This window comes from Benincasa hispida, chromosome 10 (genome assembly GCF_027475165.1).
Source record: "Benincasa hispida cultivar pf3 chromosome 10, pf3_genome.v1.1, whole genome shotgun sequence".
Lineage (NCBI taxonomy): Eukaryota > Viridiplantae > Streptophyta > Magnoliopsida > Cucurbitales > Cucurbitaceae > Benincasa > Benincasa hispida.
In genome coordinates this window covers 15,357,631-15,429,719 of record NC_143487.1, presented here as the reverse complement: position 1 = coordinate 15,429,719, position 72,089 = coordinate 15,357,631, and the positions used below count along the sequence as shown (strand labels likewise).

Here is a 72,089-nt window from a genome sequence, read left to right as displayed (position 1 = left end):
TGGTGTCCTAATTCTCCCGGAGTCTCATTGTTTTGTAAAGATATACATTGTTTGATGAATAAAATAAATGTTATTTCATTCTGGCATTTACTCATATACAATAAACAAAGTCCTTGGTTATCTTATGTGAACTTAAGCATTTATATGTGATATACAAGTGGATCATGCCTTAAGTGATAACCTAAATAGGTCTGTAGTATAAGGATTAAGGTGGGATACCTGATCCTTCTGACACTATGAATATGACTCACTTTGTAGAGGTTTGCAAGTTTTGTAAACTACTACAGATGGTAGATCCTGACCATTCATGGGGAGACGTGGGAGTGGAGGGTCCTATACAAAGAGTTTGTATACGACCCGGACCACGAGATGACTAAACTCTGTATATAAAGTCATTGATACTAGAGACTTACATCTCACCTAAATAATTATAGGTCACATGACCTCAATCCTGAGTGTTTTGGGAACTCCTGCCTTTGAGGGCGGTCTTTTGACTAGTATGGGTGAGAGTAGCCAGATTTCCAACTCAACATGCCTACCTTTTTGAGGACTTGTCTGATTTGGGAGCTGGAAACTCAATCCACAAGATGGAATTCACTTCTTTCTTGAAGCAGGGATAAGTAGAGAGATTGCTCCCTTAAAGGATGATTCTGGGGTTTGAACATAGTGATCACAACTTCCCATTGAAATAAAGAACTTAGTCATAGTAGGGCTATGACTTATGTTTATTGGAGGGATCAGTGGTACTTAAGAAGTTAGATGTAACTACAGGGGCATAACGGTTATTGGCCGAGCTATACTTACGAGCGATCTGTAAAGGATTATCGCACTACTAATTGGTTAAGATGGACACATAATATATCTGTGGTAAGGAGAGTTCAGCTATCGATCTTTAGTGGAGTGTCTGTCAGTTAACCGATGGTGGATCCTGTGACTAAAGTGTTTAGTCAGTTATTCATGTACCATTGGAGCTTCGAGCTACAGGTCTATAAGGTCCCCTTGGTAGCTCAATGGATTCAGTTGAGGATAAGTTTTTGATGTTGATTTGAAATGTTCAAATTGATGAGAGGTAATTTGATTATATATGATATGATCAGTATGGTGTATGAGATATATCTAGTGGAGGATTAATGTAAATGAGATTTACATTAAATACAGATTTACTAAACAACAGCTAGGGCGAGCTAAACGATCGTACAATATTTACCAAACGATCACATAGCTTTTGCTAGACGATTGCTTACCCAAAGTAAACGATCGTGTAGTGTCTATAGGCAACAGACTGAGCTAAACGATCGCATAGCTTTTGCTAGACGATAGCTTAGCTTTAACTAAACGATGGGGCATTGACCTATACGATAGGTCTCCACCATCTCCCACTTAACCAGTCGTGCACACGATCAATGTTTCCTCCTTCGTCTGCCTCATACCAAGTCCGAACAAAGCCCACCCTCTGGATTCTCACACCGAGAATACCAAGGTAGCCTTGTTGGTGGTGTCATACTCAACTCGACATCGTCGAGGTGTTGTGGAGGCCATTCGTGCTGTTGTTAAGGAGTTCGTGGCCGAGGCAATCGTTTGCGCTTGTCCTGTGTTGCGGTCATGTAGATCAAGCATTCAAGGTTGCTGTTGTTCGAGCAGTCGTGCACAAAGAAGCGTGGAGATGCATCTTCAAATTTTCATAGAGTTTTCCCTTTGTGCATTTGTAGTTATTCATGCTGTAATTTCTGTATTAATTATATAGCCGTTTGTTTCTGTACGATTGTAAATGTAATGTTCATTCATAATTGTGATCTGGAATAATCTTATTTCCGCTGCTCATGAAAATCCCGAGTCTGATTTCCTTCAATTAAAACTAAAGGTTATGAATATAATGATTATATTTATAATTAAATCAATTATAGGATAATTGGTTAAGTTTTTTTCTCCCATAACCAACTTAGTGAGAAGTTGTGATCAGTTAAGGTAACTGATGGATAAAATGGAAATCATTTTCAATTTTACGTGAATGCGATCATTAAGCGATAGAGAATTAGACGATCAATAGCATTAGCTATATGATAGCTTGAGAGCATACACGATCGTGTAAAAGTTTTCTATACAATAGTCACTTATCTTCTAAACGATCGAGTACACTATCTATACGATAGACTAAAACTATCTCTCACTTACTTGATCATCTACACGATCCGTGAAATTCCTTCTACCCTCTACCAAATCCTACATAGCCCACAACTCCTGAATTCTCATACCGAGAATACCAAGGTAGCCTTCTAGTGGTGTCTTCTTACTGTTCGAGGGACGAGTGTAGTTTGGTTCTTGTTCGAGGAGATTGCTGAGGAGATTACTGTTCAGGTGTAGATTCATTCGTGTTGGTGAACGATCATGTAGTAAGTTTGAGGGAACGAGAAGAATAGTTATTCAAAGGTAGGTTTTCTTGAACCGTAGTATTTCCCTTTTGTGGCATGCTGTAATTAGAGTTTTGCATAACTATTACTGTGTGATTGTAAATATATATGTTTTGTCACAATTGGGTTTGGAACAAACTCACTTCTGCTTAGGGGTCTCTTTGTTAAGAGTTCTTTCATCCACACCATCAAATTTCTTAGCAATATCTAATTCAATACTTCTATTTAGGTTTACTCCATACGAAAGAAGCAATATAGATGTGGCTGCCAATGGAGCTCTAACAAACAAAACACCGATCGAATCAAGCCAACTCATATCAACCATGGCGGAAAATTCTCAGAATTTTGGGACAAGGACTTTTGATAACTCTGTTGTTCAATCTAGTGAGGTAAGTGAGCTTAGATCACAAGTATCTAATCTAGTGTCTCTTTTTACTTAGGTAGCCCAAGGAGCCCTTCCTCTAGTCAAACCATGTGCGGCATGAGGATTAGTCGATCACAATTCTAAGGCTTACCCACAAGCCCGAGTCAATGCCATTGGTGGATTTCAGAGAAAATACGACCCCCATGGTCAAATATATAACCTAGGATGGAGAGATCATCCCAATTTCAAGTGGGGATCTTAAAGACCATATGAGAACCGTAATCCACCATCTTCCTCAAGCTCCTCAGGTATGTCTCTAGAAGACGTAGTAAAAACTCTTGCTAACCACTTATTAAAATTTCAACAGGAACGTCACAATTTGCAAAAGGATGACATTCAACTTCATCAAGAAACCAAGCAACTTCAACAAGACAATAAATCCTTTCAACAAGAGATTAGACAGGGCTTAAAAACTTGGGCACTCAAATTACACAACTTGCAATTGTGGTAAGCAAGCTTGAGAGTAAATCTTCTGGAAAGCCTCCCGCTCAACCGGAGCATGCAAACGTAAGCATGATCACTCTAAGAAGTGGTAAGGAAATCCCCTCCTCCTCTCAAGATGCAACCCCAATTCAATCCCCTCCCAAGAGGCAAGAAAAGGTAATGAAAGAACAAGAGAACAAGGTAAGTGAGCCAAAAGAGACTCCTATTTTTCCCGAGGTATGTGATTATTCTCCCCCTAAGGTAGAGCCGTATGTTCCCAAGGCTCCATTCCCTAGTAGACTAGCGAGACCTAAGGTAGAAAATGTTGACCATGAGCTAATTGAGATGTTCAAAAAGGTACAAATTAATATCCTTTTGCTTAATGCGATTCAACAAATACCTAGGTATGCTAAATTTCTAAAAGACTTACGTACTAAGAAAAGAAAAGGGAAGGAAGAGGAGAGAATAACTATTAGCAAGAATGTTCTACTTTGCTTAAAAAAGATATGCCTAAAAAATGTAGAGATCCGGGAATGTTTACCTTGCCATGCAAAATATGAGATAGGATTATTACTCATGCCATGCTAGACTTAGGTGCATCAATTAATAATGCCCTTTCATGTTTATGAAGATCTAAAATTGAATGGCCTACAAAAAATGAATGTTTATATATAACTAGTGGATACATAATATATTCAACCCTTAGGCATTGTTGAAGATGTTTTGTTAAGAGTCGGAGAATTTATCTTTCCTGTTGATTTTTACATTCTAAAAATGGATGAACCTTACTCTACTTTCTTTTCTAATATTCTACTTGGAAAACCTTTCATGAAAACTGGAAAAACAAGAATAGATGTAGATAAAGGGTCTTTGTCGATAGAATTTGATGGAGAGGTAAAATCTTTCAATATATATGATGCAATGAAATTTCCAAAGGAATACTTGTCCCTTTGCTCTATAGACACCTGTGATATTTTTTTATAAATTGTTATTTAATATAGATGAAAATTTGGATTGTTTGGTTAGTCCCTCTATTGATCTTGATGATGATGACTCTTCAATTGATTCAATATTTACTTCTAGTGAATTGGATTTGAATGATAAATCTTCTAATAATGATGTTGTTGAATCTCAGGTACAAGGGATCGAGCTTAAGGCTCTCCCTTCACAACACAAATATGTCTTTCTTGGAAATGAAAAAGCCTTTCCAGTGATAATATCTAGAGAACTCACATCTTCTCAAGAATGCACATTGGTGGAAACCTTGAAGATCCACAAAAAAGCAATTGGTTGGACTTTGGATGATATCAAAGGGATAAGCCCATCCTTTTGCATGCATAAAATAGTTCTAGAGGATGGAGCCAAGGCAACCGCTTAGCCTCAAAGAAGGTTAAAACCAACCATGAAGGAAATAGTGCACAAAGAAAACCTCAAACTTCTTGAAGCCAATATAATCTACTCAGTTCCAGATAGCCAATGGGTAAGCTCCATACATGTGGTACCGAAGAAGACTAACATGACTATTGTGAAGAATGAAAAAGCTAAGACGATTCCCATGAGAGTGCAAAATGGTTGGAGAATGTGCATAGATTTCATAAAACTAAACGAGGTAACAAAAAAGGATCACTTTCCTATTCCTTTTATTGATCAAATGAACAGTTAGTCGGGAAGCCATATTTTTGTTTTCTTGACGATTTTTCTGGATTCTATCAAATACCTATAGCACAGGAGAACCAAGAAAAGACTACCTTTACTTGCACATATGGTACCTATGCATTTAGAAAAATGCCATTTGGGCTATATAACGCCCCAAGTACGTTTCAAAGATGTATGATGAGTATATTCTCTGATTATGTTGAAAAATGCATAGAAATTTTCATGGACGACTTCACTGTGTATGGTAGCTCTTTTGAAGATTGTTTGCACAATTTGAGCCTTATTCTTAAAAGATGCATAGAAACAAATTTAGTTTTGAATTATGAAGAATGTCATTTTATGGCTTCTCATGGAATAGTGTTAGGACACCTTGCATCATCCAAAGGCATAGAGGTTGATTAGGCTAAGATTAATGTCATTCTAACCTTTCATATCCTGAAAATATTAGGGAAGTCCACTTTTTTCTTGGTAGTGTAGGATTTTACAGGTGGTTCATTAAAGACTTTTCCAAAATTTCACTCCCTCTATCTAGCCTTCTTCAAAAAGATGCCACTTTCAATTTCAACAAAGAAGGCAAGAAAGCTTTTGACACACTTAAGAAGAAGCTGACATCAACTCCAATCCTTCAACTGCCTCGATGGGACATACCATTTGAAATTATGTGCGATGCTAGTAATCTAGTAGTGGGGGCGGTACTAAGACAAAGAGTTGACAAGAAATGCCATGTCATTTGTTTTGCACCAAAGACTCTCAACTCATCTCAAATCAACTATTTCACAACAGAAAAAGAATTTCTTTCCATTATTTTTGCTTTAGATAAATTTAGATCTTACATTCTTGGTTTCCCAATTCTTGTTTACATTGACCATACCGCTCTCAGGTACTTAATGACGAAGAAAGAATTCAAGCCCGGACTTGTGAGATGGATCCTCCTCTTACAAGAGTACAACATAACCATCAAAGATAGAAAACGATCTGAGAATTCGGTAGCCGACCATCTAAGCTTAATCGTGCAAGAAGAAGAATTAATTCCAATTAGAAGAGACTTCCCAGAAGAACATCTTTTAATGGTATCTTCTTTCCTACCGTGGTACATTGACATGGTAAACTACTTTGTCACAGGTAAGTTTCCTCTTAACATGTCTTGATCTAGAAAGTCTATTTAAATACTATGTATAGGATCCTTCTTACCTATGGAAATTTTGTTCTGACCAAATAATTAGGAGATGTGTCCCTGATGAAGAATTTTAGTCTATTTTGTCTTTTTGCCATGAACAAGCATGTGGAGGTCATTCTAGTCCAAAAAGAACTGCTAGAAAAATCTTAGATTCCGAACTATTCTAGGATTCCCTTTTTGCAGATTCGTATACGTATTGAAAATCATGTGATAAGTGTAAAAAATTTGGATCTTTATCTAAAAGAAATGAAATGCCACTTAATTCCATTCTTGTATGTGAAATATTTTACATTTGGGGCTTAGATTTTATGGTTGTTTCTTTCTTCATTTGGATACTTGTATATTTTACTTGTCGTTGATTATGTTTCCAAGTGGGTCGAAACAATCCCCACTAAAATGAATGATTCATCCATAGTTTCAAAATTTCTTAAAAATAACATCTTCTCTAGATTTGGAATTCCTAGGGCCATTAAAAACAATCAAGGCTCACATTTTTGTAATAGGACCATAGAAGCATTGTTGAGAAAATACGAAGTTCACCGTCATGTAACCTCGTATCATCCCCAAACAAATGGCCAAGCGGAAATCTCAAATAGAGAAGTGAAAAATATTTTAGAAAAGATTGTGAATTTAAAAAGCAAAGATTGGAGTTCAAATACAATGATGCACTTTGAGCTTATAGAACTACTTATAAGACGCCTATACGTACAACCCCGGATAGAATTGTAGATGGAAAAGCATGTCATCTCCCAGTAGAGGTTGAACACAAAGCCTATTAGGCAGTTAAACAATGTAATTTGAACTTAGCCCAAGATGGAAAGGAAAGACTCTTAGAATTACAACAATTATAAAAACTAAGAAGAAATGCTTATGAAAACTTAAAAATTTACAAGGAGAAAACCAAAATCATTCATGACAAAGGTTTAATAAGAAAGGACTTCAAAATAGACAAAAAGTTTTGCTTTACAATTCTAGGTAACAATTGATCCCAGGAAATGGTTAGGTCCTTTTGAAATTACTAATGTTTTCTGTCATGGAGCAATGGAAATCAAAAGTCTTGAAACAGAAAAGATCTTTAAGGTGAACGGGCATAGGCTCAAAGTCTATAATGAAGGGCATGTTAACCAAGTCGAATTCGACTTGTGTTTAGCTAATCCCTCGTACACACGATACCCCTCTTCACCAATGTCGAGTAAACGACGACAAAAAAAAAGGACAAATTTTATTTTTCTTTTCTTTTTTTTCATTTTTTTTCTTATTTCTTCTCATTCCTTTTCCCTTTCTTATTTTTCACATAAAGAGAATATTGATTCTTTTCTTTTTCTTTGTAGGTCAACCTTCCACCTTAAAAAAAACACACACACATATAAACAAAGAAATTCTCTCAAGAAAATAAATATCAACAACGAAACCAGGGAAGTTTCTCTCTACATCCCTTCTTTTTGCTTTCTTGAATTCATTTGTTTGTTTTAAACATTGAGGACAATGTTCCATATTTAAGTTGGTGGTGGGTAAACATTGCATGTTTTTGGTTATTCTAGTGACTATTCTTTGATGAACTTAAATTTAGCCATCTAAAATTTTTGCATAGCTGGTTCGGGCATCTGAGCTCAGGATTAATAGATTGTTGATTACATAAGTTGATTACATAGATTTTTTTATATATGAATAGATTTGAGGCTCTGATTCATCTCGATCATATAATTAGATTCTTTGATAAATATGTCTATTGAATTCTTTAAATCTTCAAAAGACCTTTTTTTCTTTGAATTCAATAAATTCATATTTCCACATTCATGAATCTCATTCACTTTGATTCTATGTATTAATTGTTTTTACTCAATCTTTCGATTCTTATCAATGAAATTTTGATGGCGCACTCTTTCTAATAAGGATACAAATGAAATTTTAGATTTTTAAAGTTTTTCAACCAAAAATTTGAAACTCATTTTTCAAAAGAAACTTTCTTTTCCTTTTAACTTCATTAAAAAAATTGAATACTTAGTCCTTAGATTTAGTTAGAACCTTTAAACTCTTAGAAATGTCATATCTACTTAATTTTCTTTGTTACCCCAATATGACAAACTTTGGTCTAAGAACAACCATCTTGTTTTAAAGGCAAGTCTAGACATAGAGGAATAAAAAGGGCCTAGTGTATAAAAATTGCTAGTGTAAAAAGAAAAAGAAGCAAGCTTGCGTATTGACATAACAAAATAACATAGCCTTCACTAACGTGTGTGTATGTGTACATGGGTAGAGGTGAAAAGAGCTACCTTTATCGTGTTTCTGTTAGGGTCTGCGAGAAAAGAGTGATAGGTTCCCGACGGTGCAAGTGTGAAAGCTATCCCTCTAAGTAAAAGAAATGTCAATTACGTTTGGTGTGTGTGAGTTTATAAAAAGGCACCCTTGTATTAGAATTGCCTCTATCCAATGCAAGTTAGGTACATCATAGATCGATAACAAGGCCAGTGTAAGTCGAAGAGGAATTGAAGGTTGGATATCTCCTTTCTATTAGTTTAGACTTTTAAGTAAACTAAAACTAGGTAGTCTTTTCTTTTATGATTTTGCAAGAAAAATATCTTTTCTTTTAAAAATAAGTTTCAACCTTTTGTTAGCAAAACTTTAAATTTCTAAATGTTTGCTTATATCCTTATTTCCTTGGTTGTTAAGAAAAGAGATGAGAATCAATTCATTGTGTGCAAAACACTTCAACGTATAGATCATTTGGATGTGAAGATGAAAGTGTACCAACTTGAATTTGTCAAATTTGAATGAAACTTTAGATAAACAATAAAAAAAAAACAATCATGATTTTGCTTGAATGTATGCATGTTTCTAGTTTAGGCTTGCTTGGGACGACCAAGAGTTAAGTTGAGGTTGTTTTGTTAGGTTCTTAAACAATGTATATTTTCTACATTAATTCTCCCAAAATTGTGTTGATTACTTGCTTTAAGTGCTAATTTTGTAGGATTAAACAATCCCATAAGCATTTTGGAGTCATTACAAGAAAATTGTGCCAAAAAGATAACAATGACCAAGAAAAGCAACAAATTGAAGAGAATCGAATAAAACCTAGGAGAGCATCGAGTAAGGCTGTTGTAGCATCAAACATCGAGTATTTAGCAGAATACTGTCAAAAAGCATCAAGTAAAGACTACCGAGTATTCAACCATCTTCCATCGAGTTATCGAGTTTCGTCTGATTCATCTTGCATCAAGTTACAGCAATCAAGTAAAGAGCATCCAGAGCATCGAGGGTCGAGTATTGACCGTTGAGTATCGAGGAGCGAGTATTAAACAAAAAAACTCGACGCACTCAATCTTCTTTTCGGAGTTTGACGCGATCCATCCGTGCACTTCGCGATGACTTCTTGTTGGTATAAATGAGCTTAGTTCAGAGAGATCATTTTGCAGAAAATCCATCATTTTCTTGAAAGAAAAACTTAGAAGAAGAAAAACCCCATTTTTTTAGAGAGAGATTTCAATTTCCAAGAGCGATTTTTGTAATTTTCTATGAGATTGAGTCGATTTGTACTTAGACTTGTATCAATATGCAACTATCAATGGAATGTTTAAAGAACTTCAACCTCCATAAGTAGGTAAATCTTTTTCTTGGGATACTATGTAATTAGGCATTTTCTTGAGACTTTTCTTGAACTTTCTTTCATGTAATTACTTTCTTTTGAATGTTCTTGTTGAGATTTAGAATAAAACTGATTAAGATTGAATTGAGAAATCAAGATTAATCAATTTTTATATGAAAAAATTACATAGTTCTATAACAAAATTGTAATTGTAGTTACAAAAAATTGTAGTCTTGATAGAAAATTTGGATTTCTTTTCCTCTTTTCTTTAAAGTATCTATTAATTCATAACATTCATGTAATCAATCTTGAATTTTCAGTCTTTTGATTTCAAGATTGGAATAGTTAAGAAAACTCATAAGTTCAATGCAATTTAGGGATTAGTTGTGAAATGTCTTTAGGAAGCAATTAAGACCTAGATTAGAGTTAATTATGAAATTAGCTAATTAGGGCATTAGGAATTTATTCTTAATGAACTATTGAATAATCTAATTGTATGGTTTCTTATTAAGTCAATAATAGAATTGCCTAGTTATATAAAATCCCCAAGATTTCATTTCCATTGAATTTTATCTCACAATCTCTTTCTTATTTCTCTTATCAATAAATTTCCTATATCAATTATTGCTTTTTGCGTAGTTAGTTTCTTTTAGTTCTTAAAATAAACAATCCCTCCCCCCCTCCCCCCTCCCCAATTTAATATTTTGAAATAGTCAATTTTTAGGCCAAATATTTGCAGTTCTCTTGGGTTCGACCTCTTACTTCCACTATTACTACATTTTAGTTCTAGTTATAGTTAAAGTTTAAATAAATTTCATCTGTTTTGGGTAGATAGAATTAACAACACCTACTTTACACCGAACAAGCTACCAAGGGGACCTCATGGACCTGTAGCTTGAAGCTTCAATGGTACATGATAATTAATTAAACTCTTTAATTACATTATTCACCATCTGTTAACTATCGAGCACTCCACTAAAGACCGATAACTGCATTTTTCGCACTACAGATATATTTCTGTGTCCATTGGATATAACCAATCAACAATACGGTTATTAATGTTGATGTCCTAAATCTTGTAGGGTCCTATAGTTTGTAAACCTTGTATGAATAAACATTTAAGTGATTTATAATATTTGATATTTGATTCACTCTATCTATAAAATATATGATATTTTAGTTGCATTAACCACAAACCAATAAACTCACATCCATGGATATCATTATAACTTAAACATGTATCTGGAGACATAAAGGTGGATCATGTTTAAGTGATAATCTAAATGATATGTACTATATGGATAAGGTTAGGTACCTTATCCTGGTGACACTACGAGTATGGCCCGCTTTGTAGGTGTTATAAATGTTGTAAAGTACTACAAATGATCTGATCCCGATCATTGATGTATTAGATATACGAGTTGGGATATTCTATATAAAGGAGTTTGTATAAGACCGAACCACGAAATATTTAGTCTCCTTATATATCGTCGTTTATAATTTAGACTTTCATTTCACTAGGATGACTATAGGTAACATGATCTTAATCCTGAGTGAGTTGTGAACTCCTGCCTAAGAGAGCGGTTCTTTGATTTGTATGGGTGAGAGTAGCCAGATCGTCAACTCAACAAGCCTACCATTTTGCAGATTCGTCTGATCGGGGAGCTAGGAACTCAGCTACACAAGATGGAATTCACTCCTTCCTCAAAGCAGGGATAAGTAGATAAATTACTCCCTTAAGGGCTGATTCCGAGTCTTGAACAATGTGGCACCACACCCTCTCTTGGGTCGAGAGGGGTTAGTCATTGTGGGACTATGATCTATTGTTTATTAAAGGGATCGGTCGTACTTAAGGAGTTAGATATAGGGCAAAACGATAATTTGGCCCAGCTGTACTTACGAGCAATTTGTGAAGGGTCATTGTACTATTGATTTGTTATATCCAATAGATACAAAAATATATCTATACTGAGAAGAATGCAGTTGTCGGTCTTTAGTGGAGTGTCCGGTAGTTAACAGATGGTGGATAATATGATTAAAGAGTTTAATCAGTTATTCACGTACCGTTGGAGCTTCTACATGTTCATAAGGTCCCCTTGATAGCTCAATGGATTAAGTTGAGAATCAGTTTTTGGGTTAATTTGAAATGTTCAAATTAATAAGAGGGAATTTAATTATATATGATATAATTAAATTAATTCAATTATATGTGATATAATTAACATAATGTATTTGATATGTTATTGTTTAATTGGAGGAACAAATATTTTCTCTATGAATAAGATTTACAGTTATTAAATTTAATATAAATATAATTTATATTAAATGTCATAAAATGGAGAAAAAAGAACAATGGTTTATATATTGTATATGATGCAATATTAAAACTATAGGTTATAAATAATGATAAGTTGGTTATCATATTTATTTATAATTTATTAATTATTTGAAAATGAACCCTTTTTTCTCTACCCACCTTTAGTGGGGAGTTATTCGGTTTTATGGCAAAAATGGAATAAAATAAAATTTTGATTTTGTTATTCCAGAGAGAATTGTTACACAATTTGTCAACTACTGCACAATTTCCTTGAGAGACTATACGATCGAGTAAGAAAGTCTAAGAAAGTCTATGCGATAGACTTGACCGCCTACACGATAGCTTTGTGTCTTCCTCGATCGTCTTCCTCCTCCAATTCCAAACTCCCCTCTAACCAAAATTAGCCAGAGCTCACCACTCCTGGATTCTCACACTAAGAATACCAAGGCCACTAAGTGGTAGGTTCGAATTCACGTTGTTGTTTGTTGTTGTTCGTTTGGAGTGTTCATGACTTGTTCGATGTGTTCATGAACGAGTTAGATCGAGGGATTAATGCAAAGAAGGGTTCTTCAAACGTATAACCTCTAAACCTTTGTTTATTATTTCAATAGCATGTTGTAATTTAGTTTTATGCATAATCTGTTCTTATTGACTGTAAATGTATACATTCATTCAAAATGGGATTTGGACTATCCACTTCCGCTCATAGGTTCTCTGTCAAAAGAGTTCCTTCAACGATGATCCTTCACAAATTGCTCGTAAGTACAGTTATGCCAAATTACCGTTTTGCCCCTGTAGTTACATCTAACTCCTTAAGTACCACTGATCTCTCTAATAAACAATAGATCATAGTCTAACTATGACTAAACCCCTCTCGGGCCAGGAGAGGGTGTGACGCCACATTGTTCAAGACTCGAAATTAGTCCTTAAAGGAGCAATTTATCTACTTACCCCTGCCTCGGGGAAGGAGTGAATTCCTTCTTGTGTAGTTGTGTTCCCAACTCCCCAATCAGACGAATCCCTAAAATGGTAGGTTTGTTGAGTTGGCAATCTAGCCACTCTCACCAATAAAAATCAAAAGGTCACCCACATAGACGGGAGTTCACAACCCACTCAGGATTCAGGTCATGTTACCTATGGTCATCCTAGTGAAATAAAAGTCTATATTATGAACGACAATATATATTGAGACTAAACATTTCGTGGTCTGGTCTTATACAAACTCCTTTGTATAGAATATCTCCGCTCGCATGTTTATACATGAATGATCAGGATCAGATCATTTGTAGCATTTTACAACAATTGTAACACCTATAAAGCGGGCCATAATTGTAGTGTCACTAGGATAAGGTACCTAGCCTTATCCATTTACTACAGATCATTTAGGTTATTACTTAAACATGATCCACCCATATGTCTCTACATACATGTTTAAGTTACAAAGATAACCTTGGATGTTAGTTTATTGGTTTATGGTTAATGCAACTAAAATATCATATATTTTATAGACAATGAATAAAATATCATATATTTTATTAAATACATAATGAGTTTGTTCAATAATGTTTACAAATTATAGGATCCTACGAAAATTAGGTCATTAATCCCAACAACTTAAATGTATGCATACTTCTATTTTTGACTTGTTCTAGACAACCAAAATCTAAGTTGGGGGTATTTTGATAGGCCTTGTAAAGAGCTATCTTATTAGTACTAATTTACTCAATTATTCTTCAATTATTTGCTTAAATTGTCTGTTTTGGTAGGTAAATTCCAATCCTGACACAAATGGAGTTATTTCGAAGGATTTGGAGCTAATTCAAGCCAAACAACACCAAAGAATCACTTAAGAAGAAGACCGAAGATAAATTACCATTTCGCCCCTTAAGAGGAACAATTCAACACACTTCAGCAATACTCGGAGTATCACAACGCTCCTCACAACACTAAGCCTGATGCTAGCTCGACGCTTTAAGACAGAATGCACCCATTTGTTGCAAAACAGGTCAGCGTCACAACACTTCACTCAGAGTCGCAATGCTCCAGATATTGACGGAATCGTCCACGCACGCCTTGTGCAACCGAGCGTCAGCGCAACGTCAAGACCCAAGCCCAACGTTTCTTGGCCTTTTTTACGATTTAGCATTGCAATGCTAGCCTGACATCATGACGCTACACCTACAGATATAGATTTAGTTGTTTCATTTTCAGCAGAGAGGAACGAGAGAAAAATATTTTCTTTTTCTTTTTCTTTTCTTTTCTTTCTTTTTTTTTCTTTCTTTTTTTTTGTTGAGAAAGAAGTTAGAATGAAATTAGAGAGAAAATTACCCAAATTTGTGTTTGTATTAAGAGATTTTTTTTGCAAATTTTACAATTCCTTAGTGAATTGCTTCATGGAACTCATCATACTTTCAAGAATTCTTTCAAGACTTCTCGTCTCTATGGCTAGCTATTTCTTATGAATTCTTAATTCTAGGTTTAATTCTTGAGTTTTTTTTGTATATTTTCTTGAATTGTCTTCATTCTTGAATGTTCTTGGGCTAAATTTGAATAGAAATTAATGGAGGATAATTGACGCTTTGATTCCATTGAATTCTTGTATGTAATTCTTGCTTGACACTATTGCATAATGGTGAGATAGGTTACAAAATTACGTTTTCTTGTGTTAATTAGGATTTTTTTCCGAATTTAACTCTTGAAATTCTTAATTAGAACATTCATTCAATCATTCTTGAAATTTACTCTCATGTGTTTCTTGAATTTCATAGTCATGATAACACATGTCGTTAAAACAATCTAAGAAAAGAACATGATAAATGTTATATGAAAGTGTTTTTTACCTAGATTAGGGTTAATTGATGGGATTCATATTAATTAGCTATATGGGTTTTTAAGGGTTTTTGTTTATTGGATTATGGGATGTTGAGTCTTCATGTAATTGTTCAAGAACAATGATAGGATTAAACCTAGTAACATGAATTCCTAAGAATCCTTTTTTATCAATTCTCTTCTTAAAAAAAATAGTGAGTTTGTATCTTATATAATTATGTTTTCTTGTGTTAATTAGGATTTTTATCATTTGCTTGGGTAAGATAGAATTAACAACACTTATTTTGCACTGATCAATGGGGATTTTATGTAAGAAATTTTGGTAATGAGATTAATGAGAGAGAGTAGGAAAGAAATTATGTAAGAAATTCAATTGAAAAAGAATCTTGGGGATTTTATGTTGATTAATCTAATTCCATCATTGACTTGAATGATTTCATTCAATTTAATTATTCCATAGTTCATTAAGGATAGGCCCTAATACCCTAATTAGCTAACTAACCTAAATTGGTCAATTAATAGCCAATTAACCTAACTTGTTCAATTAACCCTAATTTAGTTCATAAATGCTTCCTAAAGATATTCCATAATTTAGTTCCTAAATTGTATGAATTCTTGGGTTTTCTTAACTATGACATTCTTGAAACTAAGAAGACTAAAATCAAGATAGATTAATTTGAATGTTCTAAACTAGGAAATCGTTTCAAGAAAATAGGAAAAAGTCCAAATTCTCATTCAAGATTACTAGTTCTTGCAACCTAATTATAAATTTGTTATAGAGCTATGTAATTTTGCATTCAAAAACCTATGAAATTTGAGTTTTCAATTCAATCTTTAAAAGATTTTATTTAAATTTCAGCAAGAACATTCAAGAACAACAAATTGTAAGAAGAAATTAAAAGAAAAGCCTCAAGAATTGATTAATCAAACATAATCCCCAAGAAAAGAACTTACCTACTCATAAAGTGGCAAAATATTCAAGAAATCTATTGAGTCTTGCAAGAATTTGTACAAAGATTGAAGAAATTATGGAATTTCTCAAAAAAAAAAAAAAAATAGAGAAAAGCTTTTGAAATCGTAAAAATGGGTCTCTCTCATAAAAATGGCTGAAAAACTGCTTTTACACAGATGTCCTAACCTTGCAATACTCCCTTGCGTAGGCGCACACGTATTTTTATCTTTTCGTCAAAATATGTAGCGTTATAACACTATTTTTCAGCATTCCAATGTTGCCCTATATAATAGCATTCTGCTTTGACCTTTTAATGACAGACAAACAATGACAAACAGCAGAAATCTGCTTTTAATGACCCACAAAAGGTGTCGGTTGGTAAAAAAACTACACATCTTCATATTTTCTTCCTTCTTTTCTTCTCTTTCTTTGATCCATTGCTCAGTTTTTCCTTTTTTGGCTATATATTTTTGACCTTATAAGAGTTTTTAAACACGAAAAAGTCATCCATAAATATTTCCACTAATTGTTCCAGATAATTAGGAAAGATAGGCATCATGCACCTTTGAAAGATGTCAGGTGCATTTCAGCTCAAATGGCATGCGCCGAAAGGCGAATGTCCCATATGGACAAGTGAATGTGGTTTTCTCTTGGTCTTCTGATAATGATCCCAAATTTTACATTATATCTAGGGATGTTAATTTCCAATTTTACCATTCATTAATCTAAGTCTATTAATTTAAAATCAATCAAAGAAGGATAAAAGAGGAACACTATACCACAAAAAAATTACCTTAAATAACAAATAAAAAGTACCAAAACATATACATTGTGGAAGCTCCTATCTAAAGAAAAATTTAAAAAAAACAAAAAAAAAAAAAACCTAAGTAAAACTCTTTTGAAACAAAAGAAAACACGGTAACGCCAATGGTCACTCCTCGACGTTGTCCTCTTCATCACCTCGGTCACCATCCTCATCGATACTTACAAAATCAGGAGAGGGGTATAAGTACACACTTGTACTGGTACGTAACATACACTTATTAGACCATCAAACAATAAGCATGCAACACACATCATTTCGAAATCATGCAACATTCATAGCTATAAATCTCATCAAGCAAGTCTCACCATTCTAATCTCATGATTATAATGCATACAATCTTTCATAATAAGTATCATGTTAAAATCATAAATCTCATCATGCTAGACTCAACCAGTTTTCAAACAAATAAGAATGCATGGTTCTAGCCAAACTCCCCAAGTCCACTAGATACGCCTATATATCGGTCACTAATTAACTGAAGCATGTATCTCAGAAATTCCGCTGGCCCTCGACCTTACTCAAGGCTACCAATGTTAACGATGCTCTGCATTCAACCCGTAATTGTACTTACAGTCTTGAACGTATACCAACCTGTAACCATACTGACGACCTTGATGTTTCCACCCAGAGCACCCAGCGACCACCCTTAACCATACTTAAGGCTCGACCATCTGTCAACCAGTAATCGTACTTACGGTCCTGACGTTTGATACAACACTTTCAGCATTTGACCTGCAATCGTACTTACGACCTTGAACCGTGCTTCGACCCTTAATCATACTTAAGGCCTCGATGTTATGTCGTCACTCCGTAGTCTGAACCTTAACATACTTAAGGTTCCCAGACGGTACACCGACCCGTAGCCATACTTACGGCCTCAATCCTCGGATAATCTCGACTGTGACGTCACATTTCTCACATCTTCCACACACCATGCATGAACCCTATGACATAACTCTAGAACATGCTTTTACATAAAACTCCATAAAATCCATACTCCATATGCTTTACATACAATAAGAACAATATTAATTGAAGCCCATAATAATATAATTTAAATACATCAATCCTAAATCACTTAATATGCTAAACTGACCTACTTTAAAACTAACAATAAATTACCCTAAAACATACAACAAGGCTAAATCTTGAGTTGTAATCCTTAAATAACTTTATGAAAGTTTTTAGACGATTCTTGAACTGTAAGCCCTTTTGACTTCAAGAACGTAAAAGTTCTTAGATGGTGAGAAAGAGGAGAAACTTAATTGGAAATTGTGAAATCTAAGTAGATTCAACTCTTACCTAGGAGGGACTTTTCTCTCTAAATTGCCTCCCTTTGGAATGAAATGAATGTTGTATTTATAGAGAGGAGAAATAATTCTAACCCTTAATTATTTGGGATCCCAAAATTAAAGTAGTAGATAGCTTGAATTTGCTTTTTAAATAAAACATTTTATCTAATTAGGTCAGTAAGAGTACATCTTATGGCTCAGTTGTACTTTTTCAAAACCTTGAGAAAAGCTAATTCATTAGCTAGAGTCAAAATAGTTGAAATGATGACTGGTAAAGTATTTCCATCGCCAAGATAAGCATATTTCAAATAGGTTGGAAGAGCTTTCATCTCCAAGACTAGAGGTTGTACCAGTGATGGTTTAGTTTTATGATCTTGGTCGCCCAAATCAAGAGGCGTAAAGTTCCTCTAGACTTCCTTCACAGCTCAACATGAGTCAGATTATTGTCCGTCCAATTCTCTTCTTCATCTTCTGCAACACTATCAGGATCTATTTCATATTCCCAATTGCCTTCTGTGTCAATCATGTGGCACGTGTCTAATTCGTCAGGCTATTCTAACGCCTTGAGTACGTTGAATTTCACACGTTGTCCATTCACCCTCATGATTATTTCTCCTTTATGGACATCGATCAACGTTTGCCCTATTGATAGAAATGGTCTACCCAAAATTATGGGCACGTCTCTATCCGCATCATAATCCAGGATTATGAAGTTTGTGGACAAGATAAACTTATCGACCTTTATCAAGACACTCCGTTTTGCCCTCTAAATGCGCTAAGGAACGATCTGCCAACTGTAATGTTATTGATGTTGGTTTTGCTTCACTAATCCCTAACTTTTTAAAGATAGATAGTGGCATTGGGTTTATACTTGCCCCTAAATTGCATAGAGCTTTCCCTATGTCGACGCCTATAATAAAACATTGGATAGTGAAGCTCCCAGAGCATTTTTACTGGGATGTTCTTTTGCATTATGGCACTACAATCCTGTGTCAATGCTTCAGTTTCAAACTTTCTTATCTTTCTCTTCTTGGAAAGTATATCTTTTAAAAACTTCATATACGAGGGAATCTATTTCAGGAAGCGTCGAAATTGACCTTCATCACTCCTTTTCTTTAGCCTCTATGGATAAGAAGATGAATGCATCTCTAATGACACTTTTGAAATTGTTCGTTCGGAGATGGTCTCTGCATTCACTATCTTGTTGTTCTTGCATCGAGTCTTGTGTTTCGAAATTCTTCGTTGGTTGTTGATTGGTTGCAAATTAGTGGAATTGTTGTTTTCCTCAATTGTTGGTCTAACTGTTGGGATACTTTTTCCAAATTTTTTAGCCAATGGTTTTCCACTTCTCAGTGTCATATGACACTGCTTCTTACCTACATTTTCCACATGATGAGGGGCTTTGATGTTGCTTGGTAAAGTTCCATGCAGTCTGTTCTTTAGCTCACCAGCAAGTTACCTCATCTGTAGTTTTAAATTTCTAATTAACAATGTCTGACTTTGCAATAAGGTATCATTCTTCTACATATACTGCTATAGATTCTCTAGTGAAGATGAAGAATGTGAGAGTGTTGTAATGAATTTTGCATTTGCTGGTGCCTTTGGTGACCTTGGTGGAACCCAATGGTCCACCTCAGTTCATATGCTAACCGTCTTGTTGTTCCACTTGTGACTGCTGATTCCTCCTCCCCCCAAGAAAAATTAGGAAAGTTTCTTTAACCAGGTTGTTTGTGAATGGGTTGTTTCTGATAAAGCACATAGATTGTGGGTTCTGCGGGTACATCGCGAAACTATGCAGTTTTCTGCATCCCACACATCCCATATCAGTCATTTGATTTACAAAGCTTATATGGTTGTCATTCCATGCGTTGACTTTGTTCATTGTCATAATCTGTAATAGACTAGTCATGGTAGCCAATTGCGTATGTAATGCAGCTATTGTGTTATTTCCAGTTGTCTTTTCATTGTTTCCTCTTCTAGTTGACCAAAGCCATAACCATTGTCCTTTAAATCCTCATGATTTTGTGAAATTCGATCTAGAATATCTTTTGCTTCAGAGTAAGTCTTATTTAGCAAACAGCATGGGGCAGCAGCATTTGCTATCGTTTATTATGCTTCATTCAAGCCTTCATAAAAGAGTTCCATTTGTAAGAAAATCGGGACACCGTTATGCGGAAAATTTCTTACTAACCTTGCCCATGCATTACTTACCATTTCTTTGTCGTTCTGTTGAAAGTTTGTAATTTCTCTCCTTTTTGCGTTCTCTGTGGGAGGGAAGTATTTCTGCATAAACTTCTCTAATATTTGATCCCAAGTTGTAATCTCGTCTGGTTCGAACGAGTATGCCTACTACCTCGTTTCATCTCATAAAGAGAATGGAATAGAGACAGCTAGATTTTGTCGGCAATAATGTTTGGTAGCACGAAAGTATTGCAAATCTCAATAAAACTTTTCAGATGTGTATGGGAGTCTTCACCTGGTTCACCTCCAAACTGTCCAATTATCTAGATTATTTGGAGCATTATGAATTTCATCTCAAGTCTGGCCCTATCAAATGCAACACGCATGATTCTACGTGAGAAATCATACAAATTTGGCAATGCTAATCTCGTATAGATCTGTTTTTGTCATTGGCAAGGAGTATAAGATTAGTTTGTGCCAATGCATTGTTGATCAAATTGTTGGCCATGTTATTATCCACATTGTTGTCTGCATTTAACATCATTGGATTGTTTTGTTGGTCTCCCGACTTAAGCTCTGTTTCTCTGTCTTCTTTTTCAATTCGTTCTGATCCGTCTATGATAAGTCCTTTCAATCTCAGGGTCATATAATAGCCCATGTGTAGTGCCTTCACTCATATAATATTTTGCAACTCTTCTCGATCAAGTGCACAGTACTCCCACGATCAAGTAACTGTGAAAATCAAAGCAAAAATTTCAAATACAAATTAATTATCGAAGTCCCCGACAACGGCGCCAAAAACTTGTTGCGTTTCCATTTGATTGATGAAATTATAGCTTTATGTCGTGCCTTAATCTCTAAATTAAATTAATAATATACTTTAAATACAATGTTTTATCTATTCAGACCCGAGTATAAGTCTAAATAGAGTTCTACTGAGTTTAGGGTCGAACACAGAGAAAATCGATTGAGATGCATTTGAATTTAATGTTTGATCTTAACTCGATGAGTTTTTATTTTAAAGTATGCGTTGAGAATGTTTCATTTTACTAGCTAATGGATTAAAGTACAAGTGCGATGGAAGCGGATGATGGTGATTGATGTGAATGTAGTTAATGATGATGCGTGGGAATGAAGTGGAAATAATGGTGGTAATTACAACGACAAAGAAGTAGTGTGCGAAGAAATTGAATGAAATATCAATTGATAAAGCAGGGTTGAGAAAGGTTCACTGAAATTTTTCTAAGTAATGTATAAGTCATGAGTTCATGTTATTAACTCATAAAAATAAAGAACTCGCCTCATGGTATTTTTAAGCCACAATACCCTATTTCTAGGATGCATGTCTGAGTTAATTTAAGACAAAGCTTCTCTCCTTATTTAATGAGATCCACAATCACTTACTTTCTCAAGCAGATGATTATTTCTTACTTAAATCAATCTCTCGATAAGATTCAAGCAATATAATAGGCATACAATAAACAAGATGGACTTTAACTTATGCAAAACTTTAAAAAAATGTCAATTTATCTTCCTCAACCCATTAAAGACTTAGTTACTCATGATAAACAAAAAGGAAGACATGAATTGATGGAATATGGTAGAAATCGTATTTATATTAAGAAAATGAGTTTTTCAATCTCAAATGATTTAATACAAATGAATAATAAGAACAAAATGATAAAGATGGAGAATGAAAGTGTCAAGCTACCGATCACAATCTCTTGCTTCCTTTGGCTCGTATGGTGGTTACATCGATGGTGGTTGTAATGGTGGTGATTGAACTATCTTTCTCCTTTTTCAGACTGAGTTCTCACTCAGAATTCTCCAAAAAAAAGCTTGAAAGATCGATGGCAATGGTGGATTTGAGGTAGAGTTTGAGCATAACTTTAACTAATCTCTCGATGGAAAGTCTGATACTTAGCAAAATTCTGATGGGCTATTTATAGGCATCAAAAGGGAGCTTCTTTGCCTCTTTCTAATGATTCACTGACTCATTTGTATTTAATTCCATACCATGCTGTGTCGACTGCTCGAATCACAAGTTTATTGGTTCTGCCGCGAATGTCTCAAATCAGCTACCAACTTGTATTTTGATTTCATATCCACCGCCCACACATTTGTCATTTTCTCTCATGTTTTTCTGCTCAGTGCATGGTTTTCTGCGTACAAATTGAGCATCGATCTTATCTCTTTCTATGTGCCCAGGGCTGCAGTTTTTGTTTCTTTGTTATTGTTGCTTCTTTTCATTATAATCATGCATTTAATGATGTTAGATTCTATACTTTTCAAGATATTGTGTTTTGTAAAGCATAAACGCAAAGTATAATTATATATATTAATTTCATTTCAAGTTAATGCATTTTTCTCTAATTTTTTCTAATTATTCTAAGTAAAATTATACTTTTATTTCTACAATTACTCTCCTCTTCCAATTTGGATTGTTGGCAAACTTGTTATTGAAAATGTGTTAATGATAATGAGAGGAAATTTGGATTGAGGGCAAACTTGGATTGAATGGGTTTATTTGTTTTAAATTTGCTTTCACATTTAAGTTTATTTTCTCTTATTTCTTTCAATTTTGGATTGTCGAAGGGTGATATAAGAGATTTAAATTTTTAGTACTTTCTAATGCTTGGTTTTCTCAATTTTGTTTCTTTGCGTGACTTATTTAGGCCCATTTAGTAATCATTTAGTTTTTTATTTTTATTTTTGAAAATTAAACCTATTTCATTAACATTTCTAATGATTTGCATCTTTCTTAAGTATAATAGTTGAATTCTTAGCCAAATTTCAAAAACAAAAACAACGTTTTGAAAGCTTTTTTTTTTATTTTTTTCCCAAAATTTGGCTTGGTTTTTTAAACCATTGATGAAAAGTAGATAACAAATGAAGAAATTTGGAGATGGAAGTAATGTCCATAGACTTAATTTTCAAAAACAAAATGGTTACCAAACGGTGTCTTAATTAGTTTAGTTTGTTTGGAGGTTGAGTCATGAATATGTGTTTTGATGTTAGGTTTTCTCTACTTTATGTGTTTTGATTTTAGGTTGCTCTCCTTTAAAACATCGATTATATGGATCCTGAAGAAATTGATTAGTTTATTTAATGCAATTACATGGTGCTTTGAAAATTTAAAACAAAAAAGAGTGATGAATTGAACAATACATGCTTTGAAAAAGCCTAGTTCAAAGAACTAAAAAACACATAATAACAAGAATGTGAAATTTGAATAACCCATAATTTGCCGATAACATACACAGTACCCTCAATGTTAAAATATAAGTTAAATATCGACTTGGAAATGCCATGGAAAATTGACATTTTTTATGCATAAGGTTTGAGGGCCAGCAATTTAAGGTATGCTATTTGAATTAATGTGTTTCTTTTCTAATTTTATTTACTTGACTATTAGCTAATTTACAGCTTTATAAGAAAATTGTGCATATGAACGAGAGGAATCTAGAGGAACTTGATTTTAATCATAAAACTTGAGGACTTTTTTGGTCAGGAGTTAAGCAATGTCTGTTCTTTTTATTTTGCTAATTCTAATGCAAATTGACTTTTTTGTGATTTAAGTATAGACAAAGAGTAAGACGGTTAAAAGAACAACTTGAACAACACGATTCAAGAACAAAAGGTAGAGGTAGAAGGCTTGAAAAATTTGATCAAGCAATTCATTAACTCACATGAAGGAACATCAAATTAGGTATGAACTAGAAGAATATATATATACATACACATATATATTAATGAAAAGTAGATACATAAGAGATTGTTTGTGAATTATGTTTGCTATCCTATAGTTATGATGGCAAATAGAGTACTTTGTATGATACATATTTTGAATAATTATTTTTGTTATTGTCGGCAAGGATAATGTAATTGTTCTGAATGTAAGGTGAGAATTTTTCTTATTGTGTTTTTAAACTTGGGGTGAGATGTGTTGATTTTTTGTGTTGTTTTGAATATGATGTTGATAAATGTAAGTGAATAATTTTTGTGTTGTTTTGAATGTGAGTTGAGAATTGTAAGTTGATATGTCTGTGTTGTTGGTATTTTGAACATGTGTTGATAAATATGAATTAATGATCTTTTTGTTGTTATTGTTATTTTGAATATATGTTAAGAAATGTGAGTTAATAATTATGTTGTTTTTGTTTTGAATGTGAGTTAATGATATTTATGTTGTTGTTATTTTGAATATGTGCTAAGAAATATAAGTTAATGATTTTGTGTTGTTTTTGTTGTTTTGAATGTGTTAAGAAATGTGAGTTAATGATTCTTGTGTTGTTATTGTTGTTTTAAATGCATTAAGAAAGGTAAGTTAATGATTTTTTTTTGTATTGTTCTGAATGTGTGTTGTTTTTTTACGAATGAATATATTTGTATATATATGAGTCGAGAAATGTTATTAATAGAATTTATGTAAGTTGAAAATGTAATTTAATTCTAGTTGTTTTAATTATAATTTAAACTTCATTTGTATTATTGTTTGTTTGTTTTCAAGATCAATGTTATGTCCATGACTTCATCCCCCAACAAGACTCAAGTGTTTTATGTTAATGAAATGTCATTTAAACTTATGTGTTTTCTTTTATAAAGATTCGAGTGTTTTGCTACTTTTAGTTTATATATATTATTTTGTTTTTATTTCATCGTGGAACAACATAAGTTGTAACGATACCTATGACTATTTAAATGAAATTTGATTGTTTTTTCTTTTTAAATATTTTGCCTAATACAAACTGTTTAAATAGTTTATAAGGATATATAGTACAATTGAAGTAAGAGAAATAAACTATATTTATAAAAAAAAATAAACAAATAAAGTCAACGTTAATGTCATATGACGACATCAACAAAAGGTACCTATCCTGATGCAATCTATCAAGCATCGAGAAAAGGGTAATGTTTGCATGGACTTAAATAGATGGCATCAGGAAAGATCACTGCCAATGCCTATAAATGGCGTCGGCAAATATGGGTCTTGACCACCATGTGACCGATATCAGCAATAGACAGTCTATGCCGATGTCGACCAAAAAAGTGTCAAAATAAGGTCTCCTTACGGACCTATCCCGACGATTTTTGCCAACGCCCTGTTGGCATTGGCAAGACCGATGCCGACGAAAATCAAGGCTTTCCCGACGATTTGCGGCGTCCGTAGAAGGTCAATGTTTGTAGTGAAATAGTCTCATTCCACCACCACTATGGATAATCAATATTCTTATGTGTTTAACTAAGCTAAACACTTCGTACACTTAGATGTCATAGTATACTTGGCTTGAACAAACCAATGATAAATTTAGGATCCAAGGAACTCAAATTTTCACATATATATATATATATAAATTAATATAATATTAATAATTTTAGCTAGCCGAATAATAAAGGTATGTCACAATCCTTCCTTAACCCCAAGTTTGAATCCTATTCTTTTCATTTATTTTGAGTGACTATTCAAGTATATTTTAAAATTAATTTTACATGTCTTTTTGTTTTTTTTTTTTATAAAGCTTCAATTTGAATAAATCTTCAATTTCTTAATTTCTTCTTCAACTTCTTCTCCTAATTTATTTTTAAATTTATTTTTCTTCTTCTTTTCAAGTTTATTATTTCATTTATACATTTGGTTTTCAGGTTTCAAATCATTCTTATTTTTTAAATTTTTTAATTAATTTATGGATCTTAAGTAAAGATTTTAAACTCTACTTATTAGATTGTTTAAATTATGATATTTTTATTAAATTGGAATTTTTTTTCTTTATTTATTGTCGTTGCAATGTTATTTTCTGCTATGAGTATTATAAACTCAGTTGCGTAATCGAATGGGAGACAAATTGATGAATGATTATCTTGCAACATATATTGAAAAAGATTTATTTGATAAGATAGATAATGAAGTTATTATGCATCTATTTCAAAATATGAAATCTCGTAAATAACAATTGTGATTTTCGAAAGTCAATAAATTTTGAATTTTAGAATTATTCATTTATAAATTATTTTTACTAAATTATAAAGTCTCCATCAATAAAATTTTTAGATCTACTACTGGAACAAACCATATTGGTACGAGTTCTCTTACCGATTTGCTCATTCAAATTCCTTGAGCAAAATGAGTTCCACTAGGAAATAGATGGCCTAAACAAATATGTGTGTCACAATTATATTTAAGTAACAAAAATTTTAAAACATCCTAGATAACAAAACAAAGAAATCCATATGGAGAAATGTTATTTTATGGAGTTAATATTTTCAATAACCAAATTCTTACCAAGGTTTTAATTTTTTTCAAGTAGAAGAGTTGAATTCTTAACCAAATTTGAAAAATAAAAATATTTTTTAAAATTTTTAAATTTTGGCTTGGTTTTTGAAAATATTAGTTGAAAGTAGACAACAAAGCAAAATTTAGAGGTGGAATATGCGTTTATAGACTTAATTTTCAAAACTAAAAACCAAAAATCAAAAATCAAATGATTACCAAACGAGACTTTAAAAATTAGTTTTTGAAAACTTTTTTTTAATTTGGTTAAGAATTCAAGTGTTTAGTTAGAAAATTATATGAGAACTGTAGTAAAAAACCAAAAAAAATAGTTATCAAACGGGATTTAAAGTGTCATTCAATAAGTTATTAAAATTAAGTTGATTAAAATATCATGTTGGTCTATGTTCTTTAGAGTTTAATTTTAGTCAATATACTTTCAATTAATCTTAAACTCATTCTCTCAAATTAATTTTTTTTAATTAGTTAATAATAATAATAATAATTTCCGTGCAATAAAATACAATATGTGAACATGTTTACAAAATTCATAGAATAAATGGTAATAGTTAATAAAAAGTTTTTAAAAAAATAACAACTAGTATCAATTACTAAATTTAAGATTTATTAAAAATACAGAGAAAAATTGAATATTTGAAAGTACAAAAATCAAAATAGTATTTTAACCAATTAAATTTATGAAATTAAGTTTATAAAAATTAGTAAATTATCTTTTCTATTTTATTTTATTTCTAGCCATGTTTTAAAAAAATAGAGTTAATTTTAATTAATTAAAAAAAGGATATTTGTAATAGATAAAATAATAAAGAAAAAATCTAAAAATATAGTACATTTTTAAAATATTTGCAAATATGAAAATATTAACCAATCAACTTATAATTTTTCTCTAATTTCTAAGTTTGCCTTCGCTATTTTGTTGCATCCCTTCTTCTTCCCTTTCTTTTTTTTTTAATTTTTAATTTTTTTTCCTTTTCTCCATATTTTCCTTTTTTCCTTTCTTCCCTTCCTTTTTTTTTTAATTTTCTTTCATTTCTTCCCTTTTTTTTTTTTAAATTTTTTTCCTTTTCTTCTTTTCTTATTTAATTTCTTTATCCAATTTTTTTATTTTTAAAATTTTCTTTCCTTTCTCCGACTGAGTTTTATTTTTTATTTTCTTTCATTTCTATCTCCCCAATCTCCTCATCTCTTCAAACATTACATAATACATAAATACTATCAGTGATATCATTTACATTGATAACAATAAAAAATATCACTGACAGTTGCTATCAATGATATCCTTTATGATTATCAATGTAGAAAGATATCATTCTACACACTACATGTATGAATAAATTAATCAAAATACTCCGACTATTTACAAACAAGTATAACATGATATCAAATTCAAACAACAAAAAGCATCAAACATTACTATTGATAGAAACATATCAACAATAGCCACTATTTGGCTATCATAGATAGAAACATATCAGTGATAACAATTAATAGCCTATTTCTCAAATTGAAAGTTATGACTAATAGCAACATCACTAATAACAATGATAGCAACTTATAGCACATTTCTCAAATTGAAAGCTACAACGGATAGCAGCTATCAGGTGTTATCACTAATAGCAACTATTAGTGATATTCACAGATAGCAGCATCATTGATAGCAACTGATAGCACATTTTTTAAATTGAAGATTATCACTAATAACAGTATTACTGATTGCAACTATTAGCAATAGCAATTATTAGCACACTTCTCAAATTGGAAGCTATCACCACTATCACTAATAGCAACTATCAATGATAGCTAATGATAGCAACTATCAATGATGGCCACTTATAGCACAGTTCTCAAATTGAAAGCTAGCACTGATAATAGCTATCAGTGATAGCATTCAATTTAAGAAAACCAGGAAGTAACGCACAAAATGGTGGTTGGGTTTGGACTTTTTGGTCTTTTGCCTTTTTTGATTCTATATATGCAATTATCTTATACTTATACTACATATTCTATTGTTTTGGGCTTGAATTCTATTTATACAATTAGCCCTTAAAAAATAGTTTTGTATTTGAAGTTTAACTAAAGATTTAAATTGTTTCTAGAAAAAAAAATATGGCAAGAAAATTAAAATAAAATATGAATAAATTTGAAAAGCAAAAAAATTAAAAACTATGATTGTTAAACAAGTTAAAGTATTAATAAAAGAGTAACATTCGGATGCAACCTAAGTTGCACTCATTTCCATACATTTCTTTTAAATATATAAAAATATAAAATAATATTTTAAAAAAAGAAAAAAAAATATCATGCAATAAAACCTCAAATTCGATACTTAAATGGACGGTACAAAAATAAATGCAACTAAATATTTTTCTTAAAAAAACCGAGTCCAATGGTTACTTACATGTACATTGTTTTTTTAATCCAGGAAAGTTGGAGGAATGAAGAAGGGAAAAATAATAAAAATAATAATAATTATTATTTTTTAAAAAAAAGGAAAGAAAAAGACCGTTTTGTCCTCCGTTGGTGCTTTCTCCGTTTCTGCCAATTTCCGCAGAGTTTCTTAGTAGCTTCTGGAATAGAAGCTTTGTTGTCTTCTTTTCCATCGCTATCAGCCTTCCCATCTCCATCTTCTTCTCTCTTCACTTCCAATAATATTTTTTATTTTTAGTGTTTGCAAAATCTTTACCTTTGCTTTCTACATATCAATTATTATCCACCACAATCCCCCATCAAATTTGCTCAAAATAACTTATCAATCTTCAACAAAAATCCAAAATTAATTACTTGTTTTAGGTTAATTACTCCTCTCCTTTATATTAGGTTTTGTTTCTTTTATAATTTTTTTAAAACATTGGTGCAAATTGAAACTTTTAATTTAAGTTAGATTTCAGAGTACAACTATGATTACGTTGGTACACACATTCAGTTCAGATTGCAAATCTATGGATAGAATTCCTTTTACTTGAAAAATGTGTCCAAATTGACTTGTTAGAGAACTCGCACCAACCAATCAATCATATCATGAAGGTATAATTTCTTGGTATCGACCACTTATAGGTCCACTCTCCATTCAAATCCATATCCACATGATTTGATTAGACCATGATTCTAATTATACCAATTAATAATTAGGACAACAAAGTCTCTACCTACCTCTACAATAATGATATAACATGTTTGTTCACTTTAAACATAGATTTTCCTAATTTTACTTTTGAAACAACTCTAAAGGGTTTGTATTAATAGAAATAATCATTCTTACTTATATTTCATTTATCTCTATTTCCTAATCAATATAAAATTTTTGCAATAATGTTTGAGTTGAGGAAGTAACATTTTGTATAAAAAAATCTCTCTTTTTTGTGAAGCTAATGCCAGGGAGATTTGTAACATTAATGGTTTTGGTAACTATTAACTTTTATTTTATTTTATTTTATTTTTTGAAATCTATGTTTGTTTTTCTTCAAATTTCTTTACAATGGTTTTTTTATATTTTTCAAACAAACATTTGAAATCATACCTAAATTCTGGAAAGAAAAATAAAATCAGATCTTATGTATTAATTATCTAAATAATCCCCAACCACCAAAGAAAACTCATTTAGTATTTGAGAAAAAAAACATGTCGGTGAAATTAGGTTGTTAGAAATGACAATTAGGAAAAGGAAATAGAAAAACACTTTAAGGAATTGGGTTGTTTTTAAATATAGAAAATTGATCTAAAATATTTACAAAATATAACAAAATTTTAGAATTATCAATGATAGACGCTGATGATAGACATGGATAGAAGTCTATCAGCGTCTATCATTGATAGTTTTAAAATTTTACTATATCTTGTAAATATTTTCAATACTATTTGAAATAATCTCTCTTAAGAAATTATGGATATACGTTAAAATTTAGAATAAGAGAGGTTTTATGAGCATATAAATATACGACCATACAATTACCTAAAAATAACTTAATAGGAATTCATAGTTCTATTAGGTACAACCAAATTTTAAATATGTATTAGACATATACTTTAAATTTAAATATCTAGTTTTAGAATAAACTTGTAAAATAACCTATCAAATATGTGATTATCATGGGATTTAGGATCCAACATAAGTTTTCTCTTTCTAAAACATCAATCAAGTTTATCAAATCATTCAGTAAATCAGTGACAAATAAAAGATTCAGTAACATTTCAAACACGTGCTGGTAAAATGGTGATATGATTAATTTTCATAGAAAGTACATTATAAAGCAATCAGGAGTTATCAGAAAACCGTACCAACTCTGTACCCATATACTCATTTACAACAACGAGTTACTCTAGACAAGAAATGCCCCCCGCGGTGTAAACTAAATCACAAAGTCATACGTCCACACAGAGCTGCCTCCAAGACTAAACATAGATACACACCACAGGCCCAGATTTCTCTGGACTCCTCGGTATACTTTGGCCACATCTAACCTCGATAACCCCCTGTTAGCCTGAGCGGTGCTACAGGCGCAGGTTCTTCTAGACATCCCAGTATACTCTTGCCACATCTGACCCAGTAGCCCCCTGATCGCCTGAGCGGTGCTACTAAAACACATTCAAGTAGCACGTAAAAATAATCATCTCTCAAGTACAAGAATCGATAGTTTGAAACCACTTTCACAAACCATTCAACATCATTTATTCCACCATCATGAGGTTTTCTTACAAAACCATACAAATCATAGTAAAGTAAAATCAGGTTCCAAACTTCATTTTTAAAACTCTAGTTCATGTAAAATCAGTGAGAGCTCAGAAATCATGAGTCGATACATTTCTAAAATAATAGTCAAGTAAAATAGATCATGCCAACACATTTCACAAATCATAACATACTATCATACGTATATATTTTTATATCAAAATACTTAAAATAAAACAACACACAATTCAAACATATAGTTTATATCAAGAACATTTGAAAATAAACCATTTATTGGCTTTAGCTCATACTTTAATTGTTTTATGTTTTTCCCCCTAGGTAGCGACAAAGTTCCAGGTGCCCGTTGAGCCGTCAAACGCCACTAGTATTGTTAAACATCTGTTGTATTGTTTGTGCATATATTTGAGAGTATTTTGAGATGGTTAAACTTGTGAGTTACATGTCATGGGAGGTTTTGTTAAAAATAATCCTTAATGTTGGTCTGTAAATCTTTTTAAATAGTGTTGTGATTTAAACTAAGTTGAGCTCTTAATGTTAATGAATGTAAACTATTTTTTGAAAATTGGTTTAAAAAGTCTAGTTTTGATCTTAAGTACAGGATATATGTTAAGAGTTGGGACGTTAAGTGTCATGGAGAGAAGTGATGTTTAACTTCTTCATGTTTCATTCTAGGTTAGAGGAGAATCTGGAACGGAGTATGACAGGTTAATATCAGAGATTCACGTCAAAGTTTTGGCCAAGCTTGCAACAAGCTCTTGGTACTAAACTTAAGTTTAGCACCACCTTTCATCCCCATACTGATATACAATCAGAACGGACTATTCAAACTTTGGAAGACATGCTTGAAGGAAATCGGAATCGAGATTTCCATGAGTAGCGGAAGAAAGATTATTCCAAATCACAATCATGAATGAACAATATATTTACAGTCGACTTCAAACAAAAGGTTATACAATTAAAATGTAGAAATTACAACATGAACAACAAATTAACAAGGAAGAACTCTACGGACATTTGTCAGCTCGTCACCACGTTCCTTGCTCACGAACGCTCGGACAACAGCAACCTCAAACGCTCGATCTACACGACCGCAACACCGCACGAACACTTCGCGCTCGTCCTCAATGATCGCCTCGGCTGCAAACTCCTTAGCAACACGAACGACCTCCACAGCACCACGAACGGCCTTCAGAAAACCTCGACGGTGTCGAATTGAGTCTGACACCACCAACAAGATAACCTTGGTATTCTCGGTGTGAGAATCCAAAGGGTGGACTCTGTTTGGACTTGGTATGAGGCAAATGAACAGAGGAAACACCAATCGCGTACACGACTGGGCAAGTGGGAAATGGCAGAGACCTATCGTATAAGTCGATGCCCAATCGTTTAGATAAAGCTAAGCGATCGTCTAGCAAAAGTTATGTGATCGTTTAGCTCATCGTTTAGATTGGTTTGTTGCCTACATACCCTATACAATTGTTTATTTTGGACAAGCGATCTTCTAGTAACTATGCGATCGTTTAGTAAATACTGCACAATCATTTAGCTCGCCCAGTCTTCGTTTAGTAAATCCGTATTTACTTGACGACTATATGAGTTTCTTTTACGCGAGAGAGAAAACTCAAAAAACTTTTTCAATCGCTTGTAAAACTCTTTTAAAAAAAAAATAGGAAAACCATTTTCCTTTTAAACTCACGGTTACCATGAATCCAATAACCACCCACTAACTTGGTTATTAAAGAAAAAGAATTAATTATCCAATAATTAATATTATTATAAATATAAATGATAACCAACTTAACATACTATATTTATAACCTATAGTTTTAATATTTCATCTCATGAAACATATAAACCATGGTTCTTTTTCTATTCCATAGTACTTAATGTAAATCTCATTTACATCAATCCTCTACTAGATGTATCTTATACATCATACCGATTATATCATATATAATCAAAATACCTCTTGTCAATTTGAACATTTCAAATCAACACCAAGAATTGATCCTCAACTGAATCCATTGAGCTACTAAGGGGACCTTATAGACCTGCTGCTCGAAGCTCCAACGGTACGTGAATAACTTACTAAACTCTTTAGTCACAGGATCCACCATCCGTTAACTGCCAGGCACTCCACTAAAGACCGACAGCTGAACTCTCCTTACCACAAATATATTATGTGTACATCTTAACCAACAGCAGTGCAACAACCCTTCACATATCGCTCATAAGTATAGCTGGGCCAATAATCGTTATGTCCCTTTAAGTATCACTGGTCCCTCTAATGAACATAAGTCATAGTCCTACTATGACTGAGTCTTCTCTTCCAAAGAGAAGTTGTAGCCACTATGTTCAAGCCTCGGAATCAGCCCTTAAGGGAGCAATCTCTCTACTTATCCCTCCTTCGAAAAAGAAGTGAATTCCATCTTGTGGATTGAGTTCCCAGCTCCCAGATTAGACAAGCCCCAAAAAGGTAGACATGTTGAGTTGGCAATCTGGCCACTCTCACCCATACTAATCAAAGGACCGCCCTTAAAGGCAGAAGTTCCCAAAACACTCAGGATTGAGGTCGTGTCACCTATAGTTGTTTAGGTGAGATGAATGTCTCTAGTATCAACGACGTTATATACAGAGTCTAGTCATCTCGTGGTTCAGGTCTTATACAAACTCTTTGTATAGACACCCCCGCTCGCACGTCTCCACATGAATGGTCAGGATCTACCATCTGTAGCAGTTTACAACACTTGAAAACCTCTACAAAGCGAGTCGTATCCATAGTGTCACCAGGATCAAGTATCCCACCTTAATCCTTATACTACAGACCTATTTAGGTTATCACTTAAGGCATGATCCATTTGTATATCACATATACATGCTTGAGTTCAAATAAGATAACCAAGGAGCTTTGTTTATTAGATATGAGTAAATGCCAGAATTAAATAACACTTATTTTATTCATTGAACAATGTGTATCTTTACAAAACAACGAGACTCCGGGAGAATTAGGACACCAATCTCAACACTTCGAGCCTGCGTGCTACAGTTTAAGGGCAACTGGGATTCTCATCTCCCACTGTTGGAGTTTTCATATAATAACAATTATCATTTCAATATTTAAATGGCTCCAAATGAGACTTTGTATGTGAGGAAATGTAGAACCTGAAGGGATCGAATCCCGCAACGAAAGCGTTTGTGTGAGAACGCCTTGCATCCTGTAATTCAATTTTTCTATAAAAAAATTTGTTATACTAAAACAGAATATAAACATATAAATTAGCATGCTTTGGGAAAATATTAGAACCATTCTTATCTTTATAGATTCATAAGTTTTGCAAATAATCCTCTCGAAGTTCTAACGAACGGCTCCTCCAATGATCTTGATCACGAATGATTTCTTGAACAATTCGAACACTACCACGAGAGTAACCTCGTTATTCTTTAGGATTCCAATAGAGGGATAGGTTGTTGGGATTAGTGTCCTAATTCTCCCAGAGTCTCGTTATTTTGTAAAGATACACATTGTTCAATGAATAAAATAAGTGTTATTTAATTCTAGCATTTACTCATATCCAATAAACAAGGCTCCTTAGTTATCTTATATGAACTTAAGCATGTATATGTGATATACAAGTGGATTATGCCTTAAGTGATAACCTAAATCGGTCTATAGTATAAGGATTAAGATAGGATACCTGATCCTAGTGACACTACGGATACGGCCCGCTTTATAGAGGTTTGCAAGTGTTGTAAACTACTACAGATAGTTGATCCTGATTATTCATGGGGAGACATGGAGTGGGGGTGTCCTATACAAAGAGTTTGTATGAGACCTGAACCATGAGATGACTAGACTCTGTATATAACGTCGTTGATACTAGAGACTTGCATCTCACTTAAACAACCATAGGTGACACGACCTAAATTCTGAGTGTTTTGGGAACTCCTGCCTTTGAGGTCAGTCCTTTGATTAATATGAGTGAGAGTGGCTAGATTTCCAACTCAACATGCCTACCTTTTTGGGGACTTGTCTGATCTGGGAGTTGGGAACTCAATCCACAAGATGAAATTCACTTCTTTCCCGAAATAGGGATAAGTAGAGAGATTGCTCCCTTAAGGGCTGATTCCGGGGCTTGAACATAGTGGCCACAACTTCTCTTTGGAAGAGAATACTCGATCATATTAGGACTATGACTTATGTTCATTAGAGGGATCAGTGGTACTTAATGAGACAGATGTAACTACAGAGGCATAATAGTTATTGGCCCAGCTGTACTTACGAGCGATCTGTGAAGGGTTGTCGCACTGCTGATTGGTTAAGATGAACACATAATATATATGTAGTGAGAAGAGTTCAGCTGTCGGTCTTTAGTGGAGTGCCTGACAATTAACGGATGGTGGATCCCATGACTAAAGAGATTAGTCAGTTATTCACGTACCATTGGAGCTTCGGCTCTACAGGTCCATAAGGTTCCCTTGGTAGCTTAAATTCTATTGAGGATCAGTTCTTGGTGTTGATTTGAAATGTTCAAATTGACAATAGGTATTTTGATTATATATGATATAATTGGTATGATGTATGAGATACATCTAGTGGAGGATTGATGTAAATGAGATTTACAATGAGTACCATGGAATAGAAAAAGAACTATGGTTTATATGTTTCATGAGATGAAATATTAAAACTATAAGTTATAAATATAGTATGATAAGTTGGTTTTCATTTATGTTTATAATAATATTAACTATTAGATAATTAATACTTTTTCTTTTAAATAACCAAAGTAGTGGGTGGTTATGGGATCATGGTAACCGTGAGTTTAAAAGGAAATTGGTTTCCTATTTGAAAAATGGGGTTTTATAAAAGTTTGAAAAGAATTTTTTAGTTTTCTCTCCGCGAAAAAAACTCACGTAAGTCGTCAAGTAAATACGGATTTACTAAACGACGGCTGGACGAGCTAAACAATCGTGCAGGTGCGAGCTAAACGATCGTGCAGTGTTTACTAAATGATCATATAGCTTCGCTAGACGATCGCTGGCCCAAGGTACACGATTGTGTAAAGTCTGTACGCCGTATAGCTTTTGCTAGCAATCGCATAGCTTTATCTAAACGATTAGGCATCGACCTATACAATAGGTTCAATCTTCTCCCACTTACCCAGTCGTGTACACGATTGTTCTTTCCTCCGTTCGTCTGCCTCACACCAAGTCCGAATAGAACCCACCCTCTGAATTCTCACACCGAGAATACCAAGGTCACCTTGTTAGTGGTGTCAGACTCAACTCGACACCATCGAGGTTTTCTGGAGGCCGTTCGTGGTGCTGTGGAGGCCGTTCATGTCGTTGAGGACGAGCGCGGTGTTTGTTCGTGTTTCAGAGGAGTTTGTGACCGAGGAGATCGTTGAGGACGAGCACGAAGTGTTCGTGCGATGTTCGTGCGGGGTTGCGGTCGTGTAGATCGGGCGTTCGTGGTCGCTGTTGTTCGAGCGTTCGTGCACATCGGAGCATAGAGACGCTTCTGCCGATGTTCATATAGAGTTTGATCTCTGTTCTTCTGTATTGTTCATGCTGTAATTTCTCTTTATAATTGTATAACTGTTTGTGTTGAAGTCGACTGTAAATGTTATGTTAATTCATGATTGTAATTTGGAATAGTCTTGCTTCCGCTGCTCACAGAAATCTTCTTCTTGATTTCCTTCATAGGTGGTATCCAACTATTGGGAGAGGGAGAAAAGAAAAGGGTTTTTGAGAGTAGAGATGATTCTCTTTGTGGCTTAGATAAAATTTTACACGATAACACTTGTGTATTGTCTATTGTCAGTGTCTGTATCTCCCAAAGGGACCATAGGGAGGTCTTTATATAAAGAAGGGTCAAGCCCTTTTCCTAAATCTTTTCTTATTTTTCTTTTCCACAATTAATTAATTAATTAACATTTATTTAATTAATTAACCCAATTAATTAAATAATACTTATTTAATTAATTAGCACAACTAAATAACACTTATTTAATTTAATTTGCACATTAATTAAATAACTATTTATACATTAAATTCAAGTTAATATATATATATATATATAATTATCATAAACATCGTATGTATATGTGCAATACTTCTCTATTAATTAATTCTTTATGAATCTAATTCACTTGAATTAATTAATTGAATCTTATTCAAATATTACTTTCCAATTTAATTTGAATTATAGATCATATCTATAATCAATTATATAATCACACTAATATATGGTTTTCTCAAATTAATTTGAAAAGTTCAAATCATCCCTCTTAAATATCCTCTAGTGAGCTAACACGAGGACCTAGTGGATCTATAGATCAAAAGCTCCAACAATATGAGATTAACTGGCTAAACTCATTAACCAAGTTAATCAATATTCGTTAACTGTGGGTACACTCCACTAAAGACCAACAGATGCATTCTTCTCACTTCATATATATTCTTGTGTCCACGGATATAGACCAATAACAACAAGTTAGTCCTTCACGAGTGTTTGTAACTCCAACTAGGTCAAATTATTGTTTTACTGTTGGGTTACTTCTGACTTCTTAAGTATCAGTGTTTCTCTAATAAACAACTTATTTATAGTCCAACCAATAAACAAAAATCCCTCTCGGGCCAACAAGAGGGTAGGGCCCTTTGTTCAAGTTTCAGAGACACTACTTAAGGGAACACTCGTCTACTTGCTCTTAAGATGGGAATGAATGAATTTCATCTTGTATTATTATGTTCCCAACTCCCCTCTCGGTCTTGTCCCAAAAATGGTAGGCATATTGGGTCCGTGAACTGGCCACCCTCACCCATACAAATCCAAGGACAATCCCTGAACAAGAGTTCATAATATAGTAGGATTAAGACTAAGTTGCCTAAGTCATCCTATTGAAATAGGAACTTGACTAGTTAACAGTGTTACATCTAGTGGTTACTATTTTACGATCCGATCTTATGCAAACTCATTGCATATGATACCTCCACTCGCATGTCAACTACACGAATACATTAGATCATTGTGTTTGTATCAAATACAAAGTGGGTCGTATCCATAGTGTTACCAGAATAAGGTACCCAGCCTTATCCCTATACTATAGACCCTTCAGGCTGTATCTTGAACATTGATCTCTATATGTCTCCACATATAGTTCAAGACTTATAAGGCAGCTTTAGATGTTAGTTTTTTGGATTTAGTGTTATTAAGATAGGATAGACAAATAACACAAACAATAACATTTATTGAATTAACATCTGTAACTCTTTATTGACCACGATTAATTAATAACATTTACTATCTACAAGTTTTAGGGCATAAAACCCAAAAAACTCCCACTTGAACTAAAACTCTAGTCAATGGAATGTACATGATATCATAATCTAAAAGGCGGGATTTTTGTAAATAAATACAATAAACTAGGACATTTATATACCCATTACACACCTTTCACGTACCCTAGATTATACAACGTACATGTCTCGTAGACCTAGACTATCTAGATGACCCTCAGAAAAAGTCAAGAGACAACCTTCGTAAATAGATTAGTAATGGCTACTGCCTCACTGTTGTCATGGTATAAGGTGATGGGCAAGTCCATATTTAGAACCATTTCCAAATCACTTAGTAACTTCATTAGCCAGATTGCTTCCTTTGCTGCTTTACAAGTAGCTACATAATCAGCTTCCATAGTGGAATCTGCAATACATCCTTGCTTGATGCTACGCCACACTACAGCTCCCCCGTTTAGGGTAAACACTGATCCTGACGTGGATTTCCTATAACCCTTGTCAGTTTGGAAATCAGAGTCAGTATATCCTATAAAGATCAAATCCTTAACTCCATATATCAGCTTATAGTTCCTCGTTCTTCTAAGATACTTGAGGATGTTCTTAACCACAGTACAATGGTCTAAGACTAGATTGGACTGGTACCTACTAACTATTCCCATTGCATAGAAAATGTCTTGCCTAGTGCAGAGCATAGCATACATTAAGCTACCCACAACTGAGGCATAGAGAATATGTTCCATATCCTCAACTTCTCGAGGTGTCTTAGGACACTGTTTCTTAGACAAGCGAACCCCATGCCTGAAAGATAATAAATCTTTCTTAGAGTTTTGCATCGAATGTCGAGTCAACATTTTATCGATATATGTTGCTTGAGATAGAGCCAGCATTTTATTCTTACGATCCTTAATGATTTGGATCCCAAGTACATATTATGCCTCTCCCAAATCTTTCCTTTGGAATTGGGCTACCAGCCATTCCTTAATGTCAGTAAGGTACCCTACATTATTCCCAATGAGTAGGATATCGTCCACATAAAATATTATAAAAGCTACTTTGTAATATTCGTAGATAGTAAATTTTATTAATTGACCGTCATCTTATAGATATTAAATCAATAAATGTTATTGATTTTATTGTTGTCTTTCTTTTCGGTGACTCAGTCATAAGAACTCCAAAGTTAAGCATGCTTAGCTTGAAGCAATCCTATGTTGGATGACCTCCTGAGATATTTCCTAGGATGCATGTGCGTGAGGACAAAGCATGCTGAAAGGACTAGTATTGGTTTATGGGGACAACTTTCACTTCTAAAAAACATTCAAAGCAAGGGAGGATGACGTAGTCAGGTCACAGGGGAATACTAGGGCCATTAGGGGCCGAATCTGGATTCCGAATCCTGAGCCTAAGGCATTATAAATAGACCCTAGACAAGCATGACCATGACACCTACCATCCTATTTGCACACCCAGCATGCCTACATGCATGCTTATGCCTCATTTTGATGCCATTCACTAGTTTTTGGCCATTTTGAGTGTTTGTGAGCATTTTATAAGCCCAATTAGGATTTTCTTGATATTTTGACCCTAAAATGAATACTTTTGGATTAAAAAGTGATTTTTGGGCCATTTTGGATAATTTGAGAAAAATTAATCTAAGGAGCAAAATGTGAGTGTTTAAGTGCTAAAATGAGTTCAATTGATCACATTGAATCACCAAGGGTCGTTTGAGATTGATTTGACCTCTTGTGAGTATCTACTAACCTCAAGACTTTATTTCAGGTCAAATTGAGGTTGGAAAAGCTTATAACCCAAGGAGTTCATGCCAGTAATCATGAGTGGTTTATTTTAAGTATTTTCAATATAAATTATATGTTTGAGCCGTGAGAGGTTTTATTCTGAGTATTTGATATAAAAATATATACGTATGATAGTATTCTATGATTTATGAAATGTATTGGCATGTTTTGCTTTACTTGATTATTATTTTAGAAATGCATTGAATCATGATTTCTGAACTCTCATTGATTTTATATGAACTGGAGTTATAAAAATGTAGTTTGGAATCTAGTTTTACTTTCTTGATTTGTATGGTTTTGTAAGAAAACCTCTTGACGGTGGATTTAAGAATATTAATTGGTTTGTGAAAGTGGTTTCAAACTATTGATTCTTGTACCCGAGAGATGGTTATTTTTCCATACTACTTGAATGTGTTTCAGTAGCACCGCTCAGACGATCAGAGGACTACAGAGGTCGAATTTGGCTAGAATATATTTAGAAGTCCATAGGAACCTACGCATGTAGCACCAACCAGGCTAATAGGGGACTACCGGGATCAGATGTGTCTAGAGTATACCGAGGAGTCCAGGGTAACCTGAGCCTATGATGAGGATATGTGTCTAGCCTTGGAGGTAGTTCTACGTGCATGTATGACTTTGTGATTTGGTTTACACCGCGGGGAGCATTCTTTGTCTAGAATAACCCGACATTGTAAACGAGTATTTGGGTACAGAGTTGGTGTGGTTTCTGATAACGCCTGATGCTTTATAATGTGTTTTCTATGAGATTTTATCATGGCACTGTTTTACTAGCACGTATTTGAGATGTTGTTGCATCTTTTATATTTTGTCAATGATTTACTGAATTATTTGACCGACTTTGTTGATGATTTAGAAATGAAAATTTTATGTTTATATTAAATTACCACTCACCGGGCATTAGCTCAGGCTTTTCAATGTTATGCCCCCCCCCCAAGCAACGATAAAGTTCTGGATCCAAGCTAAGTTGTCTACTGCCACCTGATGAGGGACTCCTACTACATCTTAGTTCTATATGTTTAAAAGTCTTATTGTAAATAAGTTGCATACCACGGTCCATATGTAATGAGTTTTGGGAGTGTGGGACAAGGTAGTTGTGGTTGTACAGTATGAAAGGTGTTCTTGTAGTACTTAAACTTTGTTGATGTTTGTATATAACAGGAGATGGAAGCTATGAAATGTGTTTGTGAATGTCGTGATATAGAAAATGTTAAATGAGAATTAAATGTATTAAATGATCATTGTGTAACTGTTCAAGTTCAGGTAGAGGTTAAGTTGGTTTGTTGGATGCTGTCATAACGGGAGGTAATATTTAGCATGTGAATATACAAATTATGGAGGAGTCTAATTGAATAGTTTGTCGATCGAGTCAATATTCAAAAGGAACAATTGAGTCGACTCAACTATAAGATGATCAAGTGGCTAAGTCCCTTGGATAAGGAACACATAACTCGATTAGCTCCTAACATATGGCTATGTCAATTATCGCAATTACTACTAAAATCGTTTAGATAATTTGACTTCGAAACGACTATTGTGACTAAATAGGCTTGACATAGAGACAAAGTCATCGTTATAATTTCTTGTATCGAGTATACGACTCTAATTACCACTATTCAACTTGACACAACTAAAATCTAACTTTGTGTATTATTAGTGTGTGCATTGTCTCTCTTTAGTGCAAGTGTCCAAAGGAGCACCAACCATCAAAGTCATGCAAACCACAACGAAATAGTTGAAAGATACAAAAATAATAATAAATTAATTAATTAAAAATTAAAAATTTACGATCAAAATTTAAAGAGGAATTGAAAATGACAAATATGGTTTCATAATCACAGCGATAGACACTCTAGAGATGATAAGCGCCAGAAGCCTCCGAAGGGCAGAGTTGTCCAAACTAAATTCCATCTCAAGATAGAAACAAAAATTACCAATAAAAATAATTATAAATAATTATAAGACACAAAATTATAATCGCACTATCAACCTTATGATTTGAGGTTTGATTCTCCCACACCACACTTCAATTACAATATTTTTTTTAAAAAAAATTATATTAGTTGTTAGTAGTTTGCCAACAAAAGCGTAGCTCAACTGACATAATGCTTATACAATCGACCTTGAAGTTTCAGATTCGATTCTCTCATCCCACACTTTAATTACAATACTTTTAAAAATAAAAATTGTCGACAAGAGCGTAGCTCAACTGACATAGTATTCATACTATCGACCTCAAAGTTTGAGGTTTAATTCCCCACTTCATACTTTAATTACAATATCTTTAAAAATATATATATATTATAGTCGCACCCAAAAGCCTTTTAATCCATTACAAAAAGAGGGGGAAAAGAACAAGAAAGAACTAAAGAAAGCTCAAAATAGCTTTGAGTTTGAGGAAAAAGCTTTCTAATCCTTACAAAATAAAAATTATAAATTTACTATTTTGAATCATTGTTAAATACTTCAATTTTTTTTCAAAATAATTTATTTTCAAAATTAAATACTTGAAATGTTAATTCAAGCACGTTCGTATATTTATTTAGTTTATAAATTTTCATCTCTCTGTCTATTTGGTTCAAAAGTTATATATATATATATATGAATCAGTGTGTTGTATTGGTTGTGGATTCGATGAAGTAAGAGAGCTGAATAGTCGAGAAAAAATCAATGGCAAATTAGAAATATTGAGACGAAACGACGCCACAGGCTCCACTAGTGGTGTCGTTTTAATTGTCTTTATTGAGAGACGTACTTGATTAAAGGCGCCTACAATGGATTCGAAATTGCAAGCTTTTTTCCTTTTTAATTTTTTTTAGTAGAAATTAAAAAGACAATTTGAAATTCAGAACTCTTCTCTTCTCTTCTATTCTCTTCCAGATAATGTTTTCCTTACAATTCCCGATCCCCGTCGAGAACCTTCCAAATCCGCCCAAATTCCTTTTCGGTGGTTGCGCTCTTCCAAAGGCCGCCTATGCCTTCGAACGGCGCCGTTTCTCCAACCACCGCCTGAGGGCGGCGGACGTGGCGGCTCCGGTGGCGGAGGAAGCGGCTTTGCCGCCAGGGCTGCAGAAGGAGTTCCTGCCGAGACACGTGGCGGTTATTATGGACGGAAATGTGCGGTGGGCGCGGGGGATGAAGTTGCCGGACTCCAAAGGACACGACGCCGGCGTACGGTCGTTACGGGAAATGGTTGACCTTTGTTTGGATTGGGATATTCCAGTACTCTCTGTTTTTGCCTTTTCTTATGATAATTGGCTTCGCTCTAAGGTAACCTCACCTCTCCATTTTACCCTTTTTTTTATTTAGTTAAAAGTCGGACGATAAGAAATATAGCAATTAAGTCTAAAATATTTGTTGATGTAGAAAAATTTATTTTGCTTTCGAAAGGGATGGTATATCACTTTATCACTAATAGATTTTAATATCTTTGTAATTATTTAAATTATTTACACTTAACTATTATCCCTAAAAGTGATATTCATTAGAATTAGGGATGGGTATGATAGCTGACCGAGATTTGATCGAAGAAGTAGAGAGACAGGTCGACGTCGGTTTGGAAAAATTCTAAATTGCCATATTTGTAAAAGATAAATAAAGAATAAAATCGATCGACTTTTACTCCTTAACAGTCGAGGTCGGTTTGAACATTTACTAAATCGATCATAGTTGACGGTTTGGAAAAGCGACTCCAACCGACCGATACTCACCCTGATTATAATTATCCTTTACTCTTTTTTTTTTATTTAATCTTTTAGTTTTTAAAAATATAAATTTGATCTCTATAGACTTTTAAATTTTGAATTTAGTATGCCTTAAAATTTTAGAAGTAGTTAAAATATTATTTATCTTGAAATTTGTACGTAACTTTAGTAAATATATTTTCAAAGTATTTTAGATTTAGTCGCTACCACTAGTTTATCGTTGATTTGTTATATAACTTTTTTTTTATAAATATCTATCCATATATATATAGTATTATTTCCCAATTATAACCATTAATTTTCTGTTGACCATAACTTTTTTTTTTTTGGGGGAGCAGCGTGAGGTTGACTTTTTGATGTTTTTATTCGAAAGAGTTTTGAAGTCTGAGATGGAAAAATCTTCCAGGTAAATTCTATTCCCATCTGTATTATATATTAACTAACGAAAAATTCTTATAAATAGAAAAATGTAAAAAAAAAAAATATTTATATTTTATAGCAAAAAAGTTTCAAAAGTATTTTTGAAATTTTTTGCTATAAAATATAAATATTTTTTTTTATATTTAAAAAGATCCATTTTCAAGTCTATTTTGATATCTTAAACTTTGAAAGTATAATTTTGAAGTGTGATAATTATTGAGACAAAAATGATTCCTTTAAAAAAAAAAAAATGGTAAGGACTAGATATTTTTAAAATTTAGAAACCGAAATAATATTCCTTAAGAGTTAAAAATCTTAGATATGATAACTTAGACACAAAAGATTAACCAAGTAGTACTTGATGAATAAATGTGTACTAATTGTCATTTCAAACATATGTCATATAATTGTTCGCTTCACCTTTGTTAGAACTAAAAATAAAAAGTAATGATAATGATTTTATTTAAAAAAATGTATGAGATGTTTAGGAAGGATGAATTTATTTGTGTTATTTGTGTTTTTTTTTTTTAATTTGTCTAATAAAACTTTCTGGTTTGAATAAAAAACTATTTTAAAGTTGAATTTGTTTTAATAACCATTTTATTTTTAAAATTAAGTTTATGTAACTTCTTTGGTTTTTTTTAATCAATTTTAATTTGTTATTCACTCGATTCTAAATACCAATATTTTAAGAAATTAAGTCAAGTTTTTTTTAAAAAAAAAAAAAAACTTTTAAAAACATGTTATTGTTTTTAGAACATGAAAATTAAATATTCTTTTAAGAAACTGAAAGTTGGTAAAAAAAATTGTGGATTTATAAAAATAACCAAAATTTCACAAACAAAATGTCGTTTGACCCAAAATTTGAGATTAGAGATTTATAACTATCTTTTCCTGAAACTTGCTCTCCTCTCCTCACACTTCTCGTCTTGCACTACCTATTTTCACACATTACCACTTTTTCTCTTCACGAAAATTTTTCTAGTACTACAAGAGTACCATGGTACTATCATACTTCCCTAGTTCACATTATAAATTTGCCTTCATAAATATATTTGTGGATCCCATATTAATGTCAGTAGATTATACCTAAAATTACTTATACTATTGTAATGTAGAAAATGTTCTCCTTCTTCACTCTTTTGTACGCATTTGTCATGTAGTAGGTTATTTTTCATTGTCTTTAAAACTAGGATCAAATATTTTAGACGTAATATATAGTCACATATATCAAAATCTTTTCAATTTAGAAGAAAACAAGGATAAAGTTTAAATTTTAGTCAATGTCTTAAATTTAGTCTCCAATAGTAATTTATTTATCTATTAGGCATTTTAATATAAATTTTCAAATCATATTCACATATTATATTTTTTGAATGAAAATTATTGTTATTATTTAACCAATTTTGATAATAAAAATAATTTTAATGAATTTAATTTGAGATTTATTAAAATTACCGAGACTAAAATTAGATAATTGAAAGTACATGAATTAAAATTGAACAAATTTCAAGGTGTAAGGACCAAAATGATGGTTTGACAAAAAAAAGGCAAATATTAATTTAAACCCTAAACTTTAGGTTTTGTATCAATTTAAACCATGAACTTCTATACCTGCATCGATTTAAACCCCAAATTAATAATTGTATCAATGGAACTTCACAAGTGGATCAATTTAAACCTTGAAATTTCATAAGTTTATTAATTTAAACCCTCTATTATGTTTTATTTGGATACACTTATAAAAGTTTAAGATTTAAATTGATATATTTATGAAACTTTAGGGTTTAAATTGATACAATTAATTTGGGATACCTCAAAATTCAAGATCTAAATTGATATAAGTATTGGTTTAGAATTTAAATTGATACAACTCCCAAGTTCAAGGATATAAATTGGTATTATATAGTATGCTAAAAAAATAGATGGAAAAAAAAGTATATATTTTAAATTATTATAATGATAAGTTAAGACTTAAGACGGTCAATTTAACATTTTTGTTAATGTTTATTTTGCTTTTAAATAACAGAAAGGGAATTAGATTATCGGTAATTGGGGATTTATCACTGCTTCCAAAATCCCTCCAAAACCTAATAAACGAAGCAGTAGAAAGAACAAAATCCAACACCAAACTTCAACTTATCGTTGCGGCGAGCTACAGCGGAAGATACGACGTCGTTCAAGCCTGCCGAAGCCTTGCTCGCAAAGTGAAAAACGACGAGATTCAAGTGGAAGACATTGACGACAGCTTAATCGAACAAGAACTTGAAACCAAATGTACGGACATTCCTCACCCCGATCTCCTCATCAGAACCAGCGGCGAACTCCGAATCAGCAATTTCTTGCTCTGGCAATCGGCTTACACCGAATTCTTCTTCACCGAAACGCTCTGGCCCGACTTCCGGAAGGATGATTTTGTTCAAGCTTTGCTTTCTTATCAGACCAGGCAGCGGCGCTATGGCGGAAGGCAATCTTGAGAATTCATTATATGAAATGAACCCTAAGAAGAAAAAGGGGGGAAATGGTATACCATCAATAGAAAATATAGTATTAACAACACATAGGAAATTAAATTACGGTGAAAAGATGCGCATGGATGTAACTTCCAAATGTAATATACCAATCAATAATAAATCCCATCGTCGTATTAATTAAAATCTTTAACTAATAATTTATATTTTCTTTCAAAATTCGACTAATATTATGATTTAAGTAGAGAAATTAAATAAATTTGGGCTAGTAAACGTTAGCCAGGAATTTTATATAAAAGTCACTATATATACAAGTCTAACAAAAAAATCTATAAATAGATGTAAAAAAATATATATATTTATAACTTCATATATTAACTAATTTATTACATTATAATTGTCTTCCACGAGTTTCTCTTTGCTGATCGACTCTTTGCTTACTTATTGCATCTTTGAAATGTTATATTCTAACCTACTAATTAGGTTGGAAAAATATGATTTCAAGACTGATATGGACCTTTTAATAAATATGCTATAATCATAAGTGGATCTGCAAGGTAGTTTTTCTAGATTAATTTCGGTATAAGATTCAAAACATGTTTTTTCTTTAATGATGATATCTCTATAGTCTCTATTGTTGTTTTTCATTTACAGTCTCTCCAATTAATTTTGAATTAACTCTACAAAAGAATTAATAATAAGAATATTACATTCTATTATATAGATTTAAAGACATAAAAACTTAAAGTCTAACTTGTCAATACGCATATCCAACCGTGTGACAGCAAATAATCCTCTTGCTTGAACTCTAAAATTAATTTTAAAAAAACTTATACGAGTAAATGTAAATGTAAAAATAACATGAAAACAAAGAAAAATATATAAGGTATAATGTGAATATAAACACTATGTTCAAAAAATGAACAATACCTTTTAAATCGAAGGTTTCTAAGATTGAAAAGTAAATTTCAAAAGGAAGAAAAAAAGTTTATAAACGGCTAGATCTTGTTACTAATAAAAACAATATTGTTTGATTATTTATTAAAAATGACACAATATTAATAAAAAATTCTAGATAAAAACTCATATAAAATTTAAAATAAAATATTGCAAGCAGTAAGAGTTGAACCGCCAGACAACGCTACACGCCAACAAGTCAATGTCATTCTTGTTATTTAATTTGAACTTTTATATATGTATTAATATATATTACTTTAAAAATTATACTAAAAATACAAAAGACAGATAAATTGAAGGGACACATGCCTGTTTTTTGAGAGATTGCATCAAATAGAATCTAAATATATACAAAAAAAATAGGATTATTTTCAAATAAAAAAAAATGAGCTAACTTATTTACAAATGTAGCAAAATTTCAATATGTCTATCACAATTTAGACATTGCTATATTTGAAAATATTTTTCAATAATTTAACCATTTAAATCGATTACCCGAAGGAATATATATTTAAAAATATAAACACAAATTCATATCGAAGTTTTTTTTGTAGGTTACAGGGCAAAATACTTGTCTGATAATAGTTCTTCTATGCTGGCCGTGTTACATACAGATAGCAGCTTCAATACTATATATATCCCATCCCTATTCTTGTATTTACAACTTGGTGGATAAATCAAATCAGATCGTTTCGACAAACCGACCGGAGTCCACCGCTGCCGTTCGACTGGTTAGGGACGGCCTCATGGTGACAATGGCAGACTCATTAGCTCCTGCCAGGAGAGCAACCCTTCCAGCTTCAAGAAATCTTTTGACTGCATCTTCTGCATACTTATTGGCTTCACCAACAGTCATATATTTGCCAATGTTAGGGTAAGAATTCAAGACATGATCACCATTAAGCTGCGATGCAAGTTGGATCAATTCGACTTGGAACTCCGAGAGTTTTGCGTGTTCTTTCGGTCCCCATGGCCGCAGTGGTGTCGTTACCTTTGGAAGAGTTTCTGACATAAAGATTTAAGATGAATCGTTAGAGAGAAATTTGCAGCAGATGCACAGAATATGTATGCATCGTGTTTGAGTTGTTACAAAATCCTGATAGCTAAGGCGTCGTTTAGTAATCATTTGATTTTTAGTTTTTGGTTTTTTAAAAATTAAACCTATAAACACCATTCCCATCTCTAAATTTCATGCTTTGTACCAATATTTTCAAAAGTCAAGCAAAGTGTTGAAAACAAAAGGGTTCTGAAACTTGTTTTGTATTTAGAATTTGGCTAAGAATCCAACACTTGTCCTTACAAACGATGATTGTAAGAAATTGAGAAGAAACATGTTTAATTTTCAAAAATAAAAAATCAAATGATTATCAAAGGGGACCTAAAGTAGTATCGAAAGATGAAAGTTAAAAAGATACAATTACTTGAATGACGAGTAATTCAAGTTCCTCAAACTCATCTCTGGAGCATTATAACATACCAACAAACTTCTCGACTAATTAGATTAATATGTCCTAAAGCCTTTAATAATATTTCAAGCAACCCAAATAGCATTTCAATGCATTCCAATGAAACCATTGAAGATGTTAATAATATAAGTCTCGATCAAGATTGATAAGTACCTGGACAATCATCTCGAGGACGGTCGCGAAGCTTCAAATAATGGTCGAAAGTAGCAGCCCATGCATCCCGCTTCGTGAGGAAGTTGGATTTTAGGTTGAAAAGCTTCTTCACAGTGGCAGGAACGGAAGAGTGTTCAAATTGCGAGGTAGAAGTTGGTCCAACAGGCTCATGGATCACTGCACCAGACAAATTACAAATCAACAATATTGGCAGTTAAACTACTCGGGTTGCCGGTTTTTCCCACCATGAATGTAACCAACCACTCAGAAACTAACTAAAGAACAAAATCAACCAGTTCAACGTATGAAACAACCAACCAAATCCACTTCTTTGAGTAGTTTAAGTAGGATGTTAAAAACTTGTGTCTTCTACATGACAGCTATGGTTTGATGTACCTCTCAAAACAAAGTCAGTAGGTAGACAATTCAATCTAAATAGATACTTCTCAGTCATCAAACTGGCCTGAACACTTACGGATGTATATATTTAATAAATAAATAAAAAAAAAAAAAAAAAAACCTACATTAAACGACCAACAAACTACCATTGAGGACTTGCCCTACCCAAATTACCATGCTCTTAAACAACCAACAAACTACCTTTCCGAGTTACAGTTGCCAACTTACCATGCTATTAAACGACCAATAAACTCGGTTTCAGCATATCTTATGTAGTCCTAATCCAGAAAGTTTGGGAAATATCTTAATGTAGCAAAAGTAACAAACACACAGACACAGTAAACAAGTAGCCTCCGCAGTTGTAGTAGACAACTAAACGTATAGAAAGGTGTCTCTCTCACACAAACATACACAAAAGTCTGTTTGGAATCACTTTCTAAACATTTAGAAAAGTGTTTTAATTTTTTTTTTTTAAAAAAGGTTGTGGAACACGTAGAAGGTCATCTTAAACGAGTCTAAATTCTCTAAAGTCCAAACACAAATAATTATTTCTCGAACAAACAGCTGAGTTAGCAGACTGATTTCTTTCCTATCTAAATTTCATTTATAATCAACCATTTGTGAAAGTATTCTCAACAACCAGAATCCACAATGAGAGTTGAATTCTTATCCAACTGACTACAGCTAAGTCAGGAGCTTAAACAAATCCAATCCAAGAGGAAAAGATGACTGAACATAACATAAGCTGAAGTTACTGAACTAGCAAATCTACAATAATTCTATTAGTTAAATGAAATTCATTGGACGGAAATAGTTGCAAAATGCTTTTAGAACACTTGCCAATCTCGATAAACAGAAAACCAATATACTAAAGTGCCAAACAATTTGGTTTTTTGTTTTTGATTTCCAAAAATTAAGCTTATAAACATAACTTACTTCCACCAATGACCAATAAATTTTTATGTTATATTATTCATTTTCTACTAATATTTACAAAAATCAAGTTTTGAATAATAAAAATATATAATTTTTGTTTTTAGAATTTGACTAGAAATTCAACAAGGGTGAAAATTATACTTCAAAAATTGGAAGGACAAAGAGCACAAATTTCAACCATAGAAAACTAAAAACGAAAGCATTATTTGGCCTCTTATATACAATTTACTTCCAAAAATGCTTTTAGAATTCTAAGACAGAATTTCAACTAAAACAATACTTTTAAAAGATCCATTTTGTTAAATTCGAAACCTACTTAACAAATCCACGTTTGTATAGGAATAGGAGTGAACATAATTAATTTCCAAAAACAGAAAAGTAGGATCGAATTTATTATGCAATCTTTTAAATATTTGGTTAAGATAAAAGGTTTAATTATAAAAATAAAAATAAAAACCTTTAAATTCATAAATGTTCCAAAAATATTCGTGGAGTAGAAATTCTTTAAAACTTTGGATGAAAATTAAGATATGAAATGGTGAAGTGATAATATAGAAAGAAAATTTAGATCACCACCTTCTTTTAGGTAGGGATATTTGAAAAACTCAATAATCCAAAAAATTTGATCAACCCAACCCAATTCATAGAGTTTGGGTTGATTTCATTATTTAATAAAGAATTATTTGAATTAAAAAAAACTTAAAACTCAAACTATTACCCAACCCCTGGATACTCTAGTTCATCCTTATTCCTCACACAATTCTAAGTCTAGAATTTCAATTTCCAAGATAGTTTGAAATGTTTGTAATGTTTAGGGATAATATTGCAATTTTTTTAAGGTATTAAATAGGGGTGTTCATGGGTTGAGTTGGACTGGGTTGAAAGTCTTTTTAGACCCAACTCAATTGTAAATTTTTTCAACCCAAATAATCCTTATTAAAAAATGAACTCAACCTAACCCAACCATTAAATATTTAGGTTGAGTTATTTCGGGTTAATCGGGTCATTTACTTAAAATTTTGTTCTAAAAAGAAGTAAAATGTAAATATGTAAAAATATAATTTAATTATTTTCATATATTGAATTAAGATTAACAATTCAATTTGGAAAATTTTCTAAAGTGCAAAGAAACTACTTTCAAGAGTGATTGAAGAATAAATTATTCAAAAAAATATTAAAATTAAATAAAATCAAAATCAATATATGTATAGATAATTGTGATATAAATAATAAAAAATATATATTTTTAAAGTTAATAATAAATTCGGGTTAGTTCGGGTTGGTTCGAGTTATATTAAGTGAACCTATGAACCAATCTAACCCATAAAATTTTCATTTATTTGAACCCAACTCAACCCAAACAGCATGAGTTGGGTTGGGTTGATCGGTTTTTTCGGGTCATCGAGTTTTTTGAATACCCATGGTATTAGGGATATTTTTTAAAGTTAATGGTATTGGTTATAATTTAGCCCAAGATAATATATTAATAAGCAGGCTGAAAACAAAAACAGTAACGGGAATAGAAATCTAACTGAAAAAAGGAGGAAGATGCGGCGACAAGAGGACTAAAGATATTGAATGGTGTTCTAAGCAAAACTGTGAAACAAAAATCAAATTTCCAGATTCATAGTGACAAAAAAAGAAATTCTCAATTCTCACCTGTTCCTTTCTCGACCCACGGCGAAACCAGAATCGTCGGAACCCGAACGCCCAGCCGGTCAAACCGGAAGTAGTAAGGATCCGGTCCAATTATGCCGTCCGGATTAGGCACGCCGGAAACCGGCGTCGGAACGTGATCGTAAAAGCCGCCGTGCTCGTCGTAAGTAATCAACAGTGCCATTTCCTTCCATTGAGGACTTGCCCTAAGAATTTCATACACTTCCTTCACGAATTTCTGCCCACGCGCCACGTCGTGCGACGGATGATCGTCGTTCGCCGGATAAAGATCGACGTCGAAGTAACGCTGTTCAATCACAGCGTAATTTGGGAGCCTTCCAAGCTTGGCGTGCAATTTGAATTTCAGAGCATAAGAGTGAAATTTAACTACGTGCTTCAGCCTTCTCAAGCTTTTGAAAAATAGGGTTGCAGGGATATTTTGGTAATAAATGCCAAATGTGAGGCCATTTTCGTCCAATGTATCGAAAATTGTTTTCTGAGGGAAGCCATGGATGAGATCCTTCCTTACGTTGCTCATGGCGCCGTGAGAGGTTGCGGAGTGGACGTAGAACCGGTTCGGTTGAGTCGACGCCGGAACTGACGCGAACCACCGGTCGAAGATCGCGAACTGGTTCGCTAGCTCCGTGTAGACCGGAACTCGTTCCGGTTTGAACCCGCTCATTACGGTTTTCGGCATGTCGATTTCGTCCATAGCCGCCGCCTGTTGTGCAAATCCGTTCATCGGAGCCGGATTCGCTGAACTGTCGTTTGATCCGAAAATTTGCTCTCTGATCGCCTGAAAAGAATGGCCAGGATCCGAATCTATGAAGATAGCATCGTTAGAGACGAAAATTTCTTCAGAGTTCGGATCGGAAACCGAAACCCGGTTGGATTCTTTACCAGTCAATCCGTCGATTTCAGGTCGGACGGATTTCAGCCAGCCTAAAACGTGGTCAAAGGAACGATTTTCCATGACTAAAACCACCACAGTCTTGATAGGTCCTTGGATTTCATGTCGCCTCTTTTTGAAATCGAACTCGAAAGCTTGGGAAGAGAATAAGAGGTAAATAAGAAAAAAGGAAGTTAAAATCGCTCTCCGGAGAACCATCTCCGACGGCAAGAATCGACAACCGCCAAAGGCGGCGGAGAATTTGATCGCCGACTCTGAGAATCGATAGTCAAAGAAGACGATAAAATCCAGACGACAGAGGACAAAGGAAAAATGAATAAATTCCGACGGGCTTTTCAAGAAAGTAAAGTACCAAATTAAAAACTGAGGATTATTTTGATTAATTTTTTAATATTAATAATTCGAAATTTGAAGTTTTTGAAAAATCGTCTTGAAATGGAGTAGTTGGTAAGAAGCTTAAAGATGGTAAAGGTAATAGTCAAAGGCAAGCCAATCAGGTAAGCCCATTTTCAAAATTTCTTTTTTTTTTTTTTTTTTGGGAAATAATCTTCAGAAGCGTCTTCAGAGATGTAAAGTGTTTAAAATTTTATATGCGGTTAAGCTTTTATTGTTGGATATTTATAATATGGTAAAAGAAAGTGGATATTTTTTAATATTTAAATATTAAGTATCAGTTTATTGAAATTATAAAATTAAATGATGTTTCACGAATTTAATATGTATAAGAGTTAAATTTTTCAATTTTTCAATTTTTCAATTTGAACGAGGTAGGTATAATTTTAGTCCAACAATAACGTAATTAAGTTAAATTTGACTAGTATTTTAATTTCGTATTTATTTGATTTTATTTTTTTATTTTAAAAATGGACTAAATTGTTAACCTAAATATAGACCTTGATTCTTCATTTGAAAGATTTCATTCTGATCTGAAAAATTGTCTCATTTCTTTCTTTTTGATCTTGGTTGAGTTGAGAACAACTATCTAAGAGCTCTGTTAAATTCAAGTAATTCAAGATTGTAGTTCTACCAAAATTAAACGTTGTAGTTTGATTGATGTGATGATTATTGTAATCTAAGCGAATAATTATTTTCAAAATAACATTATATGTTGATCTTTCCACAAGATAGGGAGGTTTTTATAAGTTTGTGGTTATTTCAAATTATATCGTTTATTTTATTCTGAACATTATTATTGTATACCGTGTGTACTATAATAGTTAAGATGTGAACAGTTTATTTGTGGATTCAATTCTTATACATCATTTTCTCCCAATATTTATAACATAAGGTAAAGTAATTTCATTGTTTTTAGCATATTTCAAAATTTCTCATCTCAGTTTGAGTATATTTTAACTTCATTAGAATTTTTATTAACGATGCAATAATCTAAGATATATATACATACACACACTTCAAACTTCAATACTAAAGTCTTTATAAAAATTGAATTATACTCTCACTTAAAATTTTAATTTATCAGTCAAATAATTGAATTAAATTCACTTAAATTGTAACCTAATGTACATTTAACGTTTGGAAAATCTAAAAGAAATCTATGACTTTGAGACAGTACATTAAATGAAAGATAAAGACGGGTTATATGTGGTAATGTTGTTTCATTCTCGCACAACCAGATGGCACGATGTTATGGTTCAAAGCTCACGAGGATAAACTACAAACCTATTCATCAGTTTAAATATTATTTTGAATTTTTCTTTGTTTTGATGATGTAATTTCAATTATCCAAGTATTTCTAATTTTTTTTTTAATTTAATCTTTCAACAATTTAATCTTCAACGTTAATTTTTTTTCTTTATCGAAGTTAGTTAAAAAATATTCACAGAGACTTCATTTAAAAAAAAAAAAAAAAAAACTAATTACAATAACTAATTTTTGAGATTTATTAAAAATATAGAAACTAAAGTTTAATATTTTGAAAATACGATGAAAATAAAACAAAATCCAGAATACAAATACCAAATTGATATTTTAACTTTCTTTCTTTTAGTGATTACAATTGTCTAGCCTTTCCAACCATATAATAATGAAAGCTTTAAAAAATCCTTGGAAATTTTGATTTTTTTTCTGTTCTTCAGAAAAGAAGGGAAAAAACATAACCTTTTTTAGTCTAAAAATTTGAGTCTAGTTCATATTTAGTTTGTAGGTTTCATATTCTCACACCCAAATGAATTGAGACAAATTTTACATTACTAGTCCAATGTACAAGTCAATTGACAAATATTTATAATAGTAAATACTCATCATGGCAATCATAATGAACCAAGATTCTTCGTCAATCTAAGTCTAACTCATCAACCAGTTCAACTACTTTACATATACCAAATAAGTTTCATCAATGTAATTTTTACAAACACCTAATTTCCAATTCCGTATGGGTGATAACTAATACAAATGGGTAAAAAGCAAAATAATCATCTTTTTTTTTCCCTCTTTTTGCAAGTAGATTGCAAATCAATTCAAACGTGCTATTTAGGTGAAGTACTAAAATCAGCACCATCAAGAGAACAACAACCAAATCAAACGACTGGAAACAGTTTAAAGCAAAATATAAATGAAAAGGAAAAACGTGGATTAGAAGTAAGATTGAGAATCAACCCATTACGGAATTGGAGGGTAAAAAGACGTCGAGTTTCCATCAGAAAAGATGAAGGGTCATCTTGAGCTTGTTTTGTTTCCATTTTGGAAGCTTGTAAAATGCTATTTTTCCCATCCCAAATTTCTCTTCAAACTCTTCTTCGCTTAAATAAGCCTGAAGAATTAATCAGATAGAGTGCAGATTTCTAAATTAAATCTGGTAAATTAAATTAGGCAATGAACGAGGAAGAGAGATACAGCAAAAAATGAAGCAACACTGTATAACGGACCCCAAAATTTGGTGTCATCAGTTATAGATGGTAGATATGAAATAAAAAAGGATCCAAGACGTGTTTGATGAAATTAAAATTTAGTTCATAAATTTTGAAATTTGTGCATACTTGGTATCTTCGCTTTGAAAAGGGTCGATGAACTTACAAAATTCAATGTGTCAAAAAATTTCTTAAATTTTCAATTTTGTATCTAATCAATCCTCGAACTTTTAAGATGTCTTTGAAATATATTTTCAAATTGCTTCGGAAGAAATTGAAATATTTGGCAACAGCTCAAAATAGTTTTTCAAGTATATTTTAATTAGTTTTTATCAAATATGTTTAAATAAAAATAAGATTTTTTTAAAATACTTTTTTCTTAAATCAATCCAAATGAACCCTTAGTTTTGCATCTAACAAATTCTGGCAACTTAGAATTTTGTTTATAATTAATTGATCTACTAGACGTAAATTTGAATTTTATATCAAATAAAACAAACTTTAAATTTTGTGTCTAGTAGAAAGATGATAAATTTTGAAATTTCAATTTGTAAATTGAAGGTTCAAGACCAATATACACATACATCAAAGTTAGGACTAAATTTGTTATTTAACCCATGTTTTTTCTTATAATAATTCTCATACTATTTTCCCAATACTTTTATGAGTTTGGTGTGATGGGTGTTCGAACAGGTTGGATTTTAGAAAAATATTAGAAGAGTAGTTGTCACACATTGGCAAACCTTTAAACTTAGGTGTGCTAACTCTAGTTAAAAGGAACATATGGCTTTAATTTTAAATTGTCCGGTTAGAAATACTTTAAGCTTGAGTGTATCAACTCTAGTTAAATTTCTTTTTGTATTTTCTAGTTTGAGAGTGAAAAAAAATGATATGAGTGATACAAAAGCTTTGAAAAAGTGCTCTTGTAATTGAAATCGGAGAGAGAATTATTTGGTATGATTCTTGTGTTTCCTAATTTTATTATTTTCTTTTAATTTCTTAATTATTTTCTACTCATTCCTCTATTGCAGGTTTTTCCTATCAAATGGAGAAATCCGCTATGCCCCATTAAGGCTTTCATAATAGCAAAAAAATTAGTTACCTCTCGCCTGGTCACATCTATGTCCCCAATTGGGTCTTTAGATATCACGGTCAGCCGTTCATATGGATATATTGATAGATTTTCAGCAGCCATATCTCCATTATTCTGTAAGACATCACTACTTTTACTAGGAATCAGCGAAGGTGATAATGATGCTGCGGTCGAGGAACCTGCAATGGACAAACAGGTCAGTTTATGAAAATACCTGTAGATAGTGATAAGTGTAAATCATTGATTAGCCCAAAACCTTAAGATAATTGGGGAAAGTAAATTTAATATTATACCGATACCCTATCATTGAGAAAGATTGACAAAGTTGAGTGTCGAAAATTCCTTTTCCTGTTTGAAGTTCGCAAAACATCATTCTCTAAACACCACACTCTACAGTCTAATTATGGTTAAAAGGTCTACTCTACCGTGAGAGTTAGCCATCGCAAGAAAGTTGTTTGAGATTTTAATGTATAGAACCTATTTTAATTTGTGCTTCAATCAGACATTTCCATAATTTGAAGTGTGTTAGGGAGAAAAACAAGAAAGTTGTTTCTTTTTTGTTAAAATTGGACAAATTTTCCCTTCCCTTACCAGCACATTGAGAAGGAGAAGATGTCAAATCGAGCTTTCTGACAGCTTGCGTTGGAGTGGAAAAATGATCTCTGTTTGGAGACTTTAAATGTGACCCTGAACCTCTTAATGCAGGAGATAGACTTCTTTCGTGCTGAAAGGGACTTAATGAGGTGCGTCTTGATCCATCTGGTGTAGTTTCCCTTGAGAGTGCTTTCCATGATTTTCTTACAGGTGACTGGATGATTTAAAAACAAAAGAATGAGACATAAACATTGTGCTGCAATCAAACTCCAATAGATAGTCACAACCTCCTTTTCTTTTTTATATAGAAATAATAAACAACCCGATGATAATAATATTAAATTTGCCTTCACCCACCACCTTAAGTTTTTTGGTAAATTGGTGATTTAAGCTTTTGGCCCAACAACATTCTTGAACCACCTTCTTTGATACCATTTTAAATCACTGATTGACCCAAAAACTTGAGCTAATTTGTGAAGACAAATTTAATATTATAACATCTAACTACATTCATTTGAAGCTATTAGAATGATACTTGCATTATAGGACGAACAACCTCCATAAAAGCCACTTACATCAACATTATGTAATTTTCCTTTCAAAACAGCAAGCTTTCTCTCAAACGAATTACCGTGCATCTGCAAGTACAAACAAAGGAACACACTAAATGATAATTCACAGTTCGTGTCTAACATGATCTTCCATCCAGCCCATCCAGCTTGAAATTGAAGTTAGACATGTAGCTTGTGTAATTATAATATTTTGGCAAATAGCTTGTAAGAATCCAAATGAAAACGAAGATTCTAACATGCTTTTATTACTGAAGATGTAACGCCAGTGGGGCTGTGGTATGACTTTCATATCTAACACAAGATGCGCGTACCCTTGGTTTTTAATTAGTAAGAGAAGATTCTTACATTTGCTTTTGAGAAATCCCATTGAAAGAACTGAGTGAAAAGTGGTGGCTCGTGACCTTCAGTGACAATATATATGGGAGTGTCAAGAGAAATTCCTTCATCCAAAACATCTTTCTCTAGAAATTTCTGCCAGCAGCAACACCTTTGTTACAAGAACTTTACAGAGGTTTTTGCATGCAGTAATATAAATAAAAATGAACATGAACACGAACATGATTATGAAATATGCTGGACTATTTCTGTAGTACACCATTATTTGATTTGTCCATCTAGAGTTTTACATAGGTGGCCATGAGCAATAACAAAACACCAAGATTTTCGGTCATGATACCTCTATTTACGACATTTTGAATATTTTCCAGAAAAAAGGTTGTATGGTCTGAAATTTGTACGCAGGTACTCCTAGGAGATGCGTACATGGTCAAATTTGAAAATAACTCGTTAAGAAATTTACCACAGCAAATCAAAACATAGGAGGAAAATATATATTTACATGGGCAAGGTCGAGTGCTTGTTCCTTCCCCCCAACATTTGCGTGGCATCCCAGCCAAACATAAATCTCATTGTGGCAATTAAGAATTAAAACATCTTCGGTAGTTAGATCATCTTGAGTAAAATTGTAAATCTCCTTCACCTGAGAATAAGCCAAGAGCAACATAAACGTTTAATTGTAGAAACCTAGAAGGGCTGGGCTTTAAGATGCATAAAGCACCAAGAGAATATCAGTGAGCGATAGCATTTAATAAAAAAATCACATTTATCGAGCCAAGGTCTTGAAACCAAATTTCAGACATCAAATGAAACTTTTAAAAGAATAGAGAAGATATACATTAAAGGAGACTTTTACAATTGAACTTTGGCATGATATAGGCCAAAACAGCATCAATGGCATGCATTTCTAGAACATCGAGAGGACTATACCTTGAAATCACCTGAAAGGAAAATTTCAACCAAATACCAAACAAGCACAACCCACCATTAGACATTCTTCAGTACTAATTTGGATTTCGATAACAATCAACCAAGCTGAGGTAAATTTCCTCTCAAAAATAGATTAGAAGATTAAACATTGCCAATACCTTCACTGATGTTCAAGACAAATAAATGTGGATCTTCAATAGGCCCTTTGACCTCTTTTCCCTTTTGATACTCTGACTTTCCACCAAGTATTTCCCAGAATAAATCGGGCTCACTCCCTTCCCTGACTGATACAGGTTGCCATGTTGGCTGCAAATGATATCAAACATTTAATTCTTTGGAGAGAGGCAGAACAGTATCTAGTCAGTAAAAAGTTGCCGGTCACATTGCCTACATAACCAAGGTTCTATATTCCAATTATTAAGCCTGTCTTAGATCCCTTGTTCTCTTCAAACATGGCTTCCAAAATTTGGAAGTCTTGAGAAATGGTTGCTTATTGTATCCAAGCACCAAGAAAATAGTTCACTTACATTTATCATTTCCACCATCCTGTCTAGAATTTCATGGTCTCTGGTTGAAGAGAGACTGCCAATCCAAGTGAAGACGCATGATCCAGTTTGAAGGATGTAACAGTAGGATGAATTTAGGGAATCTGAAACCTGCAATACTTTCTTGTCAAATTATCTTGATACTGAACAATATTGGTGAGTGAAAGAAAGTTACAAAATAAGCTTCCATTCATAGTGTTCTCTCCCTTGTAATCATAAAAGAGAACGGATGGACATTAGCATAAATATTCTTGAAGGTTCAATAAGACTGAACTAATAAACTTAAGTCCAAGACCATACGATATTAGAATCTTGTGCTCAATCAATGACAATGAAACAATTACCAAGCTGATTATTATAGGAAAGTAATATACATTTTTAAGTACAACCTCTTCTTTTACTTCTTTTTATGGGAAATGTTCGATCAAAATTTCATCGATGGTATGAAATTACAAAAAAGCAACTTGTGCCATCAGGGATCAAATAATGCTATTTGACTGTGAAATAAGAGAAGTGAGATTGTACTCAGGAAAATAGGGTGTGACTTTACACCAAAAGAGAGATGTATCCAAAAGGTGTTCAAAAAATTGAGGGAAATCCAAATCCTTGTCGTCGAAGATGCGATGGTTCCACTCAATCCAAACTCACTAGATCAACTTGGATTGCCTGCATAGTATCCAGGCCCATCTTTTGAATTTGGAAAAGTGCATTTTTGCTTTCATCATGTGTATCATCATCAATATCTTCGTCTTAAAACGTTCAGTATTTAGGAATATTAGCAACTATTAGCAAGAATATAGAAACCTTAGATTAACTAGAACCTATATAAGGCTTGGTTGCCTCAGAAAAGGTCCACACTATCTACTCAAGAAAGAGAGTGACGGTAAGCAGCTATAAATAAAGGCTATAGAAGATCTCAGTTCTAAACTCACTAGATTAACTTGGATTGCCTGCATATTATCCAGGCCCGTCCCTTGAATTCGGAAAAGTGCATTTTTGCTTTCATCATAGGTATCATCATCAATATCTCTGTCGTCTAGATTCTTTTTGTATTGTGTACTCTTGCCTCCCTAAAAAAATGCAAGGTTAGCACACACACGAAAGGCATAGGGGAAAAAGAAACTCATGATGGCTCACCTTAAAAATAATTAATATCTCGAAAATAAAGAAAAATAGATCTGGCTCCTTATCCTGAATTACTTGAGCCTGTAAATAAGAAAGATAGCAAGTTGGGAAATTATTGCCCATTGCACAAAAAGCAAAATCAATAGGCCAAGCAGATAATCATGTGCAAGAAATTATATAAATGAGCTCTCATAAATGGATACACTTTTTTTTTTTCTTTTGAGGAAAATGGATACACTTATCGTCTGTAGGTTTTTGACATCCCTAATTTAACTTGTTGCAATCAACGACCCAATTAAAAGTAGTCAAACTAATTTAAATGAGTCCTGGTGAACTTGAACATATAAATAAAAACTTACCACAACCGAATCCCCTTTGGTCAAATTGACAATGGTGTTCAAATGGGATATGGCTTCTCGTCTGTCCTCCTAGATATCCATGAAGTGTAACAGCATTTAGTATTTATTGTTAAATAGAAACAGACAATGTGAAAATGTCGTAAAAAAATAATGAAAAGAAAACCATTGGGAGTGAGGGGAAAAAATCAATGTCTGGTAGTACCAGCAATGTCTCTCAAATTATGTGAAATCCCATACTTGTTAGGGATAGTTATATAAATTTCTGTAAGATGTTTAATCACTTAGATGCTCTTAGTTAATCAACAACTTGTGAGTATTTGAGCAAAACAGTCCTTTCCTAACCCCATAATGATTATGAAAATGCAACTCTAGAGCATACATTCATTCTTAAGGAGACAAATAAAAACCTTAAGGGGGTGTTTGTTTCAAGGGTTAGGCTTGGGATGGGTTAAGCATCCTAAGCCCAACCCTTGTTTGGAACAAGGGTTTAGGAAGCCAAGGCTTCCTACCTTCTTCCTATAAGTTTGAATAGTAAACACTATTCAAACCCATGAGTTACACTTTTTTTTTCTAATTTCATTTAGGAAGTTTGTCGGCCAACTTCCACACATCACCTCCGGCAGCCGCTATAGGCCAAAACCAACAACCATCGCCGGCCACCTTCGCTCACCACTTCCGGTGACCCTGCCGGCAAACTTCCGGCGACTCTGTCAATGGACTTCCGGCCGCTGACTGTAGCCAAACTTCGGTCACCGTCGGCCAACTTTGACCACCACCTCTGGTGATCGCTATCGGCCAACTTCAACGACCACCATCAGCGAGCCTTGCCGGCGAACTTCCGACCACCGACTCTGGACAAACTTCGGCTACCATCGATCAACTTTGGAAAACATTAATAAAAACATTTTTAATATATAACAAACCAAACAAACTTATATATAAAAATACTTCTAAGAAAGAGTTGTCAAACACATGTGTTTTTATTTTAAATCAAGAGTGTTTAAATAAAAAAAATTCTAATTCATTCCAAACAAGCCCTTAGCTTAATGATGATAATATTTTTTAAATATTTTTTAAATAAACTCTCTTTCTTCTATTATTTTTCATTTGGAGTTTTTTCTTTTTAATTATTATTATTTATTAGATTATCTTTTTTAATTTGTGCTCTTCCCTTTGTTTATATGTTTCCTTTATTTCCCGAGATTTCTTTTATTTTTTTTTTCTATTTCTCCTAGCTGTAATCGATCACTACAAGAAGCATCCCTTATATGCTTTTCTTCTTCTTCTTATTATTATTATTATATACACATTTTTAATAAAAATTGAATAGTAAGGAAGGGTAAAAAGTAAATTGAACTAGATTTTTGCGTAATTAAGTATATTTATTTAAATTATGTGTAGAAAACCCCAATTTAAATAAGTAAAAGAGACAAATGTCTGTATAATATTTTATTTCAAAATCTAATAAAATCAAAATATCAAATTATAAGACAATAAATTAAATAAAATTATAATTTTAGTCAAATCTATATTTCAAAATTCAAAAAACAAATATTCTTCTAAATTTTTTAGATTATTTTAAACTTGACTATATTAAAATAATTAAGATGACAAGCTTGAACTAATCTAAAATCTAACCACGGATTAAATACAAGAAAATACTTCACAAACTCAAAATTTATAAATCTGCAATTCATTCCCATGCTTCCTAAGCCTGCACTCCAAAAACAGATTTCTTAAACCCAAACTTCCAAAACCTGCACTCCAAACACAGTTTTCTTAAACCCAGACTACCTAAACCTCCCAGTCTAACCCACAGGCTTAACATTCCCAGGCTTAGCATTTCAAACCCGCGCACCAAACGCCCCCTAAGGTTTTGTTAAACCTCTTGCCCTCATTGCACTTGAAGTCTTTTCTTTTAAACTTCAAGTAATAATCTAGCAAGTATCCGAGTGAATCTCCCCCTTCACTTCTAAATTCATGCAAGTAGGTCTGATTCCACTTAAAGTTATTTTAAAAATTCTTGTCCTGTGATTAGCAGTGAAACACATGCTTTTCTTATTTTATTTTCATCAAACATTGAGTAGATTTGCCTTTAGAGCTTCTACAATGAAAAGGGGAGGTCTTTTGACACTTTTTTTTAACATAGTATCTACCTCACTATAACTTGGTGCAAATGTACAACGTTTTTCAATTCATATGATCTTACATCTCTTTTGACCAATTGGAGAAATCTTTAATAATTCCTGTGGCTCGGGCTTCTTGCCCTCTCTTATAAATTTCATACATCAATGAAATTTGTTTCTTATTTAGATGAAGGAAAAAAAGGAGAAAAAAGGAGGGGAAAAAACCTTTAAAATGATTGAACTGGTGGTTTGTTATTTGATCAAAGACAGAACAAGCGAAGGAAGAAATATAGGGTATCTTGGTTGAACCTTAGCCAATGTGTTCAATCCACCTAAGAAAATGGTCTAAATAAAGTCGTTGATCTTTTCTGATATTTGACCTTCCATAAAAACAATGCACAGAGTCTTCTGTATAACCTCACGAGAAGCTTTAAGATCAAGGAAGGACTCACAAGAGAACGTTCCACTGCCTTCTAACAACCAACTCCAAGAGTTGATTGTTAGGTTTGGCTGAAAATCCTCCATCTAAACCATCAATCTTGGCCACTCCACCCTCTATCGTTCATATTTCTCCTGCATTAGATTCCAAGGTCTAGAATTTGGAATCCATGGTGCTAGCCTGTATTCTATCAACAAGGTTAAAGTATTAAACGTAACAAACTTAATGGGATCCTTTGGTACCACACATCCCCCCAAAATTTAATAGTATACCTCTGCTCCAAGATCTCTATTCTGCATTTTGAAATAGAGTCCCCAGTCTACAATAGGTGTGTACATGGATCAGCACTTAGTTGCAGTTACAGGACCAATACTTCTGTTGCCCATGTACCCTTAAAGCTTTTCGCTCTCTTGGAAAACTTCACTATTTATGAAGGGGAAATTCTTTCTTACTCTTGACATTACCAATGGCCAACAAATATAGCCACACCAAATGAAGTTTTTAATCATCTTTTCAACTACTATAACATATTTCAGGGGAATTTGAGGATATGACTGTATATGGGCACACTGGACTGAATTTTGATGAGCACTACAGCTTTAAGTATGGAGAAAGGATTCATTTCATTCTGTAATTTCAGATTCAATTAACCGAAGAAAGATTCCCCAAAACTAAGAATTATGAGATCGCTCCTTTAAGGGGAAAGGAAAAAGGTACCACTAACTATTGAGATTCAATATCACCATGACTGAAAGTACCGAACATAGTTTTGCCTTCCTTGACTTCAACTGAGATATATGAACTACTCAGAAGAAACTCCTTATTGGAATCAAGCTATATTAGGAAAGTACGTTGTGTCAACAACAAATTTAAGATGAGACATGGGAAACACTAACTTGATCTCATTCAGATTTCAAACCATCAATAAACTCTGAGTTGGCCGCCTTTGAAGCAATCAACTCAATATATCAGCCACGAGAGATGGGTGACACTGAAACAGAACTCTAGAAGATCCTAGTGCCCTTTTTGGCTTAGCATTGATAATAAGATAATGAGAAAATTGGAGAGGTGCCCCTGAATTCATATCCTTCATCTGCAAAAGAAACCCTTTTATCCAAAACCATAAAACAAAAGACCAATAAGCCATTTTTTTGGCCTTCTCAACATCCAGTTCGATGGTATTTGTGGCAAATTACTTCATATTGCCATTGCATATTTTGGATTATTAAACAACTCGTTAGGATTCATAGATGAGTCAGAGTTTTTATCATGATGAGCTAGTAGATGTTCTTTATTTTTTTATTTCGAAAAATGTCTCACTAAATCTAAATCTAACTTTAAGAATGAAGTAGGGTGGCATTCTTGTGAGACATCCATCGTTTTACTATCATGTTAATATTTGGATTCTCTAATTAGAAAGAATGTTTACGTCAAAAATTTGAGACATTTGACAATCTCAACTCCATCATATGAAATTTTTTCTAATTATAAAATGGACTTAGAGTTTGAGTGAATATGCATGAAAACAGTATCAGTCTTTAAAATGATGTGGTGTGACAACTTAACTAGATGCAATACCCAAATTAAAGCACAAATATCTCTTTAATAAATGTCTGAAAACCTTCAAAAAATAATAATAATAATAATAAATATAAAAAGTAAAGTAATTTGAAAAGGATATATTTGCAATGTATACTGTTTTACAACATGAAGTTCTTACCATCACACTCCTGAGACCAAGCCAGGAATAAATTATATTCTCATCCCTACCACTTCCATGATATGTATATTGCACAATATAACAATCCCCAGTGAAAAGTTTTTTCTGTTCTACCTCTGGAAGAAGAGTAATACTATCACCATCTACCCGCCAAACCTGAAATTCCGACATTGCGCCCACATGAAATTGTCACGCTGCTAGCAGCCATAAGTCATAAAAATCTAAATTTGTTTACACTGAGAACCTACTTTGATCCTGCCTTGCAAGTTTATACATGGCTTGAAGTCTAGTTCAGGAAGCTCCTTCACATCATAGCCATGTTGCTTGAAAATTGCTGAAATGATGAAATAAAATTAAACAAGGAAGTATGTTGCTTGCTAAGTTATTTCCCCATTATGGTGCAATACAAACTAAACCTGCAACTTTTCCTCGGCCTTCATCGTATAGTTTTGGCTCCACGGTGTTGGGCCAATCATCAAAACAGACCTTAAATGCAGCAATTTCTAACCCTTCAGTTAGGAAAGTTAAGTGGGTGCCAGTTGATCTGTCCTGCTTTCTAACGAAATCCTGTGAAAAGTACAAGATTGGAAGAAGTATAAGATATTTCAAGATGGAACAGACGATGGATGAAAGTTCAAATTGTTACCAAAGGCACAGATGATGCTCAAGCTATTTCTCCTACACAAGTACAAGAACTAAAAAGAGGACAGGAACATGCTAAAGTAGGTGCTAGATATAATCCTCTACAGGGCCCCAATAGAAATTGCCTCTCGGTATTTTCTATGTTTCTGCATATGACATTTCCCTTCAATTCAACGTCTGCATTGGAGATTGGGAAATAGAAGCATAATAAGACTAAAAGAAACCCTCACCTCTACAGCTGATATCGATGTCTTGCGTTCCGTAACAGAAGTATGTTTCCCCATCCAAACGAATAACTGTGAATCACAATCTAGCATATAGCATTTGTCCGTCTCAAGCATCTCTCTGCTCAAAATATCATTTCCTTTCGGATACAATTTCCCTTGAGTGTTTATCCTGCGTACAAGAATATTCTAAACATTAGATAAAATTGAAAAAAAGAATGTGATACGGGAGGATGCTTTTTCTTTTCATGTTGTAATGCAATTGACTGGAGCAACGGCTGATTGAGTCTAGTAGAATTGATCTTTGTTAAATATCATAGGAGTATGCTTTCAGAGACCAATTGGTTTTATAGTTATAATTATTTCTCTTATTTTTTAAAAATAAAAATAAAATTTAAAAAAAAAGAAAACCCAACAACAACAACAACAACTCGTCAACCATATGTTTCCTTTTTTTTTTTTTTTTAACAAGTAAAATCAAGAACAAACTCCGTAGAGATAAATAAATGAAAACTTATCAGAATCACTAAACAGACAAGGACAAGATTGTTAGCTAACCAAAATAATTTAATTGATGAATCAGATGATGTCTGATCAGAAGACACATCACGAGGAATGGGAGCAAATCCACCAAAAAAGCTCCAAAACTCACCAACATCAGAATCACCCACAAATTTTCCATCATCTACAGCAATAGATAAGAAATTGCTGATTGTTATAGAAAAAAGAAAGAGGAAAGAAAGAAATAAAGCGACCTATAGTTACTAAGTCACAGCTTTGTTATGGGAAAGAGAATGGGGAAAGAAAGAAATATACCGACCTATAGTTACTAAGTCGCAGCTTCCACTATGATTATTCTCTTTAATGTACTGAGCAACATCCAACGCTTTAGCCCTTTCTTGTATGCTAGAATAGCATCCACTAAAGAGAAAAACTTTTGATGCAGTGTCAAGGATGAATACATCATTGTGGTTTAATGATGACCGAGAAAAGGGAACCTAAGGAAGATAGGTACAGATTAGTCTTATCTCGCCCGATCAAATGAGATTAAGTCAAGACAAAAAGCATCCTCATCAGTCATCATCAATAACAAAAACGAAGACTTCTTTATGACTATATAAATTAATTCAAGCGAACTCAACAGGGTAGATTCCTGTAACAGGTGATGCAAAGGTTATGCTTATACAAGATAACAACATTGTTGAAAATTGAAATAACTAAATGAACTAAAAAGATAAGAACATTGTTGAAAATTGAAATAACTAAATGAACAAAATATCTATATATACGTAGCCCCTTTTTGCTGCTTACTTCCTTAACATGAACCGCACGGTCTCCCTTGCAGGTCAGAAGTCTGATACGGTATGTTTTATCTTTGGGGTGCTGAAGCTGTGAGCAGTATACTCCCTCTAAAGGTATGATACATGGTTTAAAATATGATAAAAACTTCTCCGTTTCTTGCCCTCCAACTTCCCTGTATTGTACAGTACAAGAACCTAGAGCTGCATCTAGTTCCAGTGCTTTGTCTGATGCCAAAGCTGAATCAACCTATTAATGCACAACACCCACACACCACTGTGTTATCCTAATATTGCAACAACTTTTATATATTAAAAAAATATGCATATATAAATTTTAAGCGCCAAAACTGATATACTGCATCATAGGATAAAGAAGAAATGTTGACTTTCAGATTGACCTTTAGACAGGTCCAAAATCCATGTTTCGATCATCAATTCATAGGCATTTATAAGATACCGAATGTATATATATCATGTATTTTTTATTCAGACTAGCCAAGTGCGTCTATTTGGCTACTCTCTTCATAAAACTAGTGATTTGGTAGGTATCATTTGCATAAATGTTTCTTTCCATAACCAAAAAAAGGAAGAAAAACAAATTAATTAGTTGAACACCTTGTTTGCATTTTCTCCCACCCAGTAATGCACGTCATGCTGGGGAATTCCACATTTCGGCACAGTTGTCTGCTCGAGCAACATACACATCACAAATTGACAAATTCCACGAAAAACATGTTAAGAAGGGCAGTTAATATCAACAAACACACACACGAATCGAGATTCTGGAATCCACAGATTAAATCAAAGACTTAAAAGTAGGAATTATGAGTGCTACAACTTTTCAAACGTCCTAAATGAAACAAATAAGGAGTGCAAAGCTTGAAAAACTTACGTTCAAAACTATGTAAGCACTTCCAGAGTAAAACTTCCCGTGTGAAGCTTTTGGGACAGGAACTACTTCAAGGTTCTCGATACACCAGATTTCCAGCCCACTTACAAACGAGAGGTTAAGAACAACTCTATATACTTCACAAACGAGCACAGCACACCATGCTGACAGTCAAAAGAACAACACACGTACACACAAAATAGTCGCGTTTCTTCCTCATAAGGAGATCGAAAGTTAGGCTAAAACTCGAATGCAACAAATGAGACGTTCAGGTAGAATAAAAGCTATGAAAATTTTCATAAATTGAACAGTAAGGAGAAATTAAAAGGAAAATCAAAAATCGAGAAACAGAAAACAAACGTTAATGATTAGGATACGCTTTGGTCCCTGCGCCTTGAAACACTGGATCGGCGTCTTTAAAGAAAAGCGACATTATCGCTCATAGCTCTGCACAAGCTTCTCGGCAGGGGCTTGGAGAATGAAGAACTCGTCAATGGAAATGATCACAAAGCAAAAGAGAGAAAGAACTGACAGAAGTTCAGAGCAGAGAGGAGAGAGATGAAGGAAATGGAAGACCAAAGTTTAAGTCTGATGGTTTCAGCTAACAAAAGGACCCCACAATCCACCATGCGAGAGAGAGTGAGCTTTTTTTTTTTTTCAACTTTGTTTGACAGAGAGGAAGAAGTGGGGAAGCTTGACCCCGCGCCTTTTTATTAGCTGTGTCTTTTTAAATATAAAAAAATGAAAAATAGACTTTCTGTGCAGCTTTTAGTAGCTTGACATAATTATTTAAATTTTTGCAATGTTTGTTTTTCACGAAAAGAAATTATGAGTTTCAAAATTGTTGGATATATTTATGTCCGTGTATTTTGGGATATGTGTAGTTGCACGCACGTCTTGATGTATGAACATTTGTAGACATGATAAAATTTTGTATTCCAATTTTATCCTTTTAATAAATACATTTTATTTCTCTTCAACTTTAATAGATAAAGAGAAAAGAGGGTAGAGAGAAACGTATTTGATATGAGTCTTATTGGCGACAATTCAAGTAATGACTGTCAGTGGCTAAACGTGCGACAGAGCTACGGTGGGCGACGGCAAATGGTGTGAACAACAAAGTGATTAGCATCATTATACTATATGAACAAATACATGATTGACAAGTATATCGGTCAAATGTGTCATTATTAAATATATTAATCAAGTGTATTAAATGTATATCCGTCATTGAGAATATTTATAATATTTTACATCTTTATATGTCAGTTGGATTTCATTTGGTTGTTTTATGATAACTGATTTTTATATCTAACTTTATCATTGAGTAAGAAAAAAAACAAAATAAATAAATAAATCTTCATGGATTAAAGAAAACAGCAAACTTGATACAAAATTAATAAATCCTGCAAAATAAAAATAACAAAACAAAAACCATCCTTTTCAAAAAGAAAACAATGATAAAACAAAAATTCATGCTATGTCAATTGTATTATAAATATTATGGTAATAGATGCTCGTTAGATGCTCATGCTCAATATCCACTATGTTAGGTTTTATGTCCTAAAACTCGTGATTTGTAAATTATAAACTTATTATGTTATCAATGAATATGTCATTGATGTTTAATCAATAAAGTTGTTATTGAATGTATGAATGGCTCAATTCATTTTAGAAATAACCTAAATCAAATAAACTAAGATCCATGGCTATTACATGAGTACTTTGACTTTATGTGGAGACATAAGAGTTGATCAAGTTCGAGTAAATAGCCAAAATGGTCTATAGTATACGGATAAGTCGCCTAGGTACCTTATTCTAGAGACACTATTGGATGTGGCTCACTTTGTATTTAGTACAAACAACGTGATCCCAAATCGTTCACATTGAGATATGCGAGTAACAGATGGTCACATGTGTGCTTATTATCAAGTCAAAATCTTGCATTTGCAATATTACCTGCTCAAATAATTAAGTTAAGAGTACAGTTTTCTGATTATACAATTAAGGTCATTCGTCTTGATAATACTTGTGAATGTATATCTCGAGCTTTTGAGAATTATTGTATGTCAATTGGGATAAGTATTGAATATCCTGTAGCTCATGTTGGTACACAAGATGGTTTAGTAGAATCCTATAGCTCATGTTGCTATGATTTATGTTACTATGGGTTCACACCCATGACTATTTTTGTGTTTTCCTACGAGAGCATTACTTATGTCATGTCATGCTATGCTATATTATGTATATTATGCTAGTGTTAGGTGGGGTTTAACAGTTCACCCAAATGGCCCCAATAGGGGGTACTCAACCTATCATATTTTATGTTTTTTCAGGTAAGGACAGAAACAAACCCGCGAGTGATGAGAGGATCGTGTGATCGTGCCATATGGGGCAAATAAATCACTTTCGCTAAGTTTATGTTTTAAAGTTATTTAAAAGTTTTGGTGTGAAACTTGATGATTGGAAAAAAAAAATTATATGTTTAAGTGTTATTTATTATATATATATTTTTTGTTGTTTTAGGAGCCCCGAACAAATGGTTTTATCTATTTATTTATTTTATTAAAATTACAAAATGTTTTGAAAGCTATCTCCGTTGTTTTAATGAGTCTTACTTCAATTGTCAAAATGTTTTGAATGTAAATGTGTAATTATGAACAACGATTCTTGTCAGAGTACTCAAAAGGTCGGGTCGTTACAAATTACTAGACCATTGCTCATAAAAGCTGATCTTCCTACATCTGTATGGGGACATGCTATTTTGCATGCAACGACACTTATACGCATTAGACCAGTAGCTTATCATAAGTACTCGCCACTACAATTAGCTTATGACCATTAGTTAAATATTTCCCATATGAGATTTTTTGAATGTGCAGTATATGTTCTACTTGCTCCACCACAGTGTACTAAGATGGGTCCTCAAACGAGGTTAGGGATATATGTTGATATGATTCTCATCAATTATCAAATATCTTGAACCCTTGATGGGTGATGTATTTACTGCACAAAAGATTGTCATTTTAATGAGGCAGATCTTCCAACATTAGGGGGATGGAATTCATCGTTATTGTCTCATTTAGATCCCCGTACAGATCAAT

The 72,089-nt window shown here is 33.1% G+C and overlaps 3 protein-coding genes across 5 annotated transcripts; 1 reads left to right on the top strand and 2 right to left on the bottom strand.

Moving 5' to 3' along the window:
* Positions 1–42,776: 42,776 nt before the first annotated feature.
* CPT4 (Undecaprenyl pyrophosphate synthetase family protein) lies at positions 42,777–46,932 on the top strand. Its single transcript, XM_039046616.2, has 3 exons — positions 42,777–43,421; positions 44,194–44,261; positions 46,305–46,932. Exons 1-3 carry the CDS (start codon positions 43,035–43,037, stop codon positions 46,750–46,752), a joined length of 903 nt encoding a protein of 300 aa, XP_038902544.1. The 5' UTR covers positions 42,777–43,034; the 3' UTR covers positions 46,753–46,932.
* Positions 46,933–48,176: 1,244 nt separating this feature from the next.
* NPC1 (non-specific phospholipase C1) lies at positions 48,177–53,817 on the bottom strand. The gene is made up of 3 exons (XM_039045395.2): positions 52,317–53,817; positions 49,323–49,499; positions 48,177–48,708 (listed from the first exon to the last, which is right to left on the bottom strand). The coding sequence occupies exons 1-3, from the start codon at positions 53,419–53,421 to the stop codon at positions 48,386–48,388; spliced, it is 1,605 nt and encodes a 534-aa protein (XP_038901323.2). The 5' UTR covers positions 53,422–53,817; the 3' UTR covers positions 48,177–48,385.
* A 1,711-nt stretch (positions 53,818–55,528) lies between these two features.
* Positions 55,529–69,687, bottom strand: VLN1 (villin-like 1). Of its 3 annotated transcripts, none has more exons than XM_039045666.2 (22): positions 69,363–69,687; positions 68,989–69,088; positions 68,712–68,780; positions 68,107–68,343; positions 67,616–67,793; positions 67,354–67,480; positions 66,802–66,967; positions 66,346–66,496; positions 66,178–66,263; positions 65,930–66,085; positions 61,645–61,713; positions 61,298–61,366; positions 61,093–61,230; positions 60,143–60,271; positions 59,774–59,921; positions 59,616–59,626; positions 59,188–59,328; positions 58,695–58,820; positions 58,353–58,415; positions 57,775–57,991; positions 57,193–57,362; positions 55,529–55,993 (listed from the first exon to the last, which is right to left on the bottom strand). In XM_039045666.2, the coding sequence occupies exons 1-22, from the start codon at positions 69,416–69,418 to the stop codon at positions 55,880–55,882; spliced, it is 2,721 nt and encodes a 906-aa protein (XP_038901594.2). In that variant the 5' UTR covers positions 69,419–69,687; the 3' UTR covers positions 55,529–55,879. The 3 variants fall into 3 exon arrangements, with proteins under 3 accessions (XP_038901594.2, XP_038901595.2, XP_090162136.1); XM_039045667.2 differs by having other exon boundaries at positions 66,044–66,085; positions 69,363–69,682; XM_090306010.1 differs by lacking the exons at positions 67,616–67,793; positions 68,107–68,343; positions 68,712–68,780; positions 68,989–69,088; positions 69,363–69,687 and adding an exon at positions 67,551–67,564.
* Positions 69,688–72,089: the final 2,402 nt, after the last annotated feature.

What these genes read in the sequence shown, in the direction of transcription:
- CPT4 (XM_039046616.2), top strand. Translation starts at nt 43,035, where the DNA reads ATGTTTTCCTTACAATTCCCGATCCCCGTCGAGAACCTTCCAAATCCG. An exon ending in ATAATTGGCTTCGCTCTAAG is followed by an intron (nt 43,422 to 44,193) that starts GTAACCTCACCT and finishes TTGGGGGAGCAG; the next exon opens with CGTGAGGTTGACTTTTTGAT. An exon ending in GAGATGGAAAAATCTTCCAG is followed by an intron (nt 44,262 to 46,304) that starts GTAAATTCTATT and finishes TTTAAATAACAG; the next exon opens with AAAGGGAATTAGATTATCGG.
- NPC1 (XM_039045395.2), bottom strand. Translation starts at nt 53,421, where the DNA reads ATGGTTCTCCGGAGAGCGATTTTAACTTCCTTTTTTCTTATTTACCTC. An exon ending in GTGGGTCGAGAAAGGAACAG is followed by an intron (nt 49,500 to 52,316) that starts GTGAGAATTGAG and finishes TGTCTGGTGCAG; the next exon opens with TGATCCATGAGCCTGTTGGA. An exon ending in TCCTCGAGATGATTGTCCAG is followed by an intron (nt 48,709 to 49,322) that starts GTACTTATCAAT and finishes TCTTTATGTCAG; the next exon opens with AAACTCTTCCAAAGGTAACG.
- VLN1 (XM_039045666.2), bottom strand. Translation starts at nt 69,418, where the DNA reads ATGTCGCTTTTCTTTAAAGACGCCGATCCAGTGTTTCAAGGCGCAGGG. An exon ending in TTGGTCTCAGGAGTGTGATG is followed by an intron (nt 61,714 to 65,929) that starts GTAAGAACTTCA and finishes ATGGATATCTAG; the next exon opens with GAGGACAGACGAGAAGCCAT. An exon ending in AAGCACTCGACCTTGCCCAT is followed by an intron (nt 58,821 to 59,187) that starts GTAAATATATAT and finishes TGCTGCTGGCAG; the next exon opens with AAATTTCTAGAGAAAGATGT.